The sequence below is a fragment of the Homalodisca vitripennis genome, unplaced genomic scaffold (genome assembly GCF_021130785.1).
Source record: "Homalodisca vitripennis isolate AUS2020 unplaced genomic scaffold, UT_GWSS_2.1 ScUCBcl_3186;HRSCAF=8544, whole genome shotgun sequence".
NCBI classification, from domain to species: domain Eukaryota; kingdom Metazoa; phylum Arthropoda; class Insecta; order Hemiptera; family Cicadellidae; genus Homalodisca; species Homalodisca vitripennis.
Genome location: NW_025779293.1, coordinates 1 through 59259, shown reverse-complemented (window position 1 = coordinate 59259; position 59259 = coordinate 1). Strand labels below are relative to the sequence as shown.

Genomic DNA, 59259 nt, shown 5'->3' with positions numbered 1-59259 from the left:
AAAATAACAAGATTTTCGGAATATCAAACTAAAAAAATTGGCCGACCATGGTCGTTTTAAATGAGTTGACAGTAGTCACGTGACAAACAGAAAGTTTCCGATTGGCCGGGCGGGATAGGACGGCTTCGATTTGACCGCCAGACGGAAACAAACAAACCCACATGGACAAGGAATAATTAGTGAAAGTTATTGACATGGCGTGCGATGGTTCTTGTCACACGCTAAAAAGACCCTAGCTTGCCTATTCAAAACTCAGATTATGCAATGCTTGCCAGCTGCGCAGCGCTTTGCGCTGCTTGCTCTTTTGAAAAAAAATTAACTCGAGCTTGCAAAGTCCAAGCCCAGATCACGCCATGACTGCTTACACACACAAAACTCAGACAGAACTAACGCAGGTTTCATTACAGGCACTGATAAGATAAGACGAGTTTTATACTAGAAGTAGTACCTGGACTACTGCCCTACGAACTAATAAAACCAAAAAAAAACGAATAAATGCACTGTCAGTTAGGTTTTTTTAATTTGATTTTTTTCAAATTTTTTTGGGGGGGGAGTAAACGGCTACGGCCCTACGATAATCGGGTCTATTTTTTTCGGTGAAATTACGTTAACCTGTGTTAGAATGCAAAAAATTACGGCGATCGGAGCGGTAGTAGTCGATCTTAAGATTTACCTGAGAAATAACAAAGTTCTAGAACATAAAAAATGGGACAACTGTTCAAGCGCGGAGCAATATTTCCATGTTCTACATCCACATCAGACATCACGTGACCTTTTGTGACCATGATTCAACCTCGTGATGACGTCATCGGATGCGGCGCCATCTTTGCAAACGGTAAATGAAAATTAATACTGAAATGAGCTGAATTTTGATCCAAATTAACAATGTTTTTCTTAAATTTCGAGCTACAAATTAATTAGTTGTTATCGAGTTGAGACGAGTGCCTCCGGCCATCAGCACAGCCTTTGGCAGCATGCTGCCCTGCACTGATGTCAACGAAAGAAAAACATTCCTCGAGATAGTACCTATCAGTAAAATATCAAATTCTAGAGTGGCTGATCAGAAATATATATTAAATTGTAATGGAAAGGCAATTATGTACCGTGTAGGTACTTTGGGATTATACCGACCACACCCAGACATGAATTGTTATTTGACATTTTGCTTCTACTAATTACTAGATTAGCGTAGAGAACAATATTTCGTCAATATAAAAACAAGAATTGTCTTATCGCAAACCCCTCCCCATCCTCAGATAGAGGTCAAAGTCGAGCGGTCTAGTAGATAACGTGATTGCAGAGTCTCGCTGCCCGTTCAGCTGGTGCGTCCGCTTTGTTGTACTTCCGTGTTTTACCTCTACATTTCTCCAAACACAAAAATTCAACAAAAACAAACATTACCAAACTAAAACTAAACTCTTTATTGAAAAAACACTCAAAACTTGTTTTTATTCTTGATCACACTTCGCCACCCAAAATGCGAGTGCCTCCGGCTATCAGCGCGGGCTTCGGCAGCGGTGCTGCCCCGCACTGATGTCGACGAAAGAAAAAACATCCCTCGAGATAGTACCTATCAGTAAAATATCAAATTCTAGAGGGGCTGATCAGAAATATAAATTGAATTGTAATGGAAAGGCAATTATGTACGTGCAAATCATGTGATGCCGCGCGGCCTGCCGTAATCGGGTTTCTCGAGAAAGATATGATAACAGCGACAACAATACTGACCGCAATACCTGGAAATGCTTGTAAGTTTGTAATTAAACAGTTGTTTTTTCGTTCTATCATGCTTGTTTCTATAAATTTATATTTTTTGTGTTCTTCATACTGGTGTGGTCAGTATAATCCCAAAGTACCACCGTGTAAAAAACTTAATAAATCATGAATACCCCTAATATAAATATAAATATATACACTTACAACACTTAATAGAGGACATTAATAGAGAACACTTACCATTAGTGTGTTTCACAGAATTTACAGACACTAAATAATCTTGTTTCGGTTGAAACGTAAACTCTTAACATGCCTGACAAAACACTTCACACCAATTTTACTACGATTGGTTTGAACTAGTGTATGGTTGATCCATGATTGTCACGCACTCACTCGATCCAAACTACAATACACGTTATCTCTGACTTCTGCCCCAGAGCGCTCAGATAACAGATACAGTACGCTATCAGTCCCAGCCGCAGATAATATTTACAGATATCCAGACACAGCACACAAACAGAACATAAAAAAATTAAGAACTTAACTATTTATGTATATACCCTCTAAAAATCATGTTATTTGTCATTTGCACCCCCCTAAAACCATATATATTTTTTGTTCAGGAGGATTATGAGCAGAATACGTTGATAACGTCTAATTCGTGATTTGCCAGGTCGGCCTTTAATCTTATAATTTCCCTTAAAATTAATTGATTATCGAGTCATAATAACAATCGTATTTTAAATTAAAATAGGCTAATTAATATAATACACATAGTGATAATGTTATAAATAATAAATGAGCTCTAATGATCAACCAAACAATTAGAACTGTTTCCTCATAGATAGGAAAGTTATCTATGAGGTTATAGGCCGACCTGTCAAATCACGAATTTAATGTTAATAATGTATTCTGCTCATCCTCCTGAACAATATATATTGGTTTTAGAGGGTATTCATAAATAGTTAAGTTTTTAATATTTTAATGTTTATGTGCTGTCTCGATATCTGTGTACAATGTTATCTGCGGCCGTGACTGATAGCGTATCTGTATCTCCGGGGCTGTGGTCCAGTGTCTCACAAGGTATCGTGTACTGTAGTTTTTGACCGAGCGAGTGCTTGTCAATAATGGATCAATCATCCACTAGTTCGACGAATTGTAGTGAATTGTGGGTGTCGGACATGTTAGGAGTTTATGTTTTGACCGAAATGAGATTATTTCCTTTTAATGGTGTGTTTATTACTGTCAATTTATATATTAATATTGAGCTTTTACATGGTTTATTACATATTTTACACTTTACATAAATTTCTTTGCATTACTTTTCAATTTATATTTTTGATCGGTCCCTCTAGAATTTGATATTTTGTTGATAGGTACTATCTCGAGGGATGTTTTTCTTTCATCACGGGTGCCGCAGCCCACGTTGATGGCTGGAGGCACTCGTCACAACCCGATAAACAACTAATTAATTTGTAGCTTGAAATTAAGAAAAATATCATTCATTTGGGTCAAAATCTGCTCATTTCAGTATTATTTTTCATTTACGTTTCCAAAGATGGCGGCGTATCCTATGACATAATCACGAGGTTGAATCACGGTTACAAAAGGTCACGTTATGCCCGACGTGGATGTACAACATGGAAATACAGTATTGCTCCACGCGTGAAAAGTCATTCCATATTTTTATGTTCTACAACTTCGTTATTTCTCATTTCCACCCCCGTGAAACCTTATATTGTTTTGTTCAGTAGGACGATTCCGATAAGTAATAACGTGAAACTTGTATTTTGCCGCTCCAGCCGTTACTTTCACATTACCATAAGAAACTCATTTATAATTACGAAATGATAACAACATACAAAAATTTATAATACGAAATAAGGAATATGCATGATTATTTATATATTCTACACTTGGTCCTCCCATCTTCCTCTCGGTCTTCCTCTTGGTCTTCTTCCTCCTTCCTCCTTCTCCAGTGCTATTCTAGGCATTCTATTATCTCCCATCCTCTTCACATGCCCCATCCACTGTATTCTTCTTCCTTCCATTGTCTCTTGCAGTGAAACTACCTTCAATCTTTCTCTGGTTATTTCGTGGATGAAGAGGAGACCTGGAAGGATAGACTAAAGTGGAGGAGGTTGTGTACGACGACCCGTGAGAACGGAAACGTCTGACGATGATGATTTATATATTCTCCTGGGTAGCAATGATTAACCATTTTCGAGACGTTGAAGCATCTTATGTACAAATACTCAGAGAGGTGATCTGCAAGCAAATCGGCTGATATGTCACTTTTTAAACTTAGTTTCATGGTCCTACACGAGCTTTCGACTGTCTGTTATTATCTATATAAGAAAATATGTTTTATTTAATGAAAAAGTGTTTATAGTTGATGCAAGTTATTTATTGTTCAAAAATCAATATCAGTTAGTTATATCGAAAGGTATAATTAAGTAATGTCATTTGTCAATATCAATATAAGAAACTTGGTCCGCTTATCGTACTCTACCCCATCTCTCTATCTTTATTTTATTTAATTTATTCTGTAAGATTAAATATATCTATTAGAAAGGAGTGATCGATAATATGAAACCAACAATTAGAACGATTTAAATGCTATCATACATGTTTACCCTGTTAAGTCATTGTATGTACTGCACTGCCCAACTTAGTATAAACAAAGTTGTATTATTTTGAATAATCTAAAATGCATATATTTCTTTTACATATAAAAATATAGCTTCACTATAATACAATCTTAACAATCTTTTAACGTAATTCAGTTTGTTATTTTTATTCTGAAGTAATTGAATCAAAGTTAAATCAAAAAGATCGTCCATCTTCTTCAACGTCAGATCACACTATAAGATTTAGGACCTGATCTAACATTGGGAAAGTACTAATCGGAAATGCTTCTGCCTATCAGTGCGGGGCGGGTGGTGCCTGGGCGAAATTAGAAAAACATCTCTCGAGATAGTACCCAAGTTTAAGCACAGATCACGTAAGCGCTTTTAATGATTATGTATCTTTGGTACTGCTAGTAACACACTTACGATTACCTAATCTAAAGTTACTTATATCACATAATAACATTTCATAGTTTAATAGCCAAAAAATCAAATGACCTCAATCTAATGTCCCCGTGTGGCTCATAAAAAAATGCTGCAAGCATTTAGTGAGACCTTTAAACTCAATAGGTAAACTATTCATTCCAAACAGGAGTGTTCCCCTCTCTCCTGAAAATTGCTAAAGTTGTTCCAATTTTGAAGAAGGACGACCCAACTTCAATCACTAACTACCGGCCTGTCTCAATTTTGCCAGTGCTGAGCAAAATTTTTGAAAAGATTTTTCTTATAAGAATGTTTCGGTTTTTGGGACAAATGCAATCAGCTCTCAAGTGAACAATTTGGATTCAGGAAGGGCAAGTCGACAACAGACACAGTCGTGAGTCTTGTCGATATGATTGTAGAGGGGATTGAATGTCGTAACCACTCAATGAGTGTGTTCTTAGACCTGTCCAAAGCATTCGACTGCGTTGACCACGGTACACTGCTTGACAAACTTGAGTCCCACGGTATTCGAGGCGTGCCTCTTAAATGGCTTAGTTCGTTTTTAACTCACAGATCCCAAGTTGTTCAAATATCTAGCAAGTCGTCCAAACAAATAGAACTGAGTTACGGAGTCCCACAGGGATCCATCCTCAGTCCTGTGTTTTTTCCTGCTTTACGTCAATGATCTTAAATCATCGCTTCTGCATGGAAAATTAGTGCAGTTTGCCGATGATACGACTCTCTTTTTCAATGCAACATCAAGTGAAGTGTTGGAACAACAGGCTTATGTTGATATCAACAACTGTGTCCAATACTTTCACAGCCTCAATCTTACAACAAACTCTTCAAAAACCAACGTTTTGAATTTTGCCCTTGCGCACCGCAGGCAACCAGTGTGAGCCTGCCATTTTGTTAGATGACTCCACACTGGAAGAAGTCAGCTCTTCAAAATTCCTAGGAATGCACCTTGATTGAGGGCTGACTTGGAATGAGCATATTGACTATGTTTGCGCCAAAGTCTGCTCTGGAATTTTTGTTCTGAGATCTTTAGCCAAATACTGCCCGAGTCAGGTACTGATTACGGCGTATTGTGGACTGATTTACCCCCATCTGGCTTACGGTGTGGTCCTTTGGAGAGCTTACGCAAACACACAGTTTCAAAGAGTATTCAGACTTCAAAAAAAAAAAAAAAAAACAATTCCGAATAATCGCCAAAATCAAATTTAGACAGTCGTGCAGGGAAGCTTTCAAGAAATTGCAGCTGTTGACTCTGCCGTGCCTCTACATTTTGGAAACAACTTTTTTTTGTATGAGTAAATGTGCTTTAACCAGAGGCCGAGACATACACATGTATAAGACACGTGGGAGTGCTAACTACCGAACTGGGAGACACAGAACGGTGGTTTATGAACGCCTGCCCTCGCAGGCGGGTGTTCGTTTCCTCAACAGACTGCCCAATTCACTTAAAGATGCCCCAACGCCTAAGGCGTTAAAGACTCGCCTTTCAACGCCTATTGGTGTCACAAACCATTCTATAATGCAGGTGAGTTTTTGGCATTCGACTGGGAGACCGCCCAATTAGAAGACTGACTCCGCTGTACTAAGTGGGTAGCATTGGCGATGGATGAAAGAGGCGTAAGTGTAAAATTGTATGTGTGAGTGTGTATTGTTGTATGAATGTTAGAAATTTTAAAAAACCCCATGACGTTTCCCATACAATGTAAATATTGTCTTCGCAATAAAAAAGATTTGATTTGATTAATATTTTCACTTTTACCCTAATTGCTTGCACGAAATCACCTCGGCTGTTAATGGTTACTACTGTGTAACCCAAAACCAAAATTCGTTATGAGAACAAATCATTCAGCCCAGCTGTTACTGAAACAACAATATCCCGGTAATTAGTTACCACTAAATTACCTGTTACTGATACTAATACTACAGATCTGTAATGGCAGCAAGTGCACATGTTTTATTTGTATCAGACATGTTTATCCTTCAAAATAGTAAAAAGTAAGTAAATGTTATACTGCGTTGTTTTTTATATTTTGATAAATACACATATTATAGATTGTTTTTTATTAACCATAACATTATTTCTTTCGATACTGTAATTTGAGCCAGGAGGCCACCGAAGCTCGCTCTGATGGCCAGTGTCATTTCCGATTGGTATTTTCCTGACCTTCAATCATGTTCAAGATCGTACAACATGATCTGATGTTGGAGAAGTTGGACAATCAGCGACATGATCTGAGGTCAGGAAAATACTGATCAGAAATGCCCCTGGCCATCAGTGCAAGCTTTCTGCACTTCTGGGGAAATAAGAAAAACATTGTTCAAGATAGTACCAAAATTTAAGCTCAGATCACTTGAGTGCTTGTAAAGGTTATATTTAACTTCTTGTATTTATAATATGTACGTATGTACCTATAGCCCAATGGCAAATAATAGATAAGGACTTCATAGCACTCAATAATTGTGTTGTGTAGTACAAATTTGAATTAATGTGTATAGAATTTTATTAGTTTATCAGTCTGTTACATTTTAGTGAGTTAGTTACATTTTTGTATACTAATATGTTAGCACAGTAACAGGTTACTGAAATGTAATATATCAACATATTGTTATATAATAGGTAATTGGCAAACAACAGTATTTTCCGTCACGAACCATTACTCAACTACCATACACATGATCGTTTGAATTAATTTGGAACAATAAAGTTTAATAATTGAATTACGTTACAGACTTTTAAGTTAAACTATACTTTTATATGTCAAAGAAATACACTCATTTTAGATTGTAGAAAATAATACAACTTTGTATATACTAAGTTTGATCAGTACCTACAATTATGTAACGGGTTAAACATGTATGACAGCATTTATATTGTTCTAATTGTGGTTCGTTATTATAGATCATTCGAGTGTTGAACGCTTGTCATCTGCAGTGTATATTTGAGTACTTAATGGCTGCAAGTACAAAGGTTTTATACTCATGTTATTTTTGTCCTAGCAGTCAGAAACACTTATCATTCAAAATAACTTAGTAAACAGTAACATGTTACACTATTTTGTTATTTATATTTTATAAATACACATATTTTAAGCCTAAGTAGTTTTTTTATTCATTATTAAGTAGTTACTTTTTTTTAGACATAAAAACTGCTGAACTATACCTAAATTTAAAACACATATAATGTGATTCGGTTCTACATTTTGGTTTTTAAATGGTAGTTCAGGAAATCATGAATATCGATGATTCGTTTGTGGTGGTGGCCTTTATTACACTCCAGTCTTTATAAATACTCATAGCTTAGATAGCTTTATATTCAGTTTTAAATTTTTTACAGTTTTAGGTTAAAAATATCTGAACTATACTGTACTTGAAATACCTATAATGAAATTCAGTTCGACATTTTGTTTTCGGTAGGGGTTCTCGTCAGTGGTTCTCAACCTGGAGGGCGTGCCAGGGGTAGTTCAGGAAATCATGAATATCGATGATTCGTTTGTGGTGGTGGCCTTTATTACACTGCAGCCTTTATAAATACTCATAGCTTAGATAGCTTTATATTCAGTTTTAAATTTTTACAGTTTTAGGTTAAAAATATCTGAACTATACTGTACTTGAAATACCTATAATGAAGTTCAGTTCGGACATTTTGTTTTCGGTAGTTGTTCTCATCAGTGGTTTCTCAACCTGGAGGGCGTGCCTCTCTAGGGAGGCGTTATAGGAATAATAGGAGAGTGTTGGAGAACACGGCTTCAAACGCTACTTGTTGTGCTCACGTGTCAGTTTGTTTATTGCCTAATTCTTGATGCCTGCATAGTTTATCGGTGTAATACACTATAGGCTAAACTATTTGTTAGATCAGTGAGCATAAAAAGTGGGACAGATAAGTTTATTTGTTTTTGTAAAAGGCCACTGGAAAATAAATGATTGTATAGTTATGGTTATATTAAATATGGATTCATTTCTATTAACAAAATGGGTTATTATTTATTTGAGAGCATTCCTTATAATGCTGTTGTAAATAATGATGCCATGCGGCGTAGATATCAGAAACCCTATTTTACTATGTTGACCTTGTGTCACGGCATTTCATTTAACTTAAATTGGACAATATTTTCCAGATGTTGGCAATTTATATGACATGAGATCCATTTAGATTCGGTATTGGTGTACTTCCTGACTACATTAAGAGACAGGTAATCAACTTAAAATGTAATTCTCACACAAAGGCAGAATTCCAAAACAAGGTGTTGAATATTTTTGATTGAGTTATCTTCCTATTTATCCGTAAGTTGCATTGGAAACTGCAAAGTTATTAGTACAATTCTCATCCACACCACATAAGGTGATGATGGTAGAGGGGAGGCGTGATCAAATTCAATGTACTAAGGGAGGCACAAAGCATTAAGGTTGAGAACCCCTGATTTAAGATAATCATGAATATTGATTGTTTTGATTCTGGTTGGGGTAGAGTATGATAAGCGGACACGGTTTTTTATATTGATTAGTTCAATCATCGATACCTATATGATTCATTTATCGAATACGTGTTTATAAATCGTTTCAACATATCTATAGTCATAATAAGAGTCATATTTTAGATTTAAATAGTTAATGTAATGAACATAGTGATAATCTTATGAATAATAAATGAGCTCTTAAACGATCTAACAAACGATTGGAACTGGAAATAGGGAATATGCGTAATTATTTATGTCTTCTCCTGGGTAGCAATGAGTAACCGCTTTTGAGAAGTTCTTGAAGCATCTTCTCTTCTGTACAAATATTCACAGAGATGATCTGCTAGCAGGTCGGCTGATATACCACTTTTTAAATTTTGTTTTGTGGTCCTCCATGAGTTTTTCGACTGTCTGTTATTATCTATAAAAGAAAATACGTTTACTAAATGAAAAAGTTTTACAGTATAATTAAGTAATATTGTTTGTCAATATCGACATTAAAAAAACTGGGTCTGCTTATCGTACTCTACTCTCTGGTAGTGACAGCTTATTATATACTTTAGCCATTTATTTTTCATCAATTGATAATTTATCATTCAGTAAAGGTGTCTTGCAAATGATTGATTGTATAAATACATAGTTATATATTGACCAATAATTTTAATAAATTGATACACTAATTCATAGTCATACGTTTCAATTCTAGGACTATTTAAAAATACTAAATGAGAAGAAACTAAAAACAAGACACTTGCACCCTCTTTGCTTCTTTACATACATTTTTATTACATCACTACATCGTTCATTTAGGTTTTGAAGCAACCATCCAACTTGTACCTATTTAAAACTTGTATTGCCATCTTCAAGAGCATGTTTAAGTAAATTTGTAAAATAATTGACACATTAACACGTAGTAGCTTGAATAATTATTAATGACCAAGAATTAAAATAAACAACTATTTATTATTTTAACATTAGCTTTAACTAATTGAAATTACCTGTTTGAAATTAGAATAAATAATTTAAAAGTATTATATTATATATAATGACATACTCCTAAATAATAAATATACCATAACCATCAAACAATGTGTAATAAGAAAAACTCATAAAAATAATAAAGAAACTATAACAACAAAACAAACGTACTGAACCCAAGAAAAGTACAGTTGCTTGGGCTGCAGTATGGCTACCACCACATTATTAAGGATTTTTTTGTGAGAAGGTGTTTGCAATAAAAAAATACATTTCCCTCTATCTTTTCCATGAAAATAAAATCAGGGTAATCATCCCTGACATAAGGTATGTTTTGAAGATTACTAAAGTCGTTATTTACTTGGTCTTGCCTTACACTTTGACTTTGAGAACAAAAATTCTTACTTCATTAAGTGATACATATGATTTAGGGTTGTTAAGGAATAAAGATGTCATGTCATAAGTCAATTCCTGATTATTTACTATTCATCACAAAAATACCTACTTTATGTGGATCTCAGCCCCCCTAAATTGACAGTATTGGTCAAAAAGTATCTATCTGATGTTGAAAGCACCATGTTGTATAAGTATTGTAACTTAAGCCATCCATGGCACAGGGAATTTTCTCTAAACTTTTAATATATGGGGCATGGTTGTTGTAAACATCTAAGATGGTTTTAGTGAAACCATCTACCATCTAACCATCAAAGTCAAGATTTTCTGAGTTATGCCAGGGTATCAACAAAACATTGGACACAAAAGAAGCCTGGCCTCTCAAGTCACTGTAGGTAAGGTAATCAAATTGACTTTAATCTTGAATATACTTAAGAACAAACACAACAGATGAAATCATACTTAGATATGTTCGAGATTAGAAGCTGCATATTATGAAACATTATACGTACGAGTAGTATGATTAAGAAACGTAGTGTTTACTGATTTCTTGTTTCACTGAACGATGGCAAATGTCCGGAAAAATCCTGTTTTCCTTTGCATATTATGGCTGATATCTTGTGCTTTCAAAAACACCATAAGTTCCTAAAGTATGCTGTATTTATTCCAAAGACAGTATTGTTAGGCTACGTTCAATTCAAATATTGATATGGTAGGAGTTGCCAATAGTTATATTTAGATTGTTTTTCAGTAAATCAGAATAAACTCTCCCAGTGCTGCGTACACTATCAAAGCATAAAAGAAAAATCATGCATGAGAACATTCTCGGAGTCTGCAGAGAACATTTTCAAATTTTTCCAGATTATATCCAGTCCTGAGTTACGAACATTTTATGTGGATTCTGAGATGTAGAGAAGGATTTATTTTGGATCCTTGGGTTATAAGAAAACTGACTATATTCTAGCTAATGTGATTTTAGAGGGTGGGGAAAGGGGGCTTTCATTATACAGATTCGTGCTAGTGGTTTTAGAGATAGAAAATACGCAGAATCTGGGTATACCCAGAACAGTGTAGTTTCTCTTGAAGACTGGCCGGACACATAGAATTGGTGACAAAGCCAACTTAATATACTCGCAATATAGTGCTCATCGAAGTTAAAGTTACTAATGATATATAGTTAGTTCCTTTGTGAAAAATGATATTCAGTAATAGATTTTAATCCCTTTTCCATTATTAAAACCTGTCAATTTGAAAACCTCACTATTGGTGAATATTTACTTACAATACAATTTACTTTGGACAAATTGGTAATGATCATATTACTTAAAAAAAAATGTGATGACCACCATGCATTATTTGGCAACTTTATATCAGACACTGGCAGTTTTTGAATTATGGCAACCAACTGTAGGTGTCAGTGGACCATATTTCTCATAATTTGCATATCATATTAGAGTGAGGTTGATTCTATACTCAATGAGAAAGGAAATTTTCAAAGATTATGTATCTTAGAGGCATATGTGTTAGACTAGAAGGATTTAATTAATAAAAACGTCTAAGGTGGTTGTTCTTTTCTCAAATAGAATCATTTTTACAAGTAGAACTATATGATTTTGCTTTCAATAGAAATTTATTAGAAGATCTGCAGCTCATTGTATTATTTATATTTTGCTAATCTTCAGAGTCACTTTAATAAGTTTACTAATTGTAAGAATATTGATGTCAACAGTACTTAATTTTTAAAGTGCCTAAAGTAAGTTTTTTTGTACAGATTACCAAATAACGTGTAAATAACACAATCCAATGGCATCAGTTCATGGCTTAGATAAACTACACCAAGCAATTACAGAAGCTTTGGAATTTGAAAAATGCTGTATATGGTAAGAAAACTGAAACTTGTTTATTATAAATTTGTGTTGTATATAAATTATTTACAAAATGAGTAAATGTACACATTTTTCATAAATTGTAATATACAGGGTTTGTCCGGAAAGTAATAGGACTGAGTCGATTAAGAAAAATATATTGAGCAAATCATTACAATTCTTTAAAAACTTTCAAAATAGGGTCCTTCTGCGTCGATGCAGCGCTGCCAGCGCGATTTCCAAGCATTGAAGGCGTCACAGAAGGCATTCTCCGGAATAGCCTTGAGAGACGCGGTGCATGCTGCTTGGATCCCCTCTGTCGTCTCAAAATGCTGGCCTTTCATTGGCCTTTTCAGGCGAGGAAACAAAAAAAAGTCCGGGGGGCCACATCTGGACTGTAGGGCGGCTGTGGAAGAGTTGGGATGCCGGCCTTGGTCAGGTAGCTGTTCACAAGAAAGGTGGTGTGAGCCGCAATTTCTGGTCGTCAGTGAGCTCTTTTGGGACCATCTTCGCACACATCTTGCGCATGTTCAAATGCTCCGTCACAATTTCATGAACCACAGATTTCGGTAAATTTAACATCTGGGCAATTAAACGAATACTTAGTCAACGGTCTGAGTTCAAAACTTTGCGCACACGAGTCACATTGTCGGTGTTCGTCGAAGATGAAGGTCTTCCAGCAAGGTCTTCATCGGCGACCTCTTCCCGGCCCTCCAAAAAGGCCTGGTGCCATCAAAACACACCACTTCTTGCTAAAGCAACATCTTGGTAAGCCTGCAAGGTTATATCAAATGTCTCAGTCGCAGATTTTACCGAGTTTCACACTGAATGTGATCGCGTACCTCTGCTCTAACGAACGCTGCATTTTCAGCTTCTACCACTCACAGAAACACGTCACGCGAAAATGCCTGTCCTTACTCTTCAGGTGCTCGGAGACAACTGACCAGCCAATTGTTTGTTAGCTAGAAACGCCCTCTACCGAATCCAGTCGGTGCGCGTTAGTACGCGCTCCGAAGTATAGTCTCGGGAAATTAAAATCAGTCCTATTACTTCCTGGACAAACCCTGTATTAAGGTACTGTTTAGTTGTAGGAATGATTTTATCTAAATAATAATGTTGTATTGATAAACAAAATTATAATTTCATTTGCATAGTTTATACTAAGTGTTGTTAACCCTCCAAATGCTGCAATTGCACTATAACTTTAAAGTGCTGGTATCACACTGTGAAATGTGCCCAAACTGTAGCTGAACAGTTTATTCAATCAATCCGTAGTTTGTCTAAGAACAGATAAGAATGATTGATTAATTCCCTGACAATACTTAACAGTCAGCTGTTGGCACACTATACTTCACCTTGCTTGTCTAATGCCAATAACGTGTAGCTACAACAATTGATTTGCTGCTTATCCCACTAATATTATAAACGCAAAAGTTTGGATGTTTTGATGTTTCGAGGTTTGTCCTCAAATCATGCTGAAACTGCTATACGGATTGTGCTGAAATTTGGAACAGATATAGCTTTTGGTCTGAATTAACATTTAGAGTGCTTTTTACTACCCATAAAACACATTCATTTCACCAAATAAAGTCGAATTCAAATTGAAAAATTAGTTTGTTTACATTTGAATGTTTATGATAAGAACGAAATGTATTTTGACAGCTATAGTTCAACAAACTTTCTGAAACATCGGTTTATATTTGAATTTTATCAATAATAAGTAAACAGTGCTTGATCGGTAGTATAATGCAGATAGTAAATAAAACATTAATATATAAATTTTACTCCAGATTGTGCCAGTGAGGAATTAAAATCATCTAATGCATTAAATACTGTTATAAAACTAACCTTAATGAACAAAGTTGTGAATGTTTTCACACAAGTTACTTTAAACTTACGGGCTTTCTTGACATTATGATATTACATTTTAACAATGATGGCTAATGGAAAAACAGAGAAATGAATACTAACATACCTCAACGATTCATTCTTTCCCTGGCTGCAGTCCAAAAAACAAGTGTAACGCAAAACTTTAATAACGATTATTTTGGAAAGTTGCAAAACCTTAATAAGAATTTCCCTCTTATACCGAAAGTACATAGTAAGTAGGTAGGACTCTCCCCTAGGTCGTAATAGGCTTTTCAGTCTACTTATGTGTGTATTTTCTTCATCAGGACAAGGTAAACTCAACTATGTCAACAGGATTTTGACCAAAGTAGATTTCTAAGAACTAGATAATCGAACGTATATAAAATTTGATCGAGGCAATATGGCAAGCTAAACTGTGACATAGTAGGTAAGTGAATTTAAATGGTCTTAAGTAGGCACTATTTAACCGAAGTAGGCATCTCAGTCCTACATAAGTATATATATATATATATATATTTCTTCTTCGTCAGAACAAGGCAAACTCTACTATAGTACTGGAAATATCTTAGACCTAAAATATATGACATGGACTGGAAATATACGCTTTTTGACCGAAGTAAGTTTGGGACCTGTGTGATCTGAGATTTGTGTTTTCTTGATCGGGATGACAAGGCAGATTCAGCTGTGACGTTATGTATATAATTAATTAGAACCGGAAATGCTCCTACATGTGCCAAACATGATATAATAATTAAGTTAAACTCTGATACTATTTACCACGAACTTAAATAATATCTACCTGATGTATGCCTACTTACGTTTTAAAATTTTTATAGGACTTTGGTTCTAAGATTGCGTTCGAAGCTGCGGGTAACAGCTAGTACTTACATATATGTATACTTTGTGTTTCTGCAGGAGTAGTGCACTTCTGCTGGTAAAAACTGCCCTATAAGAAGGTCAGGGATCATGATTGGAGGGGGGGGGACAAATACCTCACCCTATGTAATAATAAAAAAAAAATTCCAGGTCATAAAATCATTTATCAATTAAAAACTGAATCGATTACAAGGTAATGCCTGAAATATTTTCAAGCCAGAGAAATTAGATACAAAAGTGAGTATGTTCTTGAATAGCAAATTTGTTTTTAAATCTAGTGTTATATGAGTGTATTCTGTTAATTTTGTGACAATATACCAGGCACATTCGTATATATAAGATGTGTGTTTAGGAAACAAAACACACATGATCACAAATTATCATGACTGAATAAATAATTAAGTCATGTTACACATTTCTGTAAAAGTTCAGAGTCTATTTGGCTTGATTTTGAATGATATGTAATGTTATTAATGCTGTAACAACTGTATTTTCAAAAACCTGTTGCTAAAATAAATGTTTTAATTGGACAGGCAACCAAACACTCTTAGTAATCTCTCATCATCATCATCAGTAAGATTTCCTTATTGGCAAGTGTTAAGTCCTTATTTGTTAGTCTGTAATTAGTAGTGTGTTGTTGGAAATTACTCTTTAATTTATTGCTTTTTTTTTTTGTCATGTTTTTCTGCCACCAGTTTGGAAAAGCTGCAAAAATGCGTGATTCTCTGGCCATGTTCACACCGATTTTGCAACGACTGCATCTTGGCTTATCTTGTGAGCGTTCATGGTGACAAGATACCTTGTCCCTTGTGTAAGAGGCTAACTACTCGGCGAAGTATTCTAAATTTTCAAGACAGGCAACAGGAATTTGAAGACAGTTTACAAACTCTTATAGGAAACATCAGTCTTGATCTTGGATTTGATAGTAAGTACCAAGTAATAATGTTCATAGCATATTAATGTTTTATATTCTTTTAATCCAAAATGGTAATTTTTTTTTATAATGTTGTATTTGGTTGGTTATTGCGTGTAGATTGTTTTTAATAAAAATATAAATACATAACGACAAAAACAATAGACAATTATATTTTAGATAAATAAGTTTGCTGTGTAATAATTACAAGGAAAGGGTACGCCACATCACATGCAAAATTTTGTCTATAGTCCCTTTTCACTTATTAGCTGGTATTTCACGTTTGTTTTTATGAAGAGTTTCAACTACTATCAGTTTATGGTTGGTGTAGAGATCTTTTGAGAGGTATCGAAGTAAAAGAATTATCAAACGTTGTTATTACGCCCAGTACCATCAACAACTGTGATGCAACGCTTTACTACACTTGAGGCATCATAGGGCAAATCAAAAGAGATATTTTAAAGTATCTCCATGTATGCTGTGTAGAAAGTAGTTGAATCAACTGTAGCGTATATCTGAATTCCATATCGACACATCGTTTACTCTTAATTTAAACTCTAAATTCACACCCACCGCTCTCTAAATGGTTCCATCATTTACATTTTCGCCAACACTAGCTTTTACCACATATTTGTACAAAATCTTCAGAAATTTCAAAGACACGGCTAAACTACCTTTATTTTTCGTGCTCAGAGGAGCACGAGTAGTTTCATCATCAAATCTTAGTGCCTGTGATAGTAATTGAAATCTTTGCTGGAACATGGTGGGAATAAAAATTTCAGGTGCTGTACCACCTGTACACCAAACCTCATACAAATTAATGTGGCTGTTCTTTTTGATTCCAGTGATGTACATCAGCCCAAGAAATGCAAACAGTCCAAGAAAAATAATTTTTTTTTTTTTTTGATTCTCTCAAATATATCTGTTCATCCTACTGCATTCTGTCATTTCACAGACTAAATCAATTTTTTTTCACAACAAAATAAGTGTCTGAAATCACCTTAAATAATACAACTCAATGTAGTATCAAAACTTATTATAGTAACAGTTTTAGTTTTAACATTACCAAAAGCTAGAATGGTCCTAATGCAAATTATAATTATTTCCAAACAACCCATGAATAAAATAAGTTGCACAAAAATGGGTATTTAGTACTGAGAGCTAGCAGACGTCTTTTTGAAAGTAATTGCAACATTAGCCAGATGCACCTTTAGTGATCCTTGCATATTTTACGTTAAATTCATAGTACATATCATGAACTGTATGTTGGTCCTCAAAATATTTATGGCTGAGGAGTTACCTGTTTGCCAAGATATAAAGCTGCTTTTTGGCTGTGTTTAGTTATATTACAAGATCTTAGTCAAATCATGATCATCTGAAGACATGCTACTTATTGATTGTACACGTGTAATTTAAACTTGTGTTTGTCTTTTCATGTAGTCAGTAAAGCAGCCCATACACTAGACGTGCATTGCACGCCGTGCAGTTTTTTATACTGGCACGCCGTGCTTGGCATGGCACTTTGTGCCCCACACACTAACAGTTTAGTCAGTCCCGTGACGTGCTAGAAGTTGGTTGTGGTCTTGTGATATTGTGTAGTATTGTCATGCTGTGATATTTTACTACTATGCCTCTTGTAACTAAACATAAAGCGTTAGCAGTATTGTTGATTGGTGCGATTCATGACGATAGCAAAGAGAAGAAGACAATTATGGACGAAAAATTGGTTTAAAAGAGGGAGAAATGTATTCTGATATGAGACTACTGTAAGACTTAATCAGGCACCTCAGTTTTGCACAGTTCCACAAGGTCTAAATACGCATTTTGTTTTAGACTTTTATTTGAGTACACTTCACTCGTCACAAACAATGGTGATTTCTGTACGAATCTATAAATAATGGTAAGAAATTAGGAGAGAGAAACATTTGTGTGTCAGCAGTCGACATGGTAAATATAGGAGAGTATTAGTAGATATGAATATGGCGGTTCTAGCGCACTTTTGGGACAGTCAGAAAATCAATGTAAAATACTGTTCATTGAACCATAAAAGAATCTATAAATCACGAACTAAAAATAAACTAATCTATAGCTGTTTGCTTCTACTTTCTTAAGCTGAAACTTAGTCAAATATGCTTCGAATCAATCTAATGATCTCATATCTGCTTCGAATCAACGAAAATTCTGTTGTAAATATATTAAAATCTTAATGAAAAATCTTGGAAAAGTTAAAGAAAAAAATATTGAAAAAATAGTATTATAGAATTTAAATTACCTCCTACAAACCAATATAGTAATAAAAGTACTATTTTGTCCTATAACTATACTATTTTTTCAATAATTTTAAGTCTTAGTTTACAGATTTTTCTATAATAAATAGAAGAATCTATCACTGTTTCACCAGAAATTGTGCTGATTTCTGTCAAAATTCTAGTAAAAATCAATACTTTTTTAAATTATTAGTTAAGAAATTTTCCCTATTTAAATGGAGAGGAAAAAGGTATCATGTCCATACTGCAAAAAAAGACATTTTTGAACACCATTATACCCGACATTATAATTCGAAAAATCATCTAAAAAACAAACAACTTTACGAAAGTGAACTGAATTATTTGAGGAATTGGGCTAAAGAAAATCAAATTGTCGATCATGAAAAGATGTACAATATAGAAAAATTACGAGAATTAAAGAAAAACTTTAAGGAAGATAAAAAAGATCTCAATCTATTTAAAGATGAAAAAATTCAATCAATCGCTGAAAAATTGTCCATTGAAACAAAACGATAAAACTAAGTCTGAAATGATCGAAGAAATTGATAAAACTCTTAAAGTAAAATCCGAAAATATCATTGATGTAGAAGTTTTATCCTCAATACACGGTCTTTTCAAGCAATACATTTTAACAAACTTGAACGATAATTCCATGTCAATTTACAAATATCTATCTATTATGAGGCCAGAAATTAAAAGTTTAATAGAAAAATTTCAAGAGAATGTTAAAAATATGAAAGGATAATCTCTCTTTGGAATGTGAATATGAACGAACTTTAGTAAACGGTGAAACACAAACGTGTCCAATGTACTTTACTATAAAAGCAGACGAAATCTTTGACATAAACGACTTTATTACTAAACAATTTAATAAATTATCACATCGAGAACAGACAAATCATCCAAATAGGGGTTCAGGATGGACATTTAAAAGATGCAAACAACTAGTTTTGAGCATTAATAAACACGAAATGATGAACGCAGGATCATATATCGATTTACCAAAGAAAATCAAAGATAAAAAAGCTTGTATAAATATCAAAAATAAAGATGACTATTGCTTTATTTATTCTATCCGATGCGCTATTGAAAAACCTGAAAGAGACTGCGAAAGATCAAAACAATATGAAAAATTTGTAAATGACGAGATATTTTCAGGTTTCGAGTATCCAATGTCCTTAAAAGATATACAATTATTTGAGAAACGAAGTTGCAATTCCAAGTACAAATATCCAAAAATGTCTATCAATGTCTACAGTTTTGATGAAAGTATTAAGGTTGTTCCGTTACAAATTTCTGAAAAATATGATGCAGAATTAAATATTGATCTACTGTATGTAAAACAAGAAGACAAATCTCATTATGTGTTGATAACAGATTTAAATAGATTAGTGAGTTCTCAGTTATCTAAACACGAACATAAAAAATTGCTATGTAGAAAGATGTTTAAGCCATTTCTTCTACAAATCTGGAGATTTAACAGATCATTTAGAAATTTGCAAACAACATGAAGTTTGTAAGCCAATTATGCCGTTTCCAGGTCAAACAACATCATTTACTAATTATCAAAAGAAGTTTAGCCATCCGTACGTTATTTATATGGATTTTGAGAGCATATTAGAAAAAATTCCGACATGCAAGAACAATCCGCAAAGATCGACTACAACCAAGATTCAGAAGCACATTCCTTATGGTTTTACTCTATATTTAGTGTCAAATGTGACAAATCGCATGTACAAACCTATATGTTATAGAGCAAAAAATGAAGAAGATTTGCCAAATGTTCCTGCAAAATTGTTTGAAGAACTCAATAAAATATCAAAATACATAGCTACAAAATATAATTCTAAGAACAAAAAACCTATGAAATTGACTGAAGAAGAAGAAATTTCATACCAAAATGCAAACGTTTGTCATATTTGCGAATGGTCTGCTTATGATGTTGAGTCAATTCAGTATGGTTTTACTCCTGATAGTTGGAAAGATAAGAGTTATAATAAAGTAAGAGATCATTGTCATTTGACTGGAAAGTTTCGAGGAGCAGCTCATAGAATTTGTAATCTAAATTTGAAATTTCCTCAGAAATATTCCCGTTTTCTGCCACAATATGTCAAATTACGATACTCATTTGTACATAAAAGAATTGGCTAAACAATATGGAAATGTTGATTTGATCGCAAACAAACACCGATGAAAAATATATAAATTATTCAGTAAATTCAGGATATGGGTATGAGTTTTGAAGATGATAAACCAAGAAAGTTCATCAAGTTTTCTTTCGTAGATACGTTCAGATTTATGGCATCGTCTATTGAAAAGTTAGCTAAAAACCTCAAAAAAGATGATTTCAAGCATACAAATCATTTTATACAAGATGGTCTGAACGCAATTCTAGATAGACAACCAAATGACGAAGAAGAAATCTTTAAAATTCTATCTGGAAAAGGCATATTTCCTTACGAATTTATCGATAGTATTGAAAAACTTGATTACACAGAAGACCTGAAAATTCAAGATTTCTATTCACTTTTGACAGACGAGAGCATATCTGAGAAAGATTATCAACACTATTTGAGCGTTTGGAACAAATTAAAAGAGAAAAATCTAGGAAATTACTCTGATCTCTATAACATCCAAGATGTTTTATTGCTTGCTGATATATTCGAAAATTTCAGAAACATTTGCTTAAAATGTTATAAACTCGATCCGGCACACTATCTAACAGCTCCCAGTCTTGCATGGGACGCTATGTTAAAATTAACGAAGATAGAATTACAGTTAATTAGTGATTATAATATGTATTTGATGATTGAAAAAGGTATTCGCGGAGGCATTTCTCAATGTATTAAACGATATGTTAAAGCAAATAACAAATATTTGAAAGATTTTGATAAGACAAAGCCCGAAAACTATCTGTTGTACGTCGATGCTAATAACCTTTATGGGTATGGCCTAATGCAAAGTTTACCATATAACGAAATCAAGTGGATGAACCCGAAAACATATACAAAAGAAAGAGTGGCAAGAAACAATTTTAGAACTCACTGGCGACGAAGATTATGGCTATATTCTCGAAGTTGATCTAGGATATCCAACAAATTTACATGAACATCACAAGGATTTACCTCTTGCTCCCGAACATTATAAAAACAAACTTTGCACAACTTTACTGGATAAAACTGAATACGTTGTTCATTCAAGAAATTTGAAATTCTATCTGGAACAAGGTATGATTTTGAAACATGTGAATAGAGTTATAGCATTCGATCAGAAGCCTTTTATGAAAAAGTACATTGATTTTAACACAAACATGAGAACCAAAGGTACAAGCGACTTCGAAAAGGACTTTTACAAGTTAATGAACAACTCAGTTTTTGGAAAATCTATGGAAAATGTGCGAAATAGATGTGATATTAGACTAGGAAATGAAGAATTTTCAATGAAACAAGCCAAGAAAACAAACTTTAAATGCTTTAATATCTTTGACGACAACTGTATAGCGAGTCACATGTACAAACAGAAAGTAAAATTTAACAAGCCGATCTACATAGGATTTTCAGTTCTCGACCTCTCAAAATTGCTAATGTACGAGTTTTATTACAACAAATTAAAGAACTATGATCCAGATTTGAATCTGTGTTACATGGATACAGACAGTTATTTTCTAGAATTAAAACGTGATCCTTACAAAATTATTAAAGAAAATTTGAATGACTTTGATACAAGTGATTATCCAAAAGATCACGAATGTTTCACTACTAAAAATAAGAAAGTCATAGGAAAATTCAAAGACGAACTAAATAGCGAAGTTTTTAGAAGAATTTTGTGGTTTGAGGGTCGAAAATGTACTCGTACAAATATCTAGACAAAAATCCAGTGAGGTGTAAAGGAATTAAGAGAAGCGTTGTAAATAAAACAATAAATATCGAAAACTTGAAGAGATGTTTGTTCGAAGATAAAGAAGAATTTAGGGAGATGACTGTAATAAAAAGCTATAAACATGAATTGTATACCATCACCATAAACAAACTGGCACTGAACGCTAAAGATGATAAGAGAATTGTCCTAGAAAATAAGATCGATACAGTACCATATGGTTATAAAAATGAAGCAAAATCTGATATATTAGACGAATTAAATAAACTTGGAAACTTTGAAAATTGAGAAATAACCGGAAGTGTTTACGAATATGAATTGAGAAAGTCAAAGCTGTAATTTTTTCTATATAAATGGAGGCCCAAAAAAAGTGTACAAAGTGTCAAGAATTTAAAGATTTTGAAGAATTTTATAAGAATAAGCAAAGAAAATATGGATTTGAATATAATTGTAAAGACTGTCATAACAAATATCATAAAGAATTATACGATAAAATGGAAAAATTAACTTTAGAAGAGAAAGAGTGCACACGGTGTAAAAAGGTTAAGAATATTTCAGAATTTTATAATCTCCATTATAGTAAAGACAACAAACAAGCATATTGTAAAGATTGTGCTAAACAAATCTTTGCTAGACCAGTTCTTTGCGTATGCGGAAGAGAAATTCAACATTTCTATAGTCTTAAAAGACATTTACAAACAAAATATCATAATTCGAATGTTTAGTAAAATTTAGAAACATTTTCATCGTGTAATTTAGATATTCTATAAATCAGTCGAGATTCAGTCATATTTGTAGTAAAATGATTTCCGTTGTATAAAATATTCAAAGATTCTTTCATTTGGTTATACAGATTGATAGAATTTGGTTCGTCATCAATGAACAAAATCTCTAATTCAGGATAATTTATTTTTAGATGTTTTAATCGGTTTGGTATTTCTCGTTTCTGAGCTCTGATAGCGTAATAAGGCCATTCCCACATGTGATTCTTCTTAATTAACACAAAAACATGGTGTTTTTTCTTATCAAAATCTTTACATACCATATCTCTCTTCATTAATTCCATTCGCAATTCTTGATTCTCTATTTTCAATGATTTCATTTCATCTTTAATTTGTAACTGTTTTATTTCATCTTTTAACTGCTTATTTTCGTTTTCAAGTTTGTACTCGCCATATTTTCTAATACTCGGTAAAACTTCTTCTAAAACCCAATTTTGAAACGTTTCTGCAATCTTCATTTTAGATTTCAGTATTAAAGAATATATGCCTGGTTCATTGATGAAAATAGTGTCTGGATGTAATTTTTGTAAGAGTCGCGATTTTATACCCTTGTCAGAATCTATGTTTTCAAAGCTTTTTTTGTATTTTTCTTTAACATGATCTATGATAGCTTGTCTCGTATTTTTAAATTCCAATATTTCTGCAACATCTTTAGCCTTAAACCAAATTTCATTATTTTCGTCAACAATCGTGCAAATGTCTTTATTATTGAATGTAAGTTGATTATTGAGTAGATCCACAACAGACTCCATTTAGATAGAAAAAATTTAACAAGCTATTATTTGAGTGTAAAGGTTGAAAACAGTGTTTTCTTGAAAGTTTGAAGGTAAGCTATTCAATAGCTCCCCATGATTCATGTCCGTTGCTTCAACAATCTTAAGTAAATTGTAGTTTTACTCTCATTTTTCAATAAATTACCTTCAGAGTCTTGAACAGTTAAGACGATTTTTTGAATTCTTTTCATATTTTTTCTAATTGGAATATAGTCTATTTCATTCGGTTTTTTCACTAATTTTTGATCCATAAGCAACATTTGGAAAGAAAGTGTACAAAATTTCCGATTCTTTGTGAAGATGTTCGGTATGATTTTCAAAACTAGGTTCAACGAGATTACAATGTACTTCAATTACATCGAACGGTCTAAATTTTGGATTGCCTACATAGATCTGATTTGGTTCGATTGTTGTTTGTTTGACCCCTAATAAATCTACTATAATTCCCGAAAGAATAATTCTTACTGGTGATTTTATTTGAATTTTGTTAAAGGTTGTTTGGATTCGGAGGTCATTTTCGTTAAACGTAAGAGATTTATCTGATTGTTTAAATGTTTTCAGATAATTTTTAAAGGAATTTTTTATTTGGTCGAAAGTGTAATATCCTTTATTGAAGCCATAATATTTGGTAATGTTCTTCTCACTAAATCCTATACAATAAGGAGAACTTTCACTAATATTTATTACAAAATTGTCAGAATAAAAACCGCTTAAACCGATAAAATAATTTGATTCTTCCTCTAAGTGTATAGGATGTTCCAAGTTTAAAAATAATTGAGAGCTTTCTGAAGTCAACTTGAACAGCTTTCATTTTCGCAAGCGTTGCTTCAAGATGAAAATCTTCTATTTAAATGGAGAAATTTTTAAAGCAAAAAGATCAGATAAAACTTCAAACGTTTGAAGAAAATAAGAAAGATCAACCAATCAGATTGTTAATTGTTGGTTCAAGTGGATGTGGAAAAACAACTTTATTATTGAATTTTATCTACAATAGGTTGATTCCTTATTCCAATTTGTATGTTTTTAGTAAATCTTTAGAACAAGACGTATACAAAAAATTACAACAAAGATTCAAAAATATTGAGAAGAACTTAAGCAAAGAAATATCACATTTTTATAATGCTTCTGAGGACATTAGTTCCGTTAAGCAAATGTAAACCCAATTCGTTAATCGTTTTTGATGATTGTATTTTGGAAAATCAGGACGTTATTAAGGAATATTTCGTAATGTCTCGTCACAAAAACATATCTTGTATCTATCTTTCCCAATGCTTTTCAAAGGTTGATAAACAAGTTATTAGAAATAATTTGAATATGTTGTGTGTTTTTAAGCAAGACGATCACTATTCGAGAAAGATTTACAACAATTATGTGGGATCTGATATGAGTTTTAACCACTTTAATGAATTATGTGATAAAATTTGGAAAGAAGACTATGGATTTTTAACTATTAATTTAACTTAGAAGCCTAAAAATGGTAAATATTTGAATAAATTTTCTAATATAAACGTGTAATAATCTCGTTCACGTTTTATGTTCCACGTTCACGTTTTTACGTTCCACGTTCACGGTTTTACGTTCCACGTTCACGTTTTACGTTCCACGTTCACGTTTTTACGTTCCACGTTCACGTTTTACGTTCCACGTTCACGTTTTACGTTCCACGTTCACGTTTTTACGTTCCACCATTTAATTAGAAAAATTTTGAAACGTGGAACGTAAAAAACGTGAACGTGGAACGTAAAAAACGTGAACGTGGAACGTAAAAACGTGAACGTGGAACGTAAAAACGTGAACGTGGAACGTAAAACGTGAACGTGGAAAGTAAAACGTGAACGTGGAACGTAAAAACGTGTACGTGGAACGTAAAAACGTGAACGTGGAACATAAAACGTGAACGAGATTATTACACGTTTATATTAGAAAATTTATTCAAATATTTACCATTTTTAGTCTTCAAAGTTAAATTAATAGTTAAAAATCCATAGTCTTCTTTCCAAATTTTATCACATAATTCATTAAAGTGGTTAAAACTCATATCAGATCCCACATAATTGTTGTAAATCTTTCTCGAATAGTGATCGTCTTGCTTAAAAACACACAACATATTCAAATTATTTCTAATAACTTGTTTATCAACCTTTGAAAAGCATTGGGAAAGATAGATACAAGATATGTTTTTGTGACGAGACATTACGAAATATTCCTTAATAACGTCCTGATTTTCCAAAATACAATCATCAAAAACGATTAACGAATTGGGTTTACATTTGCTTAACGGAACTATGTCCTCAGAAGCATTATAAAAATGTAATATTTCTTTGCTTAAGTTCTTCTCAATATTTTTGAATCTTTGTTGTAATTTTTTGTATACGTCTTGTTCTAAAGATTTACTAAAAACATACAAATTGGAATAAGGAATCAACCTATTGTAGATAAAATTCAATAATAAAGTTGTTTTTCCACATCCACTTGAACCAACAATTAACAATCTGATTGGTTGATCTTTCTTATTTTCTTCAAACGTTTGAAGTTTTATCTGATCTTTTTGCTTTAAAAATTTCTCCATTTAAATAGAAGATTTTCATCTTGAAGCAACGCTTGCGAAAATGAAGCTGTTCAAGTTGACTTCAGAAAGCTCTCAATTATTTTTAAACTTGGAACATCCTATACACTTAGAGGAAGAATCAAATTATTTTATCGGTTTAAGCGGTTTTTATTCTGACAATTTTGTAATAAATATTAGTGAAAGTTCTCCTTATTGTATAGGATTTAGTGAGAAGAACATTACCAAATATTATGGCTTCAATAAAGGATATTACACTTTCGACCAAATAAAAAATTCCTTTAAAAATTATCTGAAAACATTTAAACAATCAGATAAATCTCTTACGTTTAACGAAAATGACCTCCGAATCCAAACAACCTTTAACAAAATTCAAATAAAATCACCAGTAAGAATTATTCTTTCGGGAATTATAGTAGATTTATTAGGGGTCAAACAAACAACAATCGAACCAAATCAGATCTATGTAGGCAATCCAAAATTTAGACCGTTCGATGTAATTGAAGTACATTGTAATCTCGTTGAACCTAGTTTTGAAAATCATACCGAACATCTTCACAAAGAATCGGAAATTTTGTACACTTTCTTTCCAAATGTTGCTTATGGATCAAAAATTAGTGAAAAACCGAATGAAATAGACTATATTCCAATTAGAAAAAATATGAAAAGAATTCAAAAAATCGTCTTAACTGTTCAAGACTCTGAAGGTAATTTATTGAAAAATGAGAGTAAAACTACAATTTACTTAAGATTGTTGAAGCAACGGACATGAATCATGGGGAGCTATTGAATAGCTTACCTTCAAACTTTCAAGAAAACACTGTTTTCAACCTTTACACTCAAATAATAGCTTGTTAAATTTTTTCTATCTAAATGGAGTCTGTTGTGGATCTACTCAATAATCAACTTACATTCAATAATAAAGACATTTGCACGATTGTTGACGAAAATAATGAAATTTGGTTTAAGGCTAAAGATGTTGCAGAAATATTGGAATTTAAAAATACGAGACAAGCTATCATAGATCATGTTAAAGAAAAATACAAAAAAAGCTTTGAAAACATAGATTCTGACAAGGGTATAGAATCGCGACTCTTACAAAAATTACATCCAGACACTATTTTCATCAATGAACCAGGCATATATTCTTTAATACTGAAATCTAAAATGAAGATTGCAGAAACGTTTCAAAATTGGGTTTTAGAAGAAGTTTTACCGAGTATTAGAAAATATGGCGAGTACAAACTTGAAAACGAAAATAAGCAGTTAAAAGATGAAATAAAACAGTTACAAATTAAAGATGAAATGAAATCATTGAAAATAGAGAATCAAGAATTGCGAATGGAATTAATGAAGAGAGATATGGTATGTAAAGATTTTGATAAGAAAAAACACCATGTTTTTGTGTTAATTAAGAAGAATCACATGTGGGAATGGCCTTATTACCCTATCAGAGCTCAGAAACGAGAAATACCAAACCGATTAAAACATCTAAAAATAAATTATCCTGAATTAGAGATTTTGTTCATTGATGACGAACCAAATTCTATCAATCTGTATAACCAAATGAAAGAATCTTTGAATATTTTATACAACGGAAATCATTTTACTACAAATATGACTGAATCTCGACTGATTTATAGAATATCTAAATTACACGATGAAAATGTTTCTAAATTTTACTAAACATTCGAATTATGATATTTTGTTTGTAAATGTCTTTTAAGACTATAGAAATGTTGAATTTCTCTTCCGCATACGCAAAGAACTGGTCTAGCAAAGATTTGTTTAGCACAATCTTTACAATATGCTTGTTTGTTGTCTTTACTATAATGGAGATTATAAAATTCTGAAATATTCTTAACCTTTTTACACCGTGTGCACTCTTTCTCTTCTAAAGTTAATTTTTCCATTTTATCGTATAATTCTTTATGATATTTGTTATGACAGTCTTTACAATTATATTCAAATCCATATTTTCTTTGCTTATTCTTATAAAATTCTTCAAAATCTTTAAATTCTTGACACTTTGTACACTTTTTTTGGGCCTCCATTTATATAGAAAAAATTACAGCTTTGACTTTCTCAATTCATATTCGTAAACACTTCCGGTTATTTCTCAATTTTCAAAGTTTCCAAGTTTATTTAATTCGTCTAATATATCAGATTTTGCTTCATTTTTATAACCATATGGTACTGTATCGATCTTATTTTCTAGGACAATTCTCTTATCATCTTTAGCGTTCAGTGCCAGTTTGTTTATGGTGATGGTATACAATTCATGTTTATAGCTTTTTATTACAGTCATCTCCCTAAATTCTTCTTTATCTTCGAACAAACATCTCTTCAAGTTTTCGATATTTATTGTTTTATTTACAACGCTTCTCTTAATTCCTTTACACCTCACTGGATTTTTGTCTAGATATTTGTACGAGTACATTTTCGACCTCAAACCACAAAATTCTTCTAAAACTTCGCTATTTAGTTCGTCTTTGAATTTTCCTATGACTTTCTTATTTTTAGTAGTGAAACATTCGTGATCTTTTGGATAATCACTTGTATCAAAGTCATTCAAATTTTCTTTAATAATTTTGTAAGGATCACGTTTTTAATTCTAGAAAATAACTGTCTGTATCCATGTAACACAGATTCAAATCTGGATCATAGTTCTTTAATTTGTTGTAATAAAACTCGTACATTAGCAATTTTGAGAGGTCGAGAACTGAAAATCCTATGTAGATCGGCTTGTTAAATTTTACTTTCTGTTTGTACATGTGACTCGCTATACAGTTGTCGTCAAAGATATTAAAGCATTTAAAGTTTGTTTTCTTGGCTTGTTTCATTGAAAATTCTTCATTTCCTAGTCTAATATCACATCTATTTCGCACATTTTCCATAGATTTTCCAAAAACTGAGTTGTTCATTAACTTGTAAAAGTCCTTTTCGAAGTCGCTTGTACCTTTGGTTCTCATGTTTGTGTTAAAATCAATGTACTTTTTCATAAAAGGCTTCTGATCGAATGCTATAACTCTATTCACATGTTTCAAAATCATACCTTGTTCCAGATAGAATTTCAAATTTCTTGAATGAACAACGTATTCAGTTTTATCCAGTAAAGTTGTGCAAAGTTTGTTTTTATAATAATAATAATAATAATAATAATAATAATAATTTTATTTGTCATGAAAATGTATTACATCATTGACAAAGTCATAGTATATTGCTTATTGTTAACCAAGTCAATACAATAGTCAATAAAGTCTTACAAGTAAATTAAATAAAATAAATAAAAAATCACAAAAATGACAGTACAAATTGTCAGTAACAGTAACAAACACATTAAAAATCAATACTTTTGGTGTTGAAGAATTCATCTAGACTGTAAAACGGATTCTCCAACAACCAGGAATATAACTTATTCTTAAAGATATCAAAGGGATATGAGCAATATTTTTTCTCCAGAAAGTTATAAATTTTCAAAGATACTACAACATGACTGGTGAGGGTTTTGCTTAATCGAAAATGTCCAATTTCAGCATTGTTTCGATTACGCGTGTTGTGGTCATGAATTTTATGTTTAAAATTTAACAAATTTGGATTTTTATGGATGTAAACCACCGAGTCATATATATACAAATTTAGAACCGTCTGAAAACGAAAATTTATGAAATGGGGTTTGCAATGCTCTCTGGTATCACACTTTTTTAGAGCCCTAATTGCCTTTTTTTGTAATACTAGTATTTCGGAAATTCTGGTGCAATTACCATATAGGACTAATCCATATCTAAAAACAGATTGGAAAAAGGCAAAGTATGCGGCTCTTATAGAATTTAGTGGTACAATATCATTCAGTCTACTCAGAAGATAAATGACTCGTGAGAGTCTTTTATTTAGATAATCAATATGTGTTGCCCATGTCAAATTTCTATCAAGGTTGATACCCAAGAATTTAACTGAGTCTGAATAGCTTTCGTCCAATGACCCAGCAATATGCCTAAGAGTAAACAACATTTTTGTTGTTTTGTCTTTATTTAGCAAAAACCCATTAGCATGAAACCAGTTTGATGCATTTTTTAATGTATCATTTGCCAACAGCTCCAGATCATGTACACTTTGACTGACATTAAAAAGTGTAGTATCATCTGCATATAATATGGTTTTCGAGTTAAGAGATAATGGTAAATCATTTATATAGATTAAAAAGAGTGGGGGACCTAGGACGGAGCCCTGTGGAACTCCCCACTCCACGAGGGCTTCTTTAGACCACTTACCATTATTAAAGACCAGTTGCTTGCGATTGTTAATATATGATTCAAAAAAATTTAGATTAGGCCCAGAAAATCCGTAATGTTTTAGTTTAGATATAAGAATTTTACTATCAACACAATCAAAGGCCCTGCTCAAGTCACAAAAAGTAGCCCGAGCAAAGCCCTTGCTCTCGAAAGCTGAGTGAATTTGTCTAACTAATTGATCTAGAGCATTAAAAGTTGATTTATCCTTTCTAAACCCAAATTGTGAAGGTTCCAGAAGGTTATTACTTTCCCAGAAAGTAGTAATTTGCTTACAAACCAATGATTCAATTAGCTTACCCAATACAGGAATTACAGAAATTGGGCGGTAGCTTTGAGGTTGGTCCTTAGGACCCCTTTTAAAAATTGGACATACTCGTGAAATCTTGAGTTGCTCAGGAAAATACCGTCATGAAGCAGATGATTAATAGACACTGCCAGAGGTTCAGCCACACTACCAATAATACTTTTTAACAAATTGTTAGACATACTATATATGTCTTGACTATCAGAATTGCTCATTCCCCCTGACAGCATCCAAAACATCATTTGAAGTAACAATTTTCCATTTAAAATGTACTAAGCTATCATTAGAGATTGATTCCATAAGTTCAACAAATGTAAAACTGGAATTAACAACCTTATTTTTAATTTCTTTTACAGATTCGAGAAAAAAATCATTAAACACATCAGGCTCAATATTACAAATATTTTGTTTGCTGTTTGCTGTATTATATTTAATTACATCCCAGGCAGCTTTACATTTATTTTTACTATTTTGAATGTACTCAACATTTTTAGCATGTTTTGCCTCATTTATAGAACACCTGTATTTACACTTCAACTCATAAAACCCCATATTTAGATGTATATTATCCCTGTTACATTTTCTTAATCTGTCCAAGAACAGTAGCCTTTCCTTCATGATAGCTAATTCAGTTGTATACCAATCCTGTTTGTATTTGTTTTTATGCTCTGTTCTTTTTCTATTTACCCTTTTAACAACTTTGTAATGATTAATACTATTCAGTATAACATCAAAAATTTTAGTAAATAGTGTTGCAGAACTTTGCTTAGTATATTATTCACTTAACAAGGACGGCCAATCATAAGACTCCAGAAGTAAAGAGAGAGGTTTAATATTCTTTTTAGGTAGTACCATGCTTTGAATACTATTTATATGTTGAGAGGTACCCCTTGAGTCAACAAATCCGTCTTTTTGACATGCATTAACAAGTATCCCATCATGATCTGAGTAAGGAAACGATAAGGTAGTTACAGAGGAGACATATAAATTGTGATTAAAGATAAAAACATTATCTAGGCAATTTTTACCCCTGGTTGCATTTTTATTCAAGGGGAAAAAGTTGAACTGTCTTAAAATGTTTAAAAATTCATTTGCAGTTTTGGTATGTTTTGTAATATCAAACTTACTATTAAAATCACCCCCAATTATAATAGTGTAAAATTTCCAATTCATAATAAAATTTAAAAATTTCTCCATTACTAGCAAAAATTCCTGTGGATTGCCATTGGGAGAGTGATATACTGAAACTACAACAGTTTTACAATCATCTAGTATTGCAGCTGCTGCCTCAAAATTTAGTTCGTCACAAAAACCTTGTTACATCACATTCCCTAGGCTTTAGTCTATCACTAACAAATATACAGGTTCCTCCTCTTATTTGTTTTGATCTACAAAAATCTGCAGCACAAGAAAACCCAATGGGATAAGAACTAATAATTTCATCTTTTGACATCCAGTGTTCTGTTAAGCAAACCACTGAAATATTTAAATCAAGCAAGAAACTCTCCAAAACAGAAACCTTATTCTTTAAACCTTGAATATTTAAGAAGATTATATTAAGGCTGATTGATTTTTGTATTGTGCATGGCAGTGCTGTACATACAGGTAGGCTAAATACATTGTCCTGATCTATCAGGTGACAGAGATAAATTAATTTGACTTATATTAGTACTATTTACAGTTGTGTTTAAAATATCTTGAACGACACCCTTACCGATCTCAACAAGCACAGCACTAGACACTTTAGAACCTATATTTTCAACCGCACTACAATTTTCACTTTCATTTTGAAATGCTGAATGTGTGAAAGGCGGCTGAGCTGCAGAGTGGGTCATGGTCAAAGGTGTTGCTCTCGGTACGGAGTCTTCAACACGGCTGTCTGCTGACTTCTGTAGTTGATGGTATTGCAGAGAGATTGACTGTTTTAACTTTTTGATAAACTCAAGATGAGACATACCGTTTTGTAATTCTCCAGATCCTTCATCAAAAGATACAACTTTGACAATTGCTCCAGTGCGATGTTGAAAATCTACAAGTTTTTTAGCAAAATATTGTATTGGAACATTATCCCGTACACAGCCCATTGGAGAGCAAATAAGCTGTTTAAATTTTTTTAATTTGAAATCCTGTAGAAACTGTTCAAAGCTTGCATCATAGTCAATCAAATTAGGCTTTTGGTAATGTCTAGTTTTCGTCACAAGACCATAAATAGTTGCTCCTTCAGTTTTTTGACATGTCAGATGATTATTAATAAAGTCATTAGGTTGTGGTCTATTACATTTTTCTCTGAAAACCACTGCCACGCCCTGAGTCATTTTAACGTCAGCTGAAATACAGTGAGAGAAAGCCGTGTCAGCAGAGTTTTTAAATTCTTCTATGACATCAAACATATTACTTTCAACTAAATTAATTGGTAAGGTTGTATCCATTCTCTTCTCTTTATCCTGCTGAAAGATTGAACTTATAGTGTCTGAAATTGAATACGCCAATTTAGTTTTTCCCCTGTTGTTCAAATGCAACCCGTGGTGTGTAAAGTGGAAACGTTTGAGTACTAGATCCAGATCAATAAGGTGAACGGAGTCAAGACGACTAACTAACTCTCTTATATAGTTGTTAGCTTTGAGAATATGATTATGGTAACTATCAGTAACATGTAGATCACACCTCGCTGGGATTGTCGTTAAAAGTACAGGTGTCTTTTTGCTTAACTGAACCAGTTCTTGTTCCAAGGTTGAGTAAATTGGACGAAAGTCCTTACATAGAGTGTCATTAGTTCCTCCCATCACAAAGATGACATCATCCTTAGTATGTGAAGCAGTCTCAGCTACTTGGAGGAGGCAGGCATTTGGCATAACTGAGCCTACTACTTTAAGGTTGTTTGGATTAATCCACTCAATTTTCTGTGCCAGTCCTCTACCCTGACTATCTGAGTACAATGAGAGTCTCAGTTTCCCTCCCATATCATTTCCTAAACTGGACAGCTTCTTTTTGGTGGAATTTTTGTTTTCACGAGGTTTTTGCAAATTCGTCTTGTTAATATTTAGTGTTTTGTTTCGAGGTATTTCTTCTGTCTTATTCGTCTTGATGTAAAATATCAGCTGCTTTAGTGTATTTGTACTGAAATTTAGATACTGATGTTTATGGACCAAGAATGCAAGCTGTGCCCTCTTTGTTATAATATCAGCTTCTGATAGAGGTAGAAGAATTTCTTCAAAGAGGCTTGGTGACAAAGAAGTGCACCCCTCAGACAGTTTTGAAATAATAATATCAGTTGTCAAGAGCATATGGATACCGCAATCATCGTTATTGGTTTGTTTTGGAGTCTGAATACTTGCTACTGAAACTTTTTTAGACATGTTAAAATATGTATTAATTTTTAAAAGCAATCTTCTCTGCATGTAGTAAGTTATAATCACCTTTAGAGTCAAAATGGTAAAATTGGCTACCCACTTTATCCCATAATAATAAGCTCCAGTGGGATCCAGAGCCTCCAATGTTTTGGATTTCAGATGAGTCATTAACTGGGAAAAAAATAAATTTTTTATTATGCAGCTGCAGAGGTTTGATAAGACTGTCATAGTCATCAAATATTTTTACAGCCAGTGTAATTACTGGGTTGAGAAAATGAACATCTCCTTGTACAATGTTATTATTCAAAATGTTGGAGTAGGCATCTACTGTATCATCAGTGACCCATTTTTGCTTCTATAAGTGATATTGGTATGTTTTCTTTCATTTCGATCTCTGGATTTGGAGAGCTAGCTTTGTCTGATGTATTTTTGTTCCCAAGTGATGCAGAGTACAGATCTTTTGTTTCCAGAGGAAGGGTACCGTCCTCAGATATGAGGCTTTTAGGGGTCGAGCTAGAATGAAGGCTTGTCGTCTGTATTTTGTTTGCCATTTCTGCCATAGAGACGCCTGTTAGATCAATTGAGTAATCTATATGTAGAGGGTTTTCAACAGTTATGGAGCTGTTATCATTTATTTTGGGAGTTGATGTTTTGTTTGAGGTGTCTGCAACACTGATGGTTAAATTAGTTAAATCTGCTGTTTGCAAACCTTTTGTAAAAGAAGTTGGGGTTTTACAATTAACTTTAAGCTTGGAGGCCCTTTTAGGAGTAGACTTCTCACTTACTTTAATAGCATTTTCCATTTCTTCTAATGCCAAGTTGAACCTCTCATTTTTTTCCCTGGGATTTCCAAATTTACTTTTAAATTCTTTATATGGGTATATATTAGACTGCCTACATTTGGAAGTTTCGTTAGTTCCATAAAAAATTACATGAAAATATTTAGTTTTATTTTTGGTTTCAATGTCAGTCACCACAGCAGGCCAAGAGGGGTGTCCTCGAACAGAGGCAAACACATATTCCCCTATTTCAGGAACTGCTTTAATTGTTTTGACCATTTTCAATTAATTAAATAATTTATTAATTGATTGAAATTATTCAGTTCAGTTTAATTATTATATTTTTATTTGGTTTTATTTATTGTTTACTACTATTGATCATTCAATATATTTAATTCAGTAATAAATACCATTACTTTATAATACCACTATTTACTATCATATTATTAAGTTTTCCCAATAAATTGTTATGTGGAATTCATGATATAATCTTATCAGCTGCAAGCAGTAGCAAGGTGTAGTACTGTTTTACATTGGTCTATCAATGAGACTCAGTCCAATGTCAAACCAGCTGTGCAGATACAGGTTTAATCCCAACACCAGACGCGCAGTAATATTCAAAGTCCACTTTTCAATATGCTCTAAAATAGTACACTTTGTTTCCCCAAAACATCAGTCTCTACTGCTACTATTGTGACTATTAAAGAAAAACTTTATAATAATTTAATGAAAAAGAGTTCAGTTAAACGTGTGAGTGAAATATACCTTCAATCCAAGAATAGCTCAAAAATGTGCTCAATATGCAACAACTGTGAGTACTTTTTTTCACTTTAAATTTTAACTGTTAAAAAGTAGATAAAAAAACAAATCTATGATTAAGGTTTGTCACAGCATGATAAATGTTTGTATTTTACTCACTTAAACACATTTCAAAAAAACATTTATCACTTTTTAATGCATTTTTTAAGAACACTTGCCACTAAACACCTGCTACACCAGCCATATCTAATGTTCGGGAGCAAGAGGTAAATCCTTGTGATGTTCATGTAAATTTGTTGGATATCCTAGATCAACTTCGAGAATATAGCCATAATCTTCGTCGCCAGTGAGTTCTAAAATTGTTTCTTGCCACTCTTCTTTTGTATATGTTTTCGGGTTCATCCACTTGATTTCGTTATATGGTAAACTTTGCATTAGGCCATACCCATAAAGGTTATTAGCATCGACGTACAACAGATAGTTTTCGGGCTTTGTCTTATCAAAATCTTTCAAATATTTGTTATTTGCTTTAACATATCGTTTAATACATTGAGAAATGCCTCCGCGAATACCTTTTTCAATCATCAAATACATATTATAATCACTAATTAACTGTAATTCTATCTTCGTTAATTTTAACATAGCGTCCCATGCAAGACTGGGAGCTGTTAGATAGTGTGCCGGATCGAGTTTATAACATTTTAAGCAAATGTTTCTGAAATTTTCGAATATATCAGCAAGCAATAAAACATCTTGGATGTTATAGAGATCAGAGTAATTTCCTAGATTTTTCTCTTTTAATTTGTTCCAAACGCTCAAATAGTGTTGATAATCTTTCTCAGATATGCTCTCGTCTGTCAAAAGTGAATAGAAATCTTGAATTTTCAGGTCTTCTGTGTAATCAAGTTTTTCAATACTATCGATAAATTCGTAAGGAAATATGCCTTTTCCAGATAGAATTTTAAAGATTTCTTCTTCGTCATTTGGTTGTCTATCTAGAATTGCGTTCAGACCATCTTGTATAAAATGATTTGTATGCTTGAAATCATCTTTTTTGAGGTTTTTAGCTAACTTTTCAATAGACGATGCCATAAATCTGAACGTATCTACGAAAGAAAACTTGATGAACTTTCTTGGTTTATCATCTTCAAACTCATACCCATATCCTGAATTTACTGAATAATTTATATATTTTTCATCGGTGTTTGCGATCAAATCAACATTTCCATATTGTTTAGCCAATTCTTTTATGTACAAATGAGTATCGTAATTTGACATATTGTGGCAGAAAACGGGAATATTCTGAGGAAATTTTCAAATTTAGATTACAAATTCTATGAGCTGCTCCTCGAAACTTTCCAGTCAAATGACAATGATCTCTTACTTTATTATAACTCTTATCTTTCCAACTATCAGGAGTAAAACCATACTGAATTGACTCAACATCATAAGCAGACCATTCGCAAATATGACAAACGTTTGCATTTTGGTATGAAATTTCTTCTTCTTCAGTCAATTTCATAGGTTTTTTGTTCTTAGAATTATATTTTGTAGCTATGTATTTTGATATTTTATTGAGTTCTTCAAACAATTTTGCAGGAACATTTGGCAAATCTTCTTCATTTTTTGCTCTATAACATATAGGTTTGTACATGCGATTTGTCACATTTGACACTAAATATAGAGTAAAACCATAAGGAATGTGCTTCTGAATCTTGGTTGTAGTCGATCTTTGCGGATTGTTCTTGCATGTCGGAATTTTTTCTAATATGCTCTCAAAATCCATATAAATAACGTACGGATGGCTAAACTTCTTTTGATAATTAGTAAATGATGTTGTTTGACCTGGAAACGGCATAATTGGCTTACAAACTTCATGTTGTTTGCAAATTTCTAAATGATCTGTTAAATCTCCAGATTTGTAGAAATGGCTTAAACATCTTCTACATAGCAATTTTTTATGTTTCGTGTTTAGATAACTGAGAACTCACTAATCTATTTAAATCTGTTATCAACACATAATGAGATTTGTCTTCTTGTTTTACATACAGTAGATCAATATTTAATTCTGCATCATATTTTTCAGAAATTTGTAACGGAACAACCTTAATACTTTCATCAAAACTGTAGACATTGATAGACATTTTTGGATATTTGTACTTGGAATTGCAACTTCGTTTCTCAAATAATTGTATATCTTTTAAGGACATTGGATACTCGAAACCTGAAAATATCTCGTCATTTTACAAATTTTTCATATTGTTTTGATCTTTCGCAGTCTCTTTCAGGTTTTTCAATAGCGCATCGGATAGAATAAATAAAGCAATAGTCATCTTTATTTTTGATATTTATACAAGCTTTTTTATCTTTGATTTTCTTTGGTAAATCGATATATGATCCTGCGTTCATCATTTCGTGTTTATTAATGCTCAAAACTAGTTGTTTGCATCTTTTAAATGTCCATCCTGAACCCCTATTTGGATGATTTGTCTGTTCTCGATGTGATAATTTATTAAATTGTTTAGTAATAAAGTCGTTTATGTCAAAGATTTCGTCTGCTTTTATAGTAAAGTACATTGGACACGTTTGTGTTTCACCGTTTACTAAAGTTCGTTCATATTCACATTCCAAAGAGAGATATCCTTTCATATTTTTAACATTCTCTTGAAATTTTTCTATTAAACTTTTAATTTCTGGCCTCATAATAGATAGATATTTGTAAATTGACATGGAATTATCGTTCAAGTTTGTTAAAATGTATTGCTTGAAAAGACCGTGTATTGAGGATAAAACTTCTACATCAATGATATTTTCGGATTTTACTTTAAGAGTTTTATCAATTTCTTCGATCATTTCAGACTTAGTTTTATCGTTTGTTTCAATGGACAATTTTTCAGCGATTGATTGAATTTTTTCATCTTTAAATAGATTGAGATCTTTTTTATCTTCCTTAAAGTTTTTCTTTAATTCTCGTAATTTTTCTATATTGTACATCTTTTCATGATCGACAATTTGATTTTCTTTAGCCCAATTCCTCAAATAATTCAGTTCACTTTCGTAAAGTTGTTTGTTTTTTTAGATGATTTTTCGAATTATAATGTCGGGTATAATGGTGTTCAAAAATGTCTTTTTTGCAGTATGGACATGATACCTTTTTCCTCTCCATTTAAATAGGGAAAATTTCTTAACTAATAATTTAAAAAAGTATTGATTTTTACTAGAATTTGACAGAAATCAGCACAATTTCTGGTGAAACAGTGATAGATTCTTCTATTTATTATAGAAAAATCTGTAAACTAAGACTTAAAATTATTGAAAAAATAGTATAGTTATAGGACAAAATAGTACTTTTATTACTATATTGGTTTGTAGGAGGTAATTTAAATTCTATAATACTATTTTTTTCAATATTTTTTTTCTTTAACTTTTCCAAGATTTTTCATTAAGATTTTAATATATTTACAACAGAATTTTCGTTGATTCGAAGCAGATATGAGATCATTAGATTGATTCGAAGCATATTTGACTAAGTTTCAGCTTAAGAAAGTAGAAGCAAACAGCTATAGATTAGTTTATTTTTAGTTTGTGATTTATAGATTCTTTTATGGTTCAATGAACAGTATTTTACATTGATTTTCTGACTGTCCCAAAAGTGCGCTAGAACCGCCATATTCATATCTACTAGTATTTGCCGCGAGAGAACGAAAAATGACCTCAAAAGACACTTCACTCTCAGCACGTGGCGCGGGACTGGTCCACACACTTGCAGGATGGCACGGCGGCAGGTAGCACGGCACGCCGAAAATCAAACCGATCTTGATTGCCATCGTGCCATGCAATGCACAGCGTGCTTAGCACGGAGACCTCCACACACTGGCACGTTTCTTCTAATTTTGGCACGTCGTGCTTGCACGTCTAGTGTATGGGCCGCCGCTTAAGACATTCTCTAGACCAGATTTTAAATTTAAAATCTAGTTTCAATTTGGTATTCAATTTCTTGTAATAAGTTTTGCTGTTAAATGTGGAATAATGTTGTTTACATCCAAGAAGAGTCCTCAAAGCTTTATATGGTCCTCCATCCCACTATAAGTATTTCTAGGCAACTGATCAGTCATATATTGTGCTCTTTCAGCTACCATGTTAAAGGTAAACAAATTTAATTATGAGAATAAACGAGAAAATTGGTCCAGTGTTGTTTTTGCCACTTAGATGTTGAAAAGTTAAGAAAAGGAATATTGTTCTCAGTAAAAACATTCTGACAATATTTATTATCCTTAAGGATGTATGTGTTATAGTATTGTGGTGAAAAAGATGTCAATAAAATTGATTACAGATGATTTTTTATAACATTGTGGTTTTTGTTTCAGTTACAAGCGTCCAACCATTTAAAAAAAACTAAAGTAACATCTGATGACAAAAATAAAATCAGAGTACCATCACCTGTGAGGAGAACCAGGAGTAAATCTTCAAGAAACATTCATAATGAGCAGAAAACTAATACAATCAATTGTGGGAATAAAAGATCCACTGAAAGTCCAGTCAATGCACAGGATCTTAAGTCACAAAATATTTCACTGTGTTCAGTGACATTGCATGATGTTATTAAAAACATGAGTCCACAAAGTGAAAAAGTTAATCAATGGCTAAACAGTACACACTTCTCTCAGGGGGAATCACCAAACATATCAAACACTGTAGTAGCAGATGTTCACGAATCTGATTTGGAGTCTCCTATGTTCTCAGACGATCAGTTAGTCTCGGTATCTCAAGTTGAATCGAAAACTATAAAGAAATCCTGCAAAAAGATACAGAAATCTCTTAATGTTTCTTCTGATATTAATGCAATAAAGCCTTTTGATGAAACATACAAAAGCAAAAGACTTAAAAAATCTTTTCAAGACAAAAGTAATGAAGAGAGTTACAAAAGTGAAAAGTTTGATCAACTTTTATGTTCAGAGAAAAAATATCAAATTATTTCAGAAACGTATCAAGGTAGGAACTTGCGTGAGAGAAAGTGTACAAGAGGAAGACGTTTTGATATAGATACTAATTTATTTAAGCCTGACGAAAACAACACTGAAAAAGGCAAAATGTCGGATTCTGATAAGCATGAAGATTCATCAGAGAAATCTTTGGAAGATTTTTCTTCAGGAAGTGGAGAGGAATGGGATGCTGAAGAAGAATCAAATAAAGGTCTTTCAAGTAAAAATAAGATTTTAAAAAATATTAAAAGATTAACGAAATCTAAGGACAAAAGTAATGGTTCGGAAAATCAAGTTTTAAAAAGAGTAAATAAGAATAACATGAAAATCGCTAAAAATCAAAAAGCTAAAACATTGTTAACAACTAACAAATGTCTGGTGAATTTTCTAAATAATAATAATGAAAAAGACAAGTTAAATAAGGGCAAAATAAACAGTTCCACCAACAATTATAACAAAACTGAGAATGATTCAACAAAAAGTGATGAAACTGTCAAAAGAATTATAGATGATTGGGATGACTATAAACGCACAAACATCTTAAACATGCCTTCTCTTAATGAGGTTCAATCTAGAAATGTAAGAACACATGTACAATCTAACACTTCAGTGGAGCTTACGCCTGTTAAACAAGATAATCAACGCTCTCCTGGTTGGTCACGACTAAAAAATACAAAGAAAGAATTCCATATGTCTGAGAGAAAAAAAACTTAGTTTGAAAACCCTAAGTAAGTCCAATTCTACAATATCCACTAATAAAGCCTCACCATTAAATAAAGGTAACAATAGTTTTGACGATATAAATCAGTCTTTTAATGACAGAAAAGAAAATAAAGTCAGTGATCCTTTAATTTCTCAATGTAAGGGACTTTTAAACAAGGTAGAAAAAGAAGATGTAATGCTTAAAGAACAAACAACCACCATTTCCTCAGCAGTTGATGAAACATTTCCAAAAATAAATAGTGACGAAAGTAAATCACTTTCAAATTCAGATTCTTTATTCAAGGGATTTTCAACTCAAGAACAAAATAAGTCAGATTTGAAAAAATTGGAAATGTTAAATGTAGAAAAATGTGGTGAAGCACCAATAACAAATAAAACGACTGTTCTTTCAGAAAATATGCATTCCCAAGTTCAACTTTCTACTGGCTTAGTCAGTCAGGAAAATTTGGAAAATGACTTGCATAATGCTAATTCCAAAACTTCATTCATGGAAGTAGATGCAGAACAAGATTATAGAATTGAAGTACGGTCTCCAAAAATCAGTGGACAAAAAAATTGTGTTACTGATAAAAAATTAGAACTAGCAATTAATAGCAGCTGTAGAAATTCAAATGGAGAAACTGAGCGTAAAATTGTATGTGTTAATAATGAGCAAATCAATCAACAAATTAAAATGATGAAAAGAGATAGAGATCCTGACTTACACAATAGCAGGTATATAGACAGTATTCATATATTATATTGATATAGGTTGTACGTTATTTTCCAAAAAAGGTGTTAATTAGTTACAGTGCAACAAGCAATACAGTTTGTGAATCATTTAAATTTATACTAACTGAAGAGGAAAAAAGCTAATGCATTTGTTGGTGCAACTGACAATTAACTAATCTAATACAATTCTTTCATAATCTCTCAAGCTCAAATGCTATTTCTATCAGTAAATATTTGGAAAACATTTCTTTATCAGCTTAGGGTTTTACAACAATTTTTATCAGCACAGAATTTTACAACTTGTCATTATCTTAGAAATTGACAACCTTTTATCAGCATAGAATTTAACGATGTTTTATTAACATAGAATTTGACACCAATTCTTTATCAGCTTAAAATTTGACAGCAATTGTTTGACCAGTATAGAATTTGACATTTTTTATTAGCAAAGAATATGAGAATTTCTCATCAGCATAGAATTTGACATTTTTTTTATATGAGCAGGATTTGACAACTCTGTTATCAGTAAATATTTGATCAGCACAGAATTTAACAACAATTTATTATCAGTAAAGAATTTGAGAACAATGTAAACAGATCGAGCCTGAATCTTAACAAAATTTACATTAATCTTTAAACATATTTGATATTAAATCCCAAGATCCAGATTTAAACTAAATCTCAATAGATAATACATTCAGCTTTAACAGATTTTATATTGATTTCAAACAGGATTGTACATTGATTCCAAACATATTTTACATTTGTAAAAGATTTAACAGATTTTATGTTTATTCTAAAACGAAGTGTTTCATTTGTTTCAGTTCATCAATTTGTTCACCTGAGCGGAAAAAAGAAAGTGTCAAGATGCAGGAGTGCAGACCAGTCCTGGTCGAATGCAATCCCTAATTCAAGATATCCTCAAAAATATATGGGGAATAGAGGCTGAACAAAAACTAGCTATAATTTGCAATGGAAGCAATAGAAAGTTGCATTTTGATGAAGATAATTTGCAGTCGACATCTTCTAATGTTCAGAATAAATCATGTGGTAAAGGTGATGAGGAATTGAACACTATGACTCAATATGCAAGAAATTCAAATGAAAATCTTAGTTATTCCAAGAAATGTCAAAATGATTCAGACTTTGTCTTAGGGACCGAAAACATAAATTTTTCTTTAAGTAACATTTTGAATAAACATTGTAATAAAGAAGCACGTGAAATTGGAAGTGCTATGGATAGTTCCAACATTCTGAAAGAGAAGAGTAATAATGATGTTGAGGTTGATCCTGATGCTCCCACCCAACCATACAAGACTCCTGTTGTACCCAAGCGGCCTTTTGTAACTTCCACTTCAAACGTGTATTCGGCTGTGTCAAACCCTACAGAAAGTGAGTTGAAAAGAGTAAATGAAATATTTAAAAATAATGATGTATTATTCCCTGACGCTACTCCAATAAAAGCAACACCATTGAACTGTTCAGGCATTGGTCAGTTAGAATCTTTTACTACAAATTTGAACAAGCACCTTGACAGCTTCAGTCATTTACCATCGAAAGCTTGTAAAGAAAAATCGAATAAGAGTAGACGACAGTTGGATTTTCTTGTTGATGATAATACCAATTCCAATGATATGTTTACTGCAGAGCATTTGGAAGAGATGCCTGGTAAAACAAAACCAAAACCCACAAAAGATTCACAAAACCGCAATACACACAATAGTGAAATTATTTCAATAGTTAATGACTCGAAAAAAGAAAGCCTTTGTATATCGATGGACAAAGAAAATGTCAATGATAATATAACTGAAAATGTTTCATTAAATAGTGATTCTATCATATTAAAAGAGGATGACAAATTGTTCACCAAACAAACAAAATATGACATTACCAAGTTAAGTCAAGATCAAGTAATATCTTCACAGGTGAATGATTTAATGAAGTGTAATGAGACTTTGACTGAAACCCCAGATATTATACTTCCTACTGAAGAGCAAGAATGTTCTAAAAACCCTGAATTAAAAGTCACAAGAGGCCAGGTTACTCTCACATATAAAAAAAAAAGAGCAAGAATGTTCTAGGAACCCTAAATTAAAAGTCACAAGAGGCCAGGTTACCATCACATATAAAAACAAAGGCTCTCAAAGACATGTCCTCTCATCACCTATGGAAAACTCAAATAACGAGGAAGAACTGGACAATAACAAAAAAGACTCGAATGTTGATTCACCTACATTTAGTCTAGGACAGTTAGTTGAACATCAGGTTACAAACCGTTTACAAAAAGCAATAGTTGAAAGTACAGATAAACTAGACAAAGACCACAGATATGAGTTGCAGTACAACAATTCGTTGGTGAGTACATACTTACGAAAATTAGTTAGTTAAGATTATTATATTTCATACAATGTATCTTAAACATATTTTAAAACATGCCACATGATTTCAAGCACCTTTTTGAAAGCTACAGACGCTCAGTAGAGTAGTTTTAACCAAGCTGAAATTGAAATAACTATCAGAAATCAAAATTCTTTATTACATGGACTTTGAGAACAGTAATAGTGTCAGTTAATACAAATATATACATACAATGACAGTACGTGTTTTTCCCAATGGAAATCAGAATAAAAAGATATAGTCTTTATGGCAGTTTTCTTATAAAACTCCTCCACTGTGTAGACTGGATTCTCGGTCAACCAGGCATTAAGCTTGCGTTTCAAGTCATAACTTGTCACTCGTTTAAAGTCTGCAGGAAGAAGGTTGTACAGTTTGGCACCAATAGAAGTGGGCTTCTTGTCATGAAGGGCCGTCCGGTGTCTAGTGACTGGGATTCTTGAAGCATGTCTGGTGTTGTAATGGTGTCTTCTGATGTTGTTGGGGAGACCAAGTCGGTCTACGTGGAGGATGACTTCTTGAATGTAGATTGCTGTGGCAGTTTTAATTTTTAATTCCTTAAAAGCATCTCTACAGCTGTCATGTGGTCCCAGGTTGGCTAGGGTTCTGACTGCTAGCTTTTGCCCTGTCAACACTCTCTTGAGGTTATAGGCTGATGTACTGCCCCACACTATAATGCCCATACCTTAGATGAGTTTCTAAGAGAGCGTGATAGGCTACTTTTGCTGAGTCAAGACTACATATATGCTTAATTCTGCGTATTACGTAGACTGCAGAGTTGATTTTTTTGCAGAGAGCATTGATGTGTGGTGCCCAGGTGAGATTGCCATCCAAGGTAATTCCCAAAAGTTCTGTGAAACTATGAAACTTTATGAAGTGTGTTCAAAAAGTAACCAACCTTAAGTTGGAAAGAGGTCACTTTTGAAAGCAAGTGCTGAAGGCATTGTTCAGAATGGACTGAGATGAGCTGTCACATTGAAATTGAACAGACTGATTACTACTGATAGTGATCACCTTTGTAGCTAGTTTACAGACAATAATACAACTATTCTCCATCACTAAAACCTGAACTTTTCTGATAACTTCATCATTTTAACCTGTTGCTGATCTTCCAGAAACACGTTATTAACAATGGATGATTTAAATAGGTATTAGTACTTTGGACATTTGCCAGTGTTTTATATATAAAATGGTTGTTACCCATGGCTCACACCTAATTTTCAAAATCAAAGCCTTTATATAATAGACAATATTCTTTATTAACAATGTCATCAAGGCATGTTACAGAGTCAAACAGTTTTTAGAAGTGAATTCAATTATTAAATTAGAGGTCTAATTAAGATTCATCATTCCATGAGGACAACTCATCGAGTGTGTAGTTTGCGTGGTCTTGCAGCTAACACTGTAGGTTTCTCTTTATAGATCCTGGGTTGTCTCTGGGTTGTTCAGAAGAGTTTCATTCCAGCATATGATGGTTTTTTCTCAAACAATGCTGTAATCCCCTACTTGTCTAGTGTAATGGCAGTGTAGATCTCTTTGTTTTGGAGGACCCTGAGTTATGCAGTAAAGTATGGTTTCTAGGATGTAAATGGATGTTATTGTCAATATTTTTCAGTTTGTGAAAATGTTTCTGCAGCTCTCGCTAAGTCCTACTCCAGCCATTAACCTTATTGCTTTTATCTGCATTACCAGAACTCTGTGGAGATTGCCACCTGAAGAATCAAGCACCCCAGATTGCTATTCCATAACGGAGGTGGCTTTCGAATAACACGTGATTTGCTATTCTCATGGCTTCATGAGTACTACATTAGTATTAGTATTCTATAAAATATTAATTGTACAGTGCTTAAGCAATAGTCTAATGCATATAGCAAATACAAAGTTAATTAATATCTAACTTTTACTCCAGACTGCACCAGTGACGAATTTAAAACATCTAATGCATTATAATTATTATTTAAACACTGTCTTAAAATCAGCTTTAATAATAATACATTAGTATTAGTATTCTATAAAATATTAATTGTACAGTGCTTAAGCAATAGTCTAATGCATATAGCAAATACAAAGTTAATTAATATCTAACTTTTACTCCAGACTGCACCAGTGACGAATTTAAAACATCTAATGCATTATAATTATTATTTAAACACTGTCTTAAAATCAGCTTTAATGAACAAAACAAATGAATGTTTTCATGTACTGTACTCCAAACTGGTGGAGCTCCTTGAGATTGTAATATGACATTTTGACAATGGCTTAAGGAAAAAACAGAAGTGAGCACTAACATGCCCCAACTGTCCACTCTTTCTCAGACTACAGTCCAAAACACAAGACTTCTATAATGCAAATCCTTATAAATGATTATTTTGAAATGTTGCTTGAAGTTAATAGTAGACCGTAATAGGCTTCTCAGTCCTACGTATGTATGTACATTTTCTTCATCGGGACAAGGCAAACTCAACTATTCGTACTGGAAATACCTTAAATCGAAAGTAGATTTACAAAAGGCGGAAGTAATCGCTTTTTGGCCAAAGTAGATTTCTGAGAGTTACATACGTTTAGTTGTGATTGGGGGTTAATAAGGCATTCTCAACTGTGTCACTAAGTGATTTTATACGATCGGAAGTAGACACCTTTTACTCAAAGTAGGCTTCTCCGACCGATTTATATACATATTTTTTCTTCATACATAACCACTTTTTGTCTGAGGTATTTTCCTGAAGAATCAGCTGCGGCATTGGAAATATAATTAATTCAAACCAGAAATGCTCCTCCACGTTTAAAACATGATATGAGAGTTAAGTTAAACTCTGATACTCTTAAGTATGATTGCGGAAATAATATGTGCCTGATGTATGCCTACTTAAAAAATGTCGTGGGACTCCATCATCAAGTGTATGATCATATTACATCATAAGTATTTTTACTAAATATCATAAGAACTTAAGTTTTGGAAATTCGTGTGAATCCGCTAATAAATATTAAATCTGCAGTTTTGACATTGCTCACAATGTGCATAACTTTGAGTTTTGTCCTATTACATAAGATACTAATTTGTTACAATTGAATATTTAGGTAGCTTCTAATAAACCTGAATCAACAGTGGATCTTCAAGGATGTCAAGATGAAGAACAAACTCCGAAACATAACTTAAACATGTTGGATGATGGACCTATGTCCCTGATGAGGTATGTAGTTTATCATATTTAGTTTGACGTTTTATTCTTCAATTGATTATCAGAAATTAAATTCGGCTGTACGCAATTTTAGTCTGAAACTTAAACTTAGAAAATGTGTCATCTCTTGGTGCTTTGTTTTTCAATAGTTTGCCAGGTTTGGGATGTATGGGTATTGAGTTACAGCTTAGCTACTCTCATTGTCACAAAGATGGTGGCTTAGATATCATAGACAACTGTTATTAAATTCTTGTACATGATCTGAAACATTTTGAAGTTTAGTTAAGAGTTCCCTGTTAGATCAGTAGCTTCTCTTAATTTTTTACTAATACACGACAAGTTGTGAAAATGTGTATATTTGCTTTTGTTCATCACTGTTCATGGGGATGCTAAGAAACTTTTTACCACGCAGGAGTTTCCGATAATTTTTTGGAGCCAATGACATCTAAGCAATGACGAACATCACAACTAATTTATGAAACAGGGTATTACGAGTGAAGTCATGGGTTACAATACAATAATTGAATCCTTGGAAGTAAACGATACTTGTTTAGATAAGTATTGTTGAGAATAAATACAAAAAAGAGTTTATTCTTGTGTTTTATTTGAAAACAAATTGTACTGAAGTCAGTTGTTGATTTTTACAGGTGTCAAATGCTTCCAGTGAGGATTTATTTGTTGAGGGGACACCATCACAGATAAAGACATATGTGTAAGCTATTTAGTTTCTTACAAGTTTATAAACTTATTAATTACCACATACATGTATAAGTTCTTTGAGTTGGTAAGAATTAAATCGACCAGTCCAAGTGCATGTCAATTGATCCGCATTTGAACTATTACAACATCAAATATTCTATAATTAATATCATTCCAGTGTAGGCCAGCCTATTAAAAACATGTTTGTATTATCAGTTAAACATTCTGACAATATGAGAGACAGATGAGAAGTGGGATGAAACAAACACATAAACTTTATAATAGAAATTAAATATTATATTAATATTTTTATCTCTCCATATTCATCCAACTCACACTGTTGGGGTGAGTTGGAGATTTTATCTTCATAATAATTCTAGTTAGAGAGACACCGGAAGTATGGTGAAATCAGAAGATGAAATGAATAATAAAAAGTGCAAATATGCTATGTGATATTGCCATGATTTCTTTATCCATCATACCTAAGGGCTCTTTGATACATCCGATTTATGTTAATACAGCAAAAGTATATCTGGTGAAATATTTTGGATGCTGCACATATCTTGCAATACAGTACAACCCCGATAAGTCGGCCCCCGTTAATCCGGAAGTCCGGCTAACCCGAACCGATTTTTCAATTAAAAAATGAAAAATCAGACAAACATTTCAATAATAAAAACGTAATATTTTTGAGTCGTATAGTATCCGATGTTGCATCAGTGATGGAACTGTACGACAGTAAGTGTGTGACTCATGACACACGGCGGTCGAGTGGCGGTCATTGTCCCGGATTCTCGGAAACAATAACAGACGCGTATTTCCCCAAATCCTCTCTGAAGTCGATGAAAATGACATTACTCTGTGGTTAGGGGCAGACAATAACGGAGGCTATGAGCCACTTACTGACGAGGAAGTGATCGCGTCGTTTTTACCTGATGCTAATGAATCAGACGCTGAGGAGGCAGACGGGGACATTGAAGAGTCATGGAGATGCAGTGACCAAACTAAACGAACTAATGGTTTATTTCGGGGGAACTAATGGTTTATTTCGAGCGGCAGGCAGAAACATCGCCGGCTGAATTGCTCATGTTGAAGAGACTGCGGGATCGCACAGCACGTAAGCGGCAGACGACATTGGCACAACCAAAGCTGACTGAGTTTTTTTACCAGGAAATGAACAGTTATAAATGTACTGTGAGGATTAATAATAATTAAATGTGCATATGTTTGATGTTTTTACAATTATAATGGAGTTTATCTGTAAGTATACCGTATTTTATTAATTTTTACCTAATTCTCCGGCTAACCCGGATTTACGTTAACCCGGATCGGCCGCGGTCCCGATTAATCCGACTTATCGAGGTTCCACTGTACATGCAAAAGATTCTATTATAATGGCTAATAAATTATTGGATGGGAGCATGGGCATACTTTAGTCACCACCATAATAAATGATTGACCCTGTTACATTGCATGCTACTTATAAGTTTGTATTTATTCCTTACTCCCAGGAGATTACAGTAATGTTATACTATCCATAATTCTTGAAATCAAGCACTATTTGAAGTAGGTATTGATTTTTATGACTACCTCATATAACCATAAGCAACTAGATTTTTTCGTGCCGTTATTATGTGTGACAAGACATTTTTCTTCTTAGAAATCTTAACTTTCTGGCTTATATTCGTAAAATGAAAATAACGGATTACTGACGGTTAGTATTTTAACTAAACAGCTGTTAATGATACTAAAAACAATAATTAAACAAGCAAAGAGTACTTTTTCAGCCCATAAAAAAGAATAAACTCCAAACCACTATTGTTTACAAACTAACTACCATAAACAATACAAGTACAAAACATGTAAGCAGGTTACGTGAAAACAGCTGAGATTTATCAAGGGCTGTTGGGATACAGCTGCTGTGAGTAAAAATCAAAACAAATGTGAAAGAAGAACAGTTTAGGGTGACAAAATGGTACCAAATAAGGAACTACTGTATCTACTTGGTCATAATAAACAGATAGCAGTTGTAAATAAGTGTCAAAAAAGGGGTAACAAATTTCAAGGTAACTTTAAAAATGAATATACCTTCTATTTGCTCGTTGCTATTTGAAAATATTAAAGTTATGCATTAATAGGTTTAAAGCTATGATTTTTTTTTAGTTTAATATAGTTTGTATAAACACATTCACTGTGAGTCTATAATGTTGATCTTGAATAATATTGTAACAACCTTGTTGGCTATACAAACATAAATGATGAGGAAAAGAGTAATAATAGTATTATAAATGTCAGTATTGGGTGTTCTACTCTTTCCAAAATTGATCTTTAGAAGTTGCCCCCCTGTTAACTTTATATGTGCCTAACTGTTTTACTGTAGTATACATTATACATATGAGGTGGTGAGAGTCAAAGTGGTATAACTCCATTTTTTTCTAAATTTCACTTAACAGCTGTTTTCAACCCCAAAACATGTTTTCTGTTTAGTGTAAAAGTGGGATAAATTCTCGTTCATGATTTCTCCTAAAGACAGCAGCACTGTTTGTTTACACTTACAAAACCTAGTTTTAGTTAGAAACAAAGTGGTATAACTCAGACTTATTCCACTCTGACTGTAACTTTTGGAATGTCTTTCTATCTTGATAAAAGTTTGAAAGATATTCTGGTAATGGAAGATACAAGTGAAGAAAAATATGATAGTGATAAGGATAAAGAATATCAACCAAATTACAGTGATAGCAGCTCTTATTCTGCAGGTAAATGAAATCCATTTGCGTAAAGCTGAAAAGACTAGATCTGCAATGAAGAATGAAGGAGACACGGCCAAAGAAAAAAAGATGAACTGTTAGCATTAAGTATAGATCTCCAGAAAGCTCTTCCCTTTCCTAAGCTGACAGTGTCTGATGCGTACTACAGGCGAATCATGTATTGTTATAACTTAGGTGTGCATGACCTTGCCAACAATAATGCTGCAATGTATGTTTGGGATGAATGTACAGCTTCTCAAGGATCTCAAGAAATCACTTCTGCAATTTTAAAACACTTATCGTTGCATGTTAGCAACCAAAATCATATAATAATTTACAGTGACACTTGCACTGGACAGAATCGGAACATAAAGGTTGCTCTAGCTCTGATGAAGTTTGTTCAAGACAGACACTCTGTTAATATAGTAGAACAAAAATTTCTTGTATCAGGACACTCCTATTTGCCCAATGATTCTAATTTTGGTCTCATTGAACAATGTGCAAAATGAAATCCATCTACGTTCCTGATGATTGGTACAGAGCAATGGCGTCAACAAGAAAAAAGAATAGTTTTTATAGTAGTTCAGATGGCAGCACCAGATTTTCTTTCCACTGAAAATTTAGAAAAGGCCATTGTTAGGAGGACTAAAAACACAGCTGGAGATAAATTTAATTGGCTATCGTTTCAGTGAGATTCGGTATGACAAAAGTAAACCTTTTGAGATCTTGTACAAGACAAGACTAGATGATGACAAACCTTTTAGTACTTTGAACGTATGCCCTAATACATCAGCTAAGGGTCGTCCTAGGTCTCTCTTACCCGATGAAGACCAACTTTACAAGGAACCCAGAATAATTAATGCTGTGAAAAAAAGAGACATGGTCTTCCTCCTAAAATATATTCCTCCAATCCACCATGCCTACTTCAGGAACATAAAAAGTTCAAACACAGCGGAAGACACCAATTTTCTAAATGTCGAAGAGGACACTCCAGAGGAGGAAGAAAATTTGCAGTGAAGCCAATAAGTTTTCTTCTATTATAAAATATTTTCTGTACTTTTTGTTTCAATTTTTCATGTAAATACAATCAGCTAAACACAAATTAAACAGGTTTAGTAGTTAAAACTTATTTTTACCTGTTACATTTTGTGAGTTTTATTTAGAGTAAAAGTGGTATAACTCATTTGAACACTATCATTACGGTTATCTGTTAAAGAATTAACAATTTCAACTGTTCCATTAGTTAAAATAGACTTTTGTTAACATCATCCAGCAATTAAAAAATTTCTCACATGAAACCTAATTTTTTTTGGACCTGATGGGATAAAACGCTCTGTCCTGAAAAGTTGCAGTAAAGTGAGATATACCACTTTGACTCTCACCACCTCATATGCATTTGGTGTTTTTCAATGTATTCCTAAAACTCATTTTTAAGTTTTAAATAGTCTATATTATTTTCATTATTGGGAGTATTTGGAACATTTCAGGATCATTAATTACATGTCAACAGTTTGGATGGAAAAGGGGGCTGTTTTTTCTAAATATAGATATTCTATTTTTGAAGATCCACATTTTGTTGGCGTGGGCAAAGTAAAACAATGTATGTGTCATTGAATTATGTTTTAATGTTCTTTTATTTTATAGTTTCCATGTAAAGATTATTGTTAGGAACATGCATCTGTTACCATAAAATTAAACAATTTAGTGGGATGTGATAGGGGAAGACTTTTTTATCATTATCAACAGTGTTAAACATATGGTGACTAGAAACTACATTTATATTTATTATAAGTGTTGCATACAACCTGGTAGGCACTTAAAATATGTTTTTTGTTTTAGGAATCATAAAAAGCAGAATCAATGTGAAATGCTTGAAGAATCAAACAAAGTGGATTCTACAAACCTCACTGAAAAATTTAGTGAGAAACCAGTTCATTCAGTTTCAAACAATTTTGAACAACATTCTGTAACAGAGAGCACCAACATGGAGCATGAACATATACAAAAAGTTACCACTAGAACGGAAAATACTGAAAATAAAAATTGTGATCAAAGTGAAATAGTCGAAAGTTCACAAAGTGAAACTGATGAAAGTGAAAATTACTGTTTTTCTTCATCACTATTAACTCCTCATCAAAACCAAGTTACTCGGCTACGTACTATCAAATCTAAATATTCCATTCTCCAAAACGGTGGGCAATCATATTTCTCATCTTATTGTTTCAAACTCAGGAGGATATGCTCAGCATTCGCACAAGTTTCTTCTAGCTATGGCTTTGCACAAACAAATTATTAAGTATGACTGGATTGAACAAGTAATCAAGACACGGAGGCTAGTACCGCTGGTGGGTATCTATATTTTATTTCTTGTAATTTACATTGTACAAAGAGTTGATCAAAATAAACATTTAAGGTTGTAGTGAAAATTGCTTTTTCAAAGATAGATTTGAAAAGTATTTAATGGTTAAGACTGTGTACTGTGTCTAGCAAAGACAGAATCAGCTGTGATTATGACACAGGCGTGATGATAATCGACATCACACACAGCACGAGTGATGATTTCAAATATTACTTCCAGTTTTGACTAAGTTTTAGTTAAGCCTGTCACTTAAGGGGCTAGATAAATTTCATCTCTTTCTGCCTGTCTTTCTGCATATCTTGAAATCAACCTGTTCTATAGACTTGAAAGTTTGCATGAAGCTTCATTTCTTATTGGCAACAGTGAGTTTGATGGTAGTGAATGTCACTCAATAGGATGTGACTAAGTGCCAGCAAATATTTTTACATTGGTCTTATGGGAAAACAGCAGAATAAATCAATTTGAAAGAAAACTGAGTAAAATCATATGAGATTTTAACATGTGCATAGAGTAAGAAGAAAAAATAATAAAGTGGAAAGTCAGTGGAAAAGGTCGGTGACAAGTTTTTACTTCGGCGTACTCTTATGTTGTAGTACCCTCCCAAGCTCACCAGAACATTTATTTCTTTTAACATTGCTATGGAACCTAACTTAATGAACAAACATGTGAATATGTCATGTGGTAAGAATCTTGAGAAGGATTTCATTTGTAAATTTAAAATTTTGTTTTAAACTTATTTCTAAATACACAGGAATGAGCTCTATGATGGTGTATGTCAAACCATGGAATTTGGCTGAGCATCATTTAAGCCTATCGCTCAGTAGCCTCACACAATTTCTCTTTAGTCCACTGGTGGATGTAAAAATTTTTCTTTTCTGTATGATTGTCTGTCTTCTATCTGTCCGCATCTCGAGAATGAGATGAGATGAAATTTTGCAAGCAAACTCATCGAAGCCTGTTATGTACTTTGAAGCTGTATCAAAGCCGCTGGCAACTCTGAACCTATGGAACTGCCTCAATAATTGAGCTATAGGCACATATAGGTTAAAGAGTGTTAACAATTCTTCATACTGGTCTCTAAATTCCCAATGAAAGTCTCGGCACGGCTATATCTGTATCTGTGATGCCTACTTCCAAAGCTGTAGGTTTGAACTTGCTTCTTCCCAGAATTTATCAAGTATGCTGGTCCCTAGACCCTTCTTATTCTTATTCTTGTAACTTTTTATTCTTTGTAACAGTATCTCCTTTAAGGGTGGCTTGCCAACAGCCTTTCTAAGGTCTGAAATAATTTCTGTTTTGAAGTCTGGCAAATTAGTGAATCATGTAGGTAAGTACTGCCAAATAACAAGTTTAAGTATTTGTTATACATTGCTTATAAGATTCATTCTACTGATATTTTCCACCAACGATCTTTATATTAATATAGCTTTTGTAATGTCTGTGTGAGAACTCTGTATGACCATAGTAATGCATAATTTAATTAGCTAATTACAGAATTGTAATTTTTCAGGAAGACTACTTGGCAGTTGACCGTAATGGCGTGTGCGGAGTTTTGAGGGCCAAAGAAGATGTAAAGAGAGAACTTTTGCAAAATTTTGCAATTCATATTTACAACACTATAGACAAAGAAATACAAAGGCATCAGATTGAGGTTGGCATTTCATCCTGTTACTACAAATAACTAGATATCATATAGTAGCAGACAGATAAGACTGTTACTTCTGATTGTTTAAGATTGTTTCCTCGTATTAAAATTGAAATGGAATCTTGTTGTATAAATAAGAGCTATTTAATTTCCCCACTAATAAAATAAAATTCAGATTCTTTATTGTACAGGTCAAGGAGAAATGTTTATGTTACATAAAAGTATAGTAGTCAGTGTTTGTAAATTCTTCATATTATGTTGTCTTTATTAGTCAAGGACACTCTCTAGGAATTCTTTCACTTAATAGAAGAGTCTTGTCTTTCAGCCACGCTCTTAGTTGTCTCCTTAGTCGTTGTCGTCCAGTTTCCTTCTTGAGGTGTCCAAGCATGTTCTTGTATGACAAGGCTGCTTTGTAGCTAGGTTTCTCTTTGTAAAAACTAGAATGGTGAGTTGGCAGTGATAAATCTATTGCGTTTCTGATGTTATGTTCGTGTGCCTGTTAATTCTCACAGCTATCTTGTAGTATGACACTACAGGCCACCGAATCGCTCTTTTCCGGTTTACGAGTACTCTCTAGATTTGAGCTTGTTCTTCCACTCCATATTGCTAGGCCTTACCTTAGATGGAATTCAAAAAGTGAAAAATGTGCAATTTTAGCTGTTTTAATCCCACTTGTTTGTTTGGTCTGCTTGACGACATATGTTCCTGAGCTGAGTTTTTTACAAAGTTGGTCAATATGAGTTCACCAGTTTCAGGTTCTCATATATCACTATTCCGAGGTACTCGGCCCTCTATTTCCTTTTTCTAAATGCTATAAATTATCTGCAAAGATTTGTTCTCATTCAACACAAGGTCATTTGAGTACGGTATTGTTTCGTCATATTAGAGGCTATTATAGTTTTTCATTTGATATTTCTGTTAATGTAATGAAGTGTCATCCGCAAACAACAGTCTGGCAGATATCTTTAAATCAGTTTAGTAGGTTGTTTGTTAGTAGCGAGAATAAGGCCCAGCACTAATCCTTGAGGCACACCTCTCTGCATTAGGGTTAGAGTTGATTGAGCTTTCTTCCAGAGTATTATTAGAGACACATTTAACTTCCCCCCATTTGTTTGTTGTCTGTTGCTTAAATAGCTGTCAAACAAGGCTAGTGCTGTCCCCGTTAGTCTAAGAGTAAGCAGTCATGATTTAGGTAGTCAAAAAGCTTTGCTGAAGTACAGGCTAGTCACCATTATAGCCCTCTTCCAGTTTGTCAGTTATATTTTCAATAAGCTGTGTTAGTAATGTAGTAGTCGACCTGCCTTTCAAAAAGCCATGTTGGTAGTTTGTTTTGTTCTAGGTGTATTAGCAGTCTGGTTAAGGCAATTATTTTCTAATATTTTTGAGAACATGGGTAGTAGAGATATGGGACGGTAGCTGCTCATCCTTGTGGTTGGTCTGTTTTTGTCGGTAGACTTTTGCGGTTTTTAATTTTTGATGGACAATTGTCCGCCTAATCAATGAAAGCTACATTTTTATCTTTACGTCGTTTTTTGAGCTTTAGTTTGTAGTCCTTTTCCTTTCTTGCTGCTTCTGCTTTGTCTTCTCTCAACCCAGAGTACAGGTACTATTCATTTGCTGCTATATGTATATTTTCATTAACCGCTTGATTATATCATCCCAAAAATACTATGTTTGTTTTTTTTTTTATAACATTTGTTTCCCCTTTGAATCTATATATATAAAAGAAAGTTGTGTTAGTTACACTATTTATAACTCAAGAACGGCTGAACCGATTTGGCTGAAAATTGGTAAGTAGGTAGCTAAGAACTGGGAGAAGGACATAGGATACTTTTTATCCCGTTCCCGATTCAGGATTTCCGCCCACTGGTCTCTAAAAGTTACAGAAATACTTGTAAGAAATGCATTGCAGCAAACATATGTTATTAAGTGAAAGAGCCTTTTTCAAATTTTAATCAGCTGTTCTTTGTAAACATATATAATGCGACAAAAGAAATATATGTTTTTATAATTTAATTATTATTTTAAATTTCTTTACGCTTATAGTTTGAAAGCATAGAGTAAGCTTAAGAGAAACAGCAAATTTTCTGTTTCTGCAATCACTGTTAAACATAGACTTTACTATCCAGATAATACAATTCAAATTTGACGTAAAAATCCACCTTTAACTGCAATATTTATCTAATATAAACCATGCTCATGCTTGATCAGAAGAGCAATGCAGATATCAAAATTACTATCTTAAGTTGGCTACAAATATAAAGAATGTTATAAAACCAACCTTAGTTGTTTTTTTTTTGACAGAAGTATGGTTCTCGAAACTAAAATAAAAACCATACGCAATTTCGCTTAACATCTGAAGCTCATAATCATTAGACTGTAATAATATGTACCTAAAATATGCCTATTTTCATTTCAAAATTACATTGAGTGCCATCATTTATTACATTGTATATAATTGTAACTTTTTGACTCCTGTCCACGATGGTGTAATATAGTTCAATTGTATACAAAAATCATAGAATATTGGAGAAAAATTCCAGTTATTTCACAGGTGCATATTGAGACTGTTTTAACATTTAAATCTTAAATAGATCATGAGCTTGGAGTATCTTTCAGTGACTATAATTTATCTTAGAAGGGTAATAACGACGTTCAAAAGAAATATGCCTCCTATGTCCCAATTTTTCTGAAGGAAATCGTGTGCGAAGCTGTGGGTATCTGGGTATTTGGTATTTTATTGAAAATCAAGAGTTTTTCGTTATAAAATACTACGAATTTATTGACGAACTAGCTGTTACCCGCAGCCAATCACGCATAATTGCTTTTACTAAGTAATATAAGGTTTTCGGTTCTTAAGATTTGCGTGCGAAGCCGTGGGTAACAGCTAGTTTTAAATATTGCTTACCCTCAAAGAAATTCTGAGTCTGGGGACTGCTTGTTTTAATAATATAAACACAATTTTCCATACCATTTTTAGCTACACCTCTCTTTGTATGGTGTTGGCTAAAGAAACCCCCAACCTTAAAATAGTTTTTATCCTGATGTTTTGCTGGTTTACCTTGGTTGAGACCATGTTCTGTGACAATGAATAAATCAGGCTTTGTTGGTTAGCCTTTTAACATTTTTGTGACCAATGATTATGTTTGCTTTGGGCCTAATGAGTTATGAATTAAGTATCTATTAAGAGCTGTTTACCAGATTATTGTGGAAATTGTGGGCGTGCAGGGTGGTGTGAGTTGGAAGTGTGTCCTGCCTGTGGGACAGCCTGCTGCAGAGTTTTCAAAAGAGATTAGGTCTGTGGTGATGGAAGCTGAGACAGTGTTATCAGGCGAAAGGGAGGTTACTGGGATGTTCAGTCAGTCAAAATTCCTTAGTTACATTTTCTGTAAGATATGTAGTGGCAGATATGTAAATACAATGATAAATTATATATTACTACTACAGACTATCTGACATTCGTTTACAATTCTTGAATGGAGTGGATTGGTCGATCTACCAACCAAGTGTCCAGTCTCTGTTTTACTCTGTTATGTTAGGTCCAGGATGATGTAAAATAATTAAACTGGTATGTTATCATGATTATATAGTGGGTTTGCTAAATTATCAAGCTATAAAAGGGAGCACTCTTTGACAGAACAGACTGTGTATTTAAATTCAATCAAATTGAACTTTCTTCTAGTGTACACAAGTTAAAACACATATACTACTTAATTTTTACAATTCAGTGCCACATATCAAGTAAGCTATACATTTGATTAATATATTGTGTTTTTAATAACAGTGATTTTATTTACTTTTAAAGACAGGAAAAATGTCAGAAATTTTGTGTACTAAGCTTATCCAATAAAAAATTGACATGTTGTCTTAAAGTTAGACTGCCACCAATCAGAATTGTTGTTGTGGTACGAATATGGTTAAATTAGCATCAGGAAGGAAA

The 59259-nt window shown here is 33.0% G+C and overlaps 1 protein-coding gene and 1 long non-coding RNA gene across 4 annotated transcripts; both read left to right on the top strand.

Moving 5' to 3' along the window:
• The first annotated feature begins 12311 nt into the window (after nt 1-12311).
• Nucleotides 12312-47874, top strand: LOC124372427 (E3 ubiquitin-protein ligase RING2-B-like). 3 transcript variants are annotated; one of them, XR_006923333.1, is made up of 5 exons: nt 12312-12489; nt 15915-16144; nt 40248-42299; nt 43121-44651; nt 47769-47874. XR_006923333.1 is itself a non-coding variant. In XM_046830825.1 (3 exons), the coding sequence occupies exons 1-3, from the start codon at nt 12413-12415 to the stop codon at nt 40277-40279; spliced, it is 339 nt and encodes a 112-aa protein (XP_046686781.1). In that variant the 5' UTR covers nt 12312-12412; the 3' UTR covers nt 40280-40655. The 3 variants fall into 3 exon arrangements, 1 of the variants encoding a protein (XP_046686781.1); XR_006923332.1 differs by having other exon boundaries at nt 12327-12489; XM_046830825.1 differs by lacking the exons at nt 43121-44651; nt 47769-47874 and having other exon boundaries at nt 40248-40655.
• A 640-nt stretch (nt 47875-48514) lies between these two features.
• On the top strand, nt 48515-55326 carry LOC124372426. Its single transcript, XR_006923331.1, has 3 exons — nt 48515-48581; nt 53155-53660; nt 55185-55326. It is a non-coding gene; the product is annotated as an uncharacterized LOC124372426 (long non-coding RNA).
• The last annotated feature ends 3933 nt before the right edge of the window (nt 55327-59259 follow it).

Excerpts from the sequence above, each read along its gene's own strand:
- LOC124372427 (XM_046830825.1), top strand. The coding sequence starts at position 12,413 with ATGGCATCAGTTCATGGCTTAGATAAACTACACCAAGCAATTACAGAA. Across the intron at positions 12,490-15,914 it reads TTTGAAAAATGCTGTATATG|TTTGGAAAAGCTGCAAAAAT; the intron begins GTAAGAAAACTG and ends TTCTGCCACCAG. Across the intron at positions 16,145-40,247 it reads TCTTGATCTTGGATTTGATA|TTACAAGCGTCCAACCATTT; the intron begins GTAAGTACCAAG and ends TTTTTGTTTCAG.